Source organism: Lycium barbarum, chromosome 5 (genome assembly GCF_019175385.1).
Source record: "Lycium barbarum isolate Lr01 chromosome 5, ASM1917538v2, whole genome shotgun sequence".
Taxonomy (NCBI): Eukaryota; Viridiplantae; Streptophyta; class Magnoliopsida; order Solanales; family Solanaceae; genus Lycium; species Lycium barbarum.
The window spans coordinates 21,074,708-21,146,796 of NC_083341.1; the positions used below are offsets into that span (position 1 = coordinate 21,074,708).

The following is a 72,089-nucleotide window of genomic DNA, read 5'->3' on the forward strand; positions in this document are numbered from 1 at the left end:
TAGACGTTGTACAAATCATCTTCTAAGGCACTCAAAATGTAGCCTTTGCACAAAAAATCAGCCTGTTTCCAAGCCTCAGTAACCATGAACTTCTGGTTGTCAGGCATGTCGGCGGCAGGCACGGGAGGGTCCTCACTGGTGAACTTTTGCATACCAAGGGTGGTAAGCCAAAAGAACATTCTCTGCTGCCATCCTTTAAAGTTGGCACCGGTGAACTTCGCAGGTTTCTCAGCCGGTGGCACAGCGGTACGGGTTGTAGGAGTAACCACTGGTGCAATACCCGCAGAGGGAGTTCCAGTCGCAGAGGGAGTTCCAGTCTCAATTGCCATTATTTCTTTGTCACTGTCAAATGGACAAACTGTTCAGAATAGCAATTAAATCACAAACTTAAACGATGAAGATTTTATTTCTTCAAATCGCAGTATAATTATGAACTTTGGTATTCCAACGAAGTTTTTATATCTTCGAGTCAGAATACTAATATTCATATGGAGTAGAAAACTACACAAGTTTTAATCTCCTTAAACAGAATACAGATTATATATTATATCTAATTTCCTTAAGATTGTTGGCAAAATAATCTGTATAAGTTTAAATAAAGTTTCAGAATGTATAAAGCACTTAGTAAAACCAGATTACACAATTTGTAACAACTTAAAACCAGTAAATTACAGAAACTGGAAAATGAACAGAAACAGTGTTGAAAAAATATTTTCAGAACATAATCGAGCCCACTTAGTTCAAAGTGTGTCCTTAAGGAAATTATTCCCCTCACAGTACTCGAGATTGATGGAATATCCCCTCCCAGGATAGAACGATTATCTTACCAGAAAAGTAGTACTCCAAATTCTGGTAGCGGCGAACCACTCAATGACAGTATATCACACAGAAAAGAAAACTTTTAAGAAGAGTAGAAGAGTAAAGAATATCAGAAAATTCGTAAGTAATAATCTGAATATTAACTGGAATTTATAGCCATTAATGCACTGGTTGGGAAAAGGTTTGCAGCTTTTCACAAAGGTTTGCAACCTTTCAGAAAATAACGTTTTTTTTTTAAAATAAAACGGAGGGAAATTTAAATTAATCCGGGAAGAAACGGGTCGCGGGTCAGACACGCGGATCCGGGTCACTAACGGGTCAGGATCTGGAAATAATTAATTAATTAATTAATAAATAAATAAATTAAAATTAAAAGAATTTTGGTCCAAAAAGATTATCAATCAAATCATTTGGCCGAAGCCGAGCGAGCGACGACGACGGCGCTAGGGGTCCTTTCCCCCTCAACCCTTTTAGCAACTAGAGAATGTGTAATGTAATATATACACCTCTCTTTTACTCTCTTTTTCCTATGTGAGACAGATGCTTTAACCAAAGCACAAGGGACCTTTTACATTCCCTTTATTTTTCATCTCATCATTTCTCATTCACCAATATCAAAACCCAAAAGTAAAGGACGCTGATATCCTCTTACAAAAAGACTTTAAAAGTAGGATCTGTGTATAAATAATCTGATTTACGCTAGTTATTCTACTTGGCACTGATGAGTGTTTTTCTTGAAATGCAGGTTTGCTTGATAACATAATTTTTGGCTTTTTGTCATTAAGAAGCAGTAACTTTTCAACGGATGCTTCATTCACAGTTTAGTACATCAATGATAATTACTCCTTTTTTTTTTTTTTCCTTCATGCTTTTCCTGAAATGCTACTCATTATCATTGTTTTGTATATGACCCAACATTATTCTTTTGACTGCTCTAACCGAGTGTATTTGCATCTGATCTAGATATCTTCCAACGATGTACTCATCTGTTTTCTGCAACTGAGCAATGTGATTACTAAGCAAAGAAAGTGCTTATTTAGCTCTATCGATTGCTCTCTTGCAAGTTTTCATCCAACTTTCTCTCGTGATTTATTTTTTTTATTTTTAGCTAAAGTTTCCATTTTAGCCATTCCTTCTAGGGAAAATGAGCTTAAAGGACTCTTTGAGAGTGAAATGAAGGATAAGATATTTCATTTTTTATTTTTTTTTTATTTCACAAAGTTGATTAAGTTTACATGGGGCTAGATTAGAATTATTAAAAGTTTAAGGTAATTAATTAAAAGTAAAAAGATCCAAAAAAACCCATACCACCTCTTTCATATCGCATACGGTCTATTTCTTATCTTTTCTACTCCTCCTCCTTTTCTTTCTTCTTCTCTTCTTCTTCTTCTTCTTCATATTTGAAAAGTTATACTATTTTTGAAAAGGAGTTCTTGGAGATTGCTAAAAATTCATCTAAGAAGATTGTGTTTCAAGTGAATTTGATTTTTGTGTTGTTTTGAAGTGGGTGTTGTTTGACATTATTGAAAATGATATTTAGAGGTTGAATAAAGAACTTAAGGTCACTTGGATGTAGGCCTGTGCACGAATCGGTTCGGTTTAGTTTTGGCCATCATCGAGTTGAAATTTCGAATTTCGACTTTCTAAAATTTTCAATCAAACTCGATCCATTCTAGGTTCAATTCGATTTGTTTTTTATTATTTCGGTTCGGTTACACAAATCGATTTGTTCGGTTTATTCGAAATTTAAACAAGTAACTATTTCATTTCAATTTTAGAGTAAACATAACAAAAAAACATGAGATCCTAAATTTGCAGCCTTATAACCAAGATATTAACCAAGAAAAAAATCATAAACTTGCAAGCATAATAGCATATAAATAGCAAAACAAGAGCTTGAAAACTTGTGCAAGCATACAAATCCACCAACACCACATTACATATACCAAATTAGTCATATTAGTCATTTGTGGCATATAAATTCGGTTTGTTCAGATCGGTTCGGTTGATAATTGAAGCCAACCGTATCCGAACCGTTAAACCGTAATATTTTACAATTGCATTTGTAAATTGAAATCGAATTGTATTATCCAAATTGAATTATCCGAATTGTTTCGAATCGGTTCGGAAATTCGGATTGAACCGATTTGTGCACAGGCCTACTTGGATGTGATTTGGATTGATTTATATCAAAAACCTTGCTGAAAATTATTGTTATATTAAGCCTTTGTACTTGTTTATAAAAAGAAGAGGAACCAACATGTTCCCATATACAAACAACCACAATATGTTTAAGAAATTTGTTGTTGTTTACACATAGAATATGTACCATTTCAAGTTCTATGTATAAACAATCAAGATTTTTTAAAGAAATTATGGTTGTTTATGTTGTTCTAGATAGTATATGCATAGTTTTTAAAATTCAAGGCTATTTATACATGGAACTTGAACTGACAAGAATTTTATATGTAAATAGCCGCATGTTTCTTAAAATTCTTGTGGTTGTTTACACTTGAAATCTTTGTAAGTTCAGGTCAATGTATAAATAATTAATTATGAATATTTAAAATATGTGGTTATATACGCATGAAACCTTTGCAAAGTCATGACCGTGTGTAAACAACCTCAAGCTATTTAAGAGAATATGTAGGTGTTTACAGGTGCAACTTGTGCAAATTTAGGCTTTGTGTATAAGGAACCATGGGTTGTTTAAACAATTTGTGATTGCTAGTTAAGATTTGTGTATAAGGAACCTCAAAATGTTTTTTTTTTAAATGTGATTGCATAAGTATGCAACATGTGTAAATTTAGATTTTTTCTACGGATCAACCACGAGTTGTTTAAAAAAACTTTGTCTGGTTACACATGTAACCTTTGCAAGTTTAGGTTCTAATCCTAAGATTACTTTACAAAGAAAACAGACTAATTCATGTCCATATGGATCTACTTAAATTAGAAAAAAAATTACTTCTTTTTAGTGTTGTATTTTCTTTAAAACCTGTAGTTGTTTACACTTGAAAATTGTGCTTGCACAGCCGCAAGTTATTTAAAAAATATGGGGTTGCTTAAACAAACCCTTATTGTTTATAATAAACAACAAAAATTTACTCAAGCAACCACCAGTTGTTTACATAAGGATTACACTCTTTGTAACTTATAAGTATTAAAAAATCATTGACTATTTAAACAAATATTGGTTGTTTGCGATAAACAACTAGTTGCTCGGACAATCACTTGTTGTTTACATAAGAATCCAACTTTTCGTAAATTATACTAAGCAACCGGTGGTTGTTTAAACAAGCACCGATTGTTTACAATAAGCAACAAGGAGTTGTTGAAGCAACCATTTGTTGTTTTCATTCACTTACATTTAATTCTTCATTAAGTCATTCGATTGATGTTAAATTATATTTAAACTATTAAATTAGTATTCAATCAAGTAATCTTATGTATAATTAATTGTTAACTTATTGATTTCATAACAGTTTTATCGGATGTCCCTGAAGGGACTTCTTCATAACAATTGAAAAATAAAATTTTCATTCGATGGATAGTTAAATTTTAATTTATTGATTTAATTAAAATCAGACATCAATGGAGTGGTTCTAAATGATAACTTATTGACTTGATAACAATAAAGTATCGAACGAGTCATTTTACGGATAGGTTAACCTTAACTTATTGATTTGATTAAAATCGAACATCAGATGAGTGATTCTATTTATACATCAACATAACTTATTGATACACTGATAATTGAACATCAATTAGGTGGTTCTATGAATAATGAACATTGACTCGATAACAATTGAATATTGAATGAGTCATTTTACATATAGGTCAATCTTAACGTATTAATTTGATTATATTTAACATCAATTGAATGATTCTACTAATAATTTAACAATAACTTATTGATATAGTGATAATTGCATCAAATCGAACATTAACTTACTAATTTGACCATCAAACGTGTCATTCTACATATAGGTTGACCTTAACTTATTGATTTGATCAGAGAGCATTAGTTGAGTGATTCTACTGATAATTTAAGTTATTTTTTAATACAACTACAAATTGTTTAAAAACCGAGTGAGTCGTTTAAACAATCACAAGTTAATTACGTTAAACAAGTCCAGGTTACTTAAACACTATGTGGTTGTTTACATTAACTTACATTTAATTCTTCATATGATGTTCAATTATTGATAAATTTATAAACAAGCATTAACCAGATGTTAATCTACTAGTAAAATTAGATTAACGTTTTTATTATCATTAATTCAATAAATGTAATGTTAAGAATCACACTAGATAAAATGAGTCTGCATATACATAAAATGTATGGTTCTAGTGTATAATATTGTAAAATATGATAAATTATCCATCCAGTGTCATCCTCAAACTGACTTATAATGTTGTCATAACACATGGACAAAATATTTTGTGTAAACAACTAGAAGGTATTCTGCAGGTTATTTGTGTAAACAACATTGTGATCGTTTATATATACATAGAGCCTATATGTGCAGGTTCTCTCTGTAAACAATTATATGTATATTTAAACAACTGCAAGGTTGCTAAAACAACCTAAAATTGTTGTTTAGCTGTTTATACATAAAATCGATATGTGAAATACCTTAGTTTAAACTAGGTACCATAGCTGAAAAAACATACCGATGAAGAATCCTTAAAATAATGTTTCTACTTTTTTCAAATCACTAGAATGGATATAATATATCTTTTGAAGTAGTAAACACTGAGAACCAAGCAATAAAGATAAATCTACATCAACTTAAATATTTTAAAATTTTCTCCCCTAATTCAAATGCAGAAGAAGAGGTGAGGTTGAATGTTGTCTAGCAACTGAGATTGAAGAAGAAGAAGAAGAAGAATAATGAAGAAAATATTATGGCTGAAGTTGAGAAGAGGAGGAAGAAGGAAACGTATGGATTTTTTAAAAAAATAAAAATTGGCCCATCAGGGCATTTTATGAAGAAGGAAACGTATGTGTTTTTATTTTGGGGGTAGAAAACTACTTTTTATATTTGGGCTTTAGTGTAAATTTTAAGACTTTGGGGTACATAAAATCTTAGCTTTTAAATGAGCCTGGCCTCATTAAATATAGAATCCCTTTTACTCAATTCTAGAACTTGAGTCTTTATTTCTTAAATAAAAGACTCAAGAGTCTCTTTTAATTCCATCCCCTTCCTTGTATCAGATAGCACCTTTCACAGGGGATGGAATTAAAAGGGACTTTTGAGTTATTTATTTAAGGATTTATGACACAAGTTTTAAAAATTGGGTAAAAGGAATTCTATTATAATTAGGTATTAATGGGTTTTTCATTTAAAAAAAAAACATTTTTATACACCCCAAAGTTTTTCTATTTACAAAACAAGCCCAACATACAAAAGGGTTTTTTGGCCAAAAGGGCAACAAAATATCCCATTTAGTCAGGTCATTTCAGCGTAGAGAACCTACCCACATTCATCTTCATCTTCTTCTTCTTTTTCAATCTCCGCACATTCCAGCCTTCCAAACGTCTTGCTCTCTTCAAACTAGGGTTAGATTTATCTTCATTGAATAAAAATGAAATATGTATTTGCCTTCTTCTTCATCACTAAATCAAAGATTTTTTAATTTGTTTTACTTCTCTGTTCTTGATATTAATTTGTTAATACGGTGTTTGGGAATTTGCTTCAAAGGGGATAAACAGTTCATCTCAGTGATTTAAGGTAATAATTTAACGTTCTTCATCGTTTTCTAAATTAAACATTCTGTTCTTCTGGATTGCTAATAAACAACGTGTCACGTTGTTTATAAACAACTGCATGTTGTTTATAAACAACGTATAGTTGTTTACAAACAATTGCATGTTGTTTAAACAATTGTATGGTGTTTACACAAAGGACCTGCATTGCACATGGTGTTCACATAAACATCATATTTTTTTTTAAAATATCCATGTAGTGTTTGCACTAAAAAACTGCACATCCTAATGTATTTAAATATTCATATGTAGTTTAAACAACCGCATGGTATATATACTAAGAGTTTGCACTGCACATTCAGGCTCCATGTAAATAACCAAACTTTGTTTAAACAACCACATGTTGTTTACACTACGAACCTGCATATAAATTCTCTATGTATAAATACTGTACTGACTATAATATTGTCACAAATTCTAATATGTATCTTTGTAATATCCGCAGGTGTTGTGACAATTAATGGGGGACAAACTACTATTAGCAGTTGATCTACATGGTGAATGGATAGAGACCGATGAGTATTATAGTTGAAAATCGATGGGTGGTCTTACATTACCGATACTAGTGAGGAGGGAGGTTACGTATGATGAGTTTGTAGATATCGTCATTACTAGGTGTAAGTTATTTTGTGCGCCGAAGGATCTCTCAATCACTTACATGCTCAGCGTTATTGCAACGGAAAAAGCACATTTTTCTGAAATAAAGGATGATGATGATTTGTTCACTTATTTAGCTGATGTTGACAAAGATGGTTATCGTTCGCCCATTCTAATGGTAAATACGGTTGAAATTGGACCGATGGAAGTTTCAGAATCTGGAGAATCAGTTTTAGTGTTCCCTGGACTTGCAAGCAATGCAGTTGGGCAAGAAGAAGTTGGAAATTTTACAGGATTTGATTACAATACAACGGGGTAGAAGCTATTTCAGAGTTTCCAGAATTTAATTACAATACTACAGGGGTAGAACGAGCAGAAGAAGATATAGATTCTCCTATTAATCCGAGCAATACACAGGGGGTTGAGGCTCAACACAGTGTAGCCACAGTCGTGAAGACGGCACAGGATTTTTCTCGGGTCTAACTGTTATGCCCCGTACTTTCGCATATTCGGAGAAACTTAAAATAATTTTGATTTGCAAGGAATAAGGTTATATGTTGATTTGGATTAAGATATGTGTGCGTTGTTCATGAAAAATATTGATGTGGAAACGCGGGTAAAGGCCAAGGGCGAAATTGGAACTTTGGAAATTTGTTTCGGGAATTACGAAATGTGATCCATAAGTCATTGGGCTCAAAATAAATGTTAAAAATTAGGGCCCAAAGGAGAAGGGTGGCCGGCCATGTAATGGCCAAGCCCATTTGACTTATTTAATTTCCATGTGCTAATTAATAAAGGGGCACTTATTCATTAAATTCCCTAGAACTTTCAAGAGAAAGAATAGAAGGAGAAACAAGAGAAAAACCAAGAACACAAGAGAAGGGCCATTCGGCCACCACTCCAAAAATTTGCCCCTCAAAATATTGATTCAAAAATTATTTTCTTGTTGAATTTCCATTAATTCAAGGCTCCTCTACAACTTGGTGTAGTTGGTTTGGAAGGAAGAGGACTTGTTTCTTCAAGTTGACAATTTATTCAAGTAAAGAATATTGGAGAAGAAGGTAAGAATCAATTCCTTTTTATTATGTTATGAAGGTTAGTTTGTGTTGTAGTATATGGAAATGAGTAGAAACTTTGGAAATATGGGAGTTTACAAAGTGGATATATATATATATATATATATATATATATATATATATATGTGTGTGTGTGTGTGTGTGTGTGTGTGTGTGTGTAGTCGTGTATGTATATATGTGTATATCTATAGTGTGTTGAATTTCATGTTGCATTCTAGTTGTGGTTATGATGGAAATTATATTGGAAATGGAAGTTGAAAGAAGTTCGTTGAAGTTGGAAGTATAGGGTATAGTCGTGTGGTACATTGAAGTTGGAATGGAAATGGATTAATGTTGTTTAATATGTTAGTTGTGTTGTTGTGACCCTTGCAATGTAAATGAAGGTAAAATGAGGTAAGTTTGCATTGAAATGGAATGTAGGAGCTTATGTCGTCTTAGTATGATTTTATGTCATTATGGAAATTAGGTTGCTAAGATGCAAGTTAGGATGGTTGTTGAGGAAATTAGAAGATGGAAACATGTTATGAATATGTATGTTAAAGATTAGAAGTTTTGGATGCATTATGGCCTTGGTGGAAAGTTTGTATATTTTGTATATTTTGTGAATATTTTGTAGAAATGATATGAAATGTTTCCGAATTGTATTTGAATGGTTTTGGATTAGTAAATAAATATGAGAACGTTGACATGAAGTTGGAAGTGTGAAGTTGGAATGGGAGTTATTGCATAATGTAGAAAAGAGGAACATTTATGTTAGAATGTATTTTTGTTGTGATTCTTGATGTTGTTGGTGTTGCTTTGGTATTGTGTTGATGAATTTGGCCGAGTTGAATTCTCGGGAATGTTGTATTTATAGGGGAGGTGCTGCCGAAATTTCGGTAGACAAATACTAAATTAAAAATTGGAACTCTAAGCCTTATGAATAGTAATTGGTAAATGTGACCATTTGTAGGTTTCTGATGAAACGGGATTCGAGCTTTGGCGATCGTAAAGGGCAAGAAAGGTATGTAAAGCTCCACCTTTTCTTCTCTTGGCATGTCCTAGACGTATTAGGTTTGAACTTGGACCTCGGGGATAACTCTACTCTTCGGAACCCACGATTAAATTTCTCCCTTTTTCATTCAGTGGAATTGAATCGATTATGTTGCTAATGATTAGAAAAGTTGTCTACACACCTAGAACTTGAGCAAATAGGACCCGATTACTCTAAAACTTTCATAAGGGATATTATAAAGTGTAAAATACGTAAAATTATGTAAGCCACCTCATTTGACCCGAGGTGGGTCCACTATTCCCGAATCCCCTCTTATTGTTCTATTTGACTTACTTCTATACGATAATTAAAGGAAACTCTTGGTTACCGTTCCGACTACTAAATGGTGGTATTCTAACCGTTCCAAGTTTGTTATGAATTGTACGCCCTCTTTGACACAAGATCTCCGCTACGAATATTCCGGTATAAGCATTTTGATATAAGTTTTCCGAAATAAGTAGTTTGGTGTAAATGTTCCGACATAAGCATTCGCACATAAGTACTCTGGTATGATTATTTAGATATGAATCTTCTGATACGAGTATTTGATACAAGTATTCCGGTATAAGTATTCTGGCACAAATATCTTATGTGAAAGGTCCGCTATGAACACTCTGATAATACGTTCGATCATTTCATTGAGTCTTGATTATGTGCATCAGTTTCTCACTACTCTGCTCGTGCATGTGTTATGATCTCTTTCACCGAGTCTCGGGCCGGGTATGTTATCGTGCACTTTCTACTGCACTATTCACCGAGCCCCTCACTAGAGGGCCGGGTACGGTATGTATATGTGTATCTGATAATGATGTGGTGATGTGGTGATGTAATGACGGGCTACGGTGGCCAGGAGGGCATCTGATGATTCCATTCACCGAGTCCCCCACTAGAGGGTCGGGTACGATATTTATATATATATATGTGTGTGCATGCATATGGTATGATTTTTTTACGTTACCGAGTCCCGTAGTGGGTCGGGTACGGTTTATGATATTGACATACAGTTATACATGCTCATGCATATGATTATGATGTACCTATACTACCGAGTCCCCTATTGGGCCGGGTACGTTCTATATCCATTATGTTCATATCCACATTTTCGGTTTCTGTGCTGACTTGCTTACTACACTCCCTGCTTTACATACTCAGTACATATTCCGTACTGACCCCCTGTTCTTCGGGGGCTGCGTTTTCATGCCGCGCAGGTACAGACGACAGATTTGCTGAACCGCCCGCTTAGGACTTTGGTCTGCTATTTTGGAGCGCTCTTTTATCCGGGGCCTATATCTTGGTACAGTCTTCTGTTATTGTGTATATGTATGCTATTCAGGGGTACGACGGGGCCCTGTCCCGTCTTAGGATTCTGTTTTGTTCTGTAGAGGTCTGTAGACATACATGTGGGTTCTGTATATGCTTTTGGGTTGTTATGGTCTGTGATGGTCTTATCGGCTTCCACGTGTTATACTTGCGCCTATGCGATATTTAGTAACGCCAGTTGAATCTTATATTGATATATTATGCTAATATGCCAGTTGGGGCTATGGGGTACGTTTGGATGAACAGCACGGACACTAGTCATGGCCTACGGGGTTGGGTCGTGACACTAACTTTCAAGAAGAAGCAAGAATTGAAAATCCTGTTGAACCTTGCTGCCGTGAAGAATAATTTTAGTTTTGAGCATGTAAAGAACACAAAAAAAAAATCTACAATATCAAATGTGTAGATAAAAATTGCTAGTGGCGAATACGAGCTATGAAGTTTGAGTGTACCGATAGGTTTCGTATTACCACATACCAGCATATGCACACATGTGCAGTACAACATCTTACAAGCCATCATCGACACGCAACCGCTGAAGTCGTTGCTAAACACATTGAAAATAAGTTTATCGAGCGGAATAGTCTATCTACAAGAGAAATTAAGGAAACAATTCGTGTAGAATTGGGATGCAAGATTAGTTGCTGGAAGGGTCTGGTGGGTAGTTATATTGCAAAAGCTTTGACAAGAGGAACACCAAAACACGGATATGAAGTTATAGATAAGTACCATCATATGATTCATGTTACAAATGAAGGAAGCAAGATAGATTTGAAGGTTGATTCTCGTGGCAGGTTCTTGTATTTTTTTGTATCCTATGGAGCTTGGATAAACGGATTTGCTTATACAAGAAAAGTCCTAGTTGTTGATGGAACACATTTGTTTGGAAAGTTTGGCGGAGTGTTGTTGTCTGCTATGGCGCTGGATACCGAAAATCACATATTCCCCTTGGCATTTTGTGTAGTAAATTCGGAGTGTGATGCCTCGTATCAGTACTTTTTTGACCAATTGCTCGAGATCGTCCCCAACACTAATGAGTTGTGCATAATTTCTGATAGACATTCATCTATAAAGAAAGCAGTTTCAGAGATTTATACTGAAGCTCATTATGGAGCTTGCATGAGGCACCTTGGTGAAAGCATCCACAAAAACTTTCACTATGGAGATTGGATGCACCATTTTTATGATGCAGCGAAAGCATATCGGAGGGACGAGTTTAATGATCATTTTCAAAAAATCAAAGATTTGGATATGAGCGTCACTAAATATCTTGAGGATGTTGGTTTTCATAGATGGAGTAGAGCACACTTCCCTGGCAACAGGTACGTTATAAACAACCAGTGGTTGTTTAAACAAATTTTATTTGTTTACACTAAACAACAGGAAGCGTTCAAGCACTTTCTGATTGTTTACAGTGCAGATTCTTAGTTAATATATATGTATTTCTTGATGTTCTAGGTATGATGTAATGACCACCAACATTGCTGAGTCAATTAACTCAATGTTCTTGGAGAAAAGAGAATTCCCGATTACTGCTCTATTCAATTCTATAAATAGGAGGTTTTCTCAAAAGTTTCACAAGAGCCGTATGGTGTTGGCCAACACATCAACAATATGTATCCCTTTTGCTGAAAGAAAAATAAGAGAAAAGGTGACGATAGACAATGCACTATTGGCCCATCAAATAAGCTTCCACAATTTTAGCATCACTGGTCACGGTGTAGTGGCTATGGTTGATCTAAACAATAGAACATGTTTTTGTAGCGAGCTGGGAAAATGAGTAAAAAGAGCTCTTTGAGAGTGGAATGAAGAATAAGGGATTTCTATTTCTTTTTCCTTTTCTTTTGTTATAATCATATAATTATGAAGAGATGGGGTTGAATTAGAATATTTACAAACTTAGGGTTAACAATTAAAGGATCTAAAACTTTTAACAAAACCCCAAAAGTCCATCGGTTTACCCATTTTCAAATGCACCAGTTCTTGGTCTTTCTCTCCCTTCTCTCTTCTCTTCTCCTTTCTTTTCCCCATTCCTTCTCCTTTGTTTGAAAATCGAAGGTAGATCAGCATTACTTTGCCAGCCTACAAGTTCACCTTGAAGACAATTTTAATTTCAAGGTAATCTTTTTTTTTTTTTTGTCATACTTTCCTCTTCTTGCCCCAACTCCACATCAAAATATAGTTGACTGGAAAACAAGAATGAAATACCTAGAAAACAACATATTTGGGCATGCTTACTCTATTTATTCTGTGTTTCTTTTTATTGTTAAGAAAACATCTCTTCTGTGTTCTCTTTAGGAACTTGTTAGGGACAGTAAATAAATACAACAACAACAACCCAGTGAAATGCCACATCGTGGGGTCTGGGGAGGGTAGAGTGTACGCAGACCTTACTCCTACCAAGGTAGGACGGCTGTTTCCGAAGGACAGTAAATAAATACCTAGAATTAATATTGGAACTTGACAGGTTGATATTGGTATTTGGATTGTGGTGGGTATATTATTGATTGTTCTCACTTTTCAATTCTTTCTGCATTCAATTTTTTGTTAGATAAAAATTGAGTATTGTTAACTTCTTAAGATAAGCTAAGGTGTTTGATAAATTTTCTAAAAGAATTGGTTATTGTTAACGGCATATTTTATTGGTAACCTGGAGATTTCCAGTTGATGTGTAAGCAACTGCATCTTCATTAAACAACATATTGTTGTTTTCACATTGAGAAGGAAGTTGAAAATGTTTCATGTATTTAATTCTGAGGAAAATATTAATTTGTTGTATTAGTTATTTTATAGAAATCTATGTTGTTTATATATGAAATCTGAATCTACACCGGTTCTATGTGTAAACAATCACATATTGTTTAAACAATTTGTGTTTATTTTATAACTTCGAGAAGTTTATTCATTTGGTCTATTTGTTGACAATTTTACGATGCTTTATGTATGCAGATAAAATGGAAAATAAAAATCAAGGAGTTTATAAAAGAAGGCCTAGAAAAAAGGCTAGGCCAACGGAAGAGGAGTCTGCTCCTGCTAGAGAAGCAGATAGGTTTCCACAAGCTCAGGTAACAGAAGAAATGACCTCATCAGCTCGTGGTTCAGTTAGAGAATAAGAAAATGCAGAAGATGAGAAAGATGAGGAATCAATAGAGCAGGAAGAAGAAAATGAAAGTGGAAAAGAAAGTGCAGAAGATGAGGAATCAATATATCAGGAAGAAGAAAATGAAAGTGGAAAAGAAAGTGTAGAAGATGAGGAATCAATGCATAATGAAAAAGAAAATGAAAGTGGAGAAGAAAATGCAGAAGATGAGAAATCAACGGATCAACAAGAAGAAAATGAAAGTGGAGAAGAAACAAATCATGATGTACTTTTCGAACAAAGAAAAAAAGTATAACATGATCAGAATGTTGCCCCTTCATGATCAAATCTGAGTGTTTTTTTAAATTACCATTACTGAAAACAAAGAGTAGGTGTTTCAGCATCCATTTACTATTTTCTAGGAAACTACCACCAGTTCAAACAACAGATGGATGCTTAAACACCTACTAATTGTTTATTGTAAACAAATAGTTGTTATTTAAGCATCGACTGGTTGTTTAAACTACCACCAGTATAATAGATGTTTGTGGATTTTTTTATACTTTCTTTTAATTAATCAACTTTATAATCATGTACAGTTTGTTGATGATTCTGATATTGAGGTTCCCGAATGCATCAAGTCCATTGATCTTACAAAATATCGCTTCAAGACACATTATTCTGTGCACGGTGATTTTCCGGGAAAGATTTTTGTAAAGTCACCTTTAGGAGGAAAAGCATTTTTTGAATTCAGAGGAGTTCTGGTAGAACAGGGTATTTTAGATAGGTTAAAAAAAAGTGTTTTGGGCATTTTCTTGATATTCCAATGTAGCGAGTGAATTTCGGTTCACTGATAGTTCATGGTCTTCTACTCCGACATATCATTGGTGAGAAAAATATGGAACTGTGGTTTGAATATGAAAATATTCCTGTTTATTTGGGATTGAGGGAATTTGCCTTGATGACCGGACTACAGTGTCACCCCTTCTTTAGCCGACTAGCCAATGCTTCTCCAGAAGGAAAGAGGTGACACTGTAGTCCCGTCATCAAGGCAAATTCCCTCAATATAAAACAAACAGGCATATTTCATATTCAAACCACAGTACCATCTTTTTCTCACAAATGATATGTCGGAGTAGAAGACCATGAACTATCAACGACCCGAAATTCATTCGCTACATTGGAATATCAAGAAAATGCCCAAAACACTTTTTTTAACCTATCTAAAATACCCTGTTCTACCAGAACTCCTCTGAATTCAATAAATGCTTTTCCTCCTAAAGGTGACTTTACAAAAATCTTTCCCGGAAAATCACCGTGCACGGAATAATGTGTCTTGAAGCGATATTTTGTAAGATAAATGGACTTGATGCATTCGGGAATCTCAATATCAGAATCATCAGCAAACTGTAGATGATTATAAAGTTGATTAATTAAAAGAAAGTATAAAAAAGCTACAAACATCTGTTGTACTGGTGGTAGTTTAAACAACTAGTCGATGCTTAAATAACAACTGTTGTTTACAATAAACAATTAGTAGGTGTTTAAGCATCCATCTGTTGTTTGAACTAGTCGTAGTTTCCTAGAAAATAGTAAATGGATGCTGAAACACCTACTCTTTGTTTTCAGTAATGATAATTTAAAAAAACACTCACATTTCATCTGAAGGGGCAGCATTCTCATCATGTTATACTTTTTTCTTTGTTCGAAAAGTACATCATTATTTGTTTCTTCTCTACTTTCATTTTCTTCTTGTTGATCCGTTGATTTCTCATCTTCTGCATTTTCTTCTCCACTTTCATTTGCTTCTTGTTTATGCGTTGATTTCTCATCTTTTGCATTTTCTTCTCCACTTTCATTTTCTTCTTCCTTATGCGTTGATTCCTCATCTTCTGCACATTCCTCATCTTCTGCACTTTCTTTTCTACTTTCATTTTCTTCTTCCTAATCTATTGATTCCTCATCTTCTGCATTTTCTTCTTCTCTAACTGAACCACGAGTTGATGAGGTCATTTCTTCTGTTACCTGAGCTTGTGGAAACCTACCTGCTTCTCTAGCAGGAGCAGACTCCTCTTCCGTTGGCCTAGCCTTTTTTCTAGGCCTTCTTTTATAAACTCCTTGATTTTTCTTTTTCATTTTATCTGCATACATAAAGCATCGTAAAATTGTCAACAAATAGACCAAATGAATATACTTCTCGAAGTTATAAAATAAACACAAGTTGTTTAAACAATATGTGATTGTTTACACATAGAACTTGTGTAGATTCAGATTTCATATATAAACAACATAGATTTTTATGAAATAACTAATACAACAAGTTAATATTTTTCTCAGAATTAAATACATGAAACATTTGCAACTTCCTTCTCAATGTGAAAACAACAATATGTTGTTTAATGAAGATGCAATTGCTTACACATCAACTGGAAATCTCCAGGTTACCAATAAAAGATGCAGTTAACAATAACCAATTCTTTTAGAAAATTTATCAAACACCTTAGCTTATCTTAAGGAGTTAACAATACTCAATTTTTATCTAACAAAAAATTGAATGCAGAAAGAATTGAAAAGTGAGAACAATCAATAATATACCCACCACAATCCAAATACCAATATCAACCTGTCAAGTTCCAATATTAATTCTAGGTATTTATTTACTGTCCCTAACAAGTTCCTAAAGAGAACACAGAACAGATGTTTTCTTAACAATAAAAAAGAAACACAGAATAAATAGAGTAAGCATGCTCAAATATGTTGTTTTCTAGGTATTTCATTCTTGTTTTCCAGTCAACTATATTTTGATGTGGAGTTGAGGCAAGAAGGGGAAAATATGAAGAGAGAAAAAAAAAATTACCTTGAAATTAAAATTGTCTTCAAGGTGAACTTGTAGGCTGGCAAAGTAATGTTGATCTACCTTCGATTTTCGAACAAAGGAGAAGGAATGGGGAAAAGAAAAAGAGAAGAGAATAGAGAAAGGAGAGAAAGAGCAAGAACTGATGCGTTTGAAAATGGGTAAAATCGATGGAATTTTGGGGTTTTGTTAAAAGTTTTGATCTTTTAATTGTTAACCCTAAGTTTGTAAATATTCTAATTCAACCCCATCTCTTCATAATTATATGATTATAACAAAAGAAAAGGAAAAAGAAATAGAAATCCCTTATTCTGCATTCCACTCTCAAAGAGCCCTTTTAGCTCATTTTCCCTATCCCATATTTTCTTTGGCTTGACACATAGCCATCCCCCTACACTTGTCACAATATTCAATTTAGACATTTGAACTAAGCCTTGTTCCAATTGAACACATCAACTCCAATAAAGTGCTTTAATTAGACACCTTCGGTTCAAAACTTGAATTTTTTGCATCTGTTTTCATTCATCTATTAGGTAGTTAAGTTAATCACATAAAATATGTCATCTCCTTTAATTATATACATCAACCTCCAGTAGAAAATGTTTGGGGATTTACGGCTTATTGAGGCGAATGCGTATAGTTAAAGGAGATGGCATATTTTATTTGGTTAATCTAACTACCTAATAGATGACCGAAAGTATCTAAATTGGAACACTTCATTAGAAGTTGAGGTGCCCAACTTGAACAAGGCTTAGTTCAAGTGTCTAAATGGTGGCAAGTTGTACCAACCCTTTTCAAATTACCACGATAGAATTATTTCTTTTGCCATATCCTTCATCCGTCTCCAAATATAAATGCTCTACTAATCAATCTCAGATGCTCGCTCGTTTTTTATGTAACTACACACAAGCATTTTTTTCCCGGTTTTGTTTGGAAAAACGTATGAAATTCATTAGGATACATTAGTATAAACCGGGGCGATCTAGAATTGATCATATGAGTTCGAACGTTTCTTCTACTCTATCTGCTCAACGGTAAAATAACAGGAACTTTCCTAGCGATTGTGATCCACGCGCCTCCTCACGGAGATGGCAGCTGGACTTTTTCCGGCGCGTCTTGACCGACCACCTGACCCAAAGGTGGGGACGAGCAAAACCCCTGAAACAATTCCACCAAAATCAAACTACATGCAAGCTGTTTCCGGCATACAAAATCCAATTTCCGACCAGCGAAGGGAAACTGTCACGGCAACAATCACAAGGCATAATGGGATGTCGGCGGTGATCTTTGATGCGGAAGACTACTATGGCACCATGGCAGAAGAATGTAAGTACACTATTAATGGTCGATTTTTGAAAACTAGACCCCAAATTGAAATCATCCGAGCAACTGTCAAAGAGAGCTTTCCACTTAAGGGTACGGTTCAAACTGGGGTTTATGATAATAAAAATGTTTTCATTGATGTGTATAATGAAGAAGATTTCAAAACCGTTTACTTTAAACATGTCATTGAAATCGATAGGCAACCTATGTGGCTTAGTCGATGGACCCCTGATTTTACTCCGGAAGAGGATAGCCCTCTTACTCCAGTATGGGTCATTTTGCCTAAGCTTCTTTATCACCTACATACTTGGCACTATATCAAACAGATTCTGAGCCCTATCGGGGTACCTTTGGCTATGGATACTGCTACAAAGGGTAGAACGAGACCAAGTATGGCAAAAGTGCGAGTGGAAATTGACTTAACCAAACCACGACAAAACCACGTCTGGATTGGCATTAGGAATTCCACAAACCCTCTTCACGGATTTGAGCAGCAAAATTGATTATGAAGGGGTTCCAAAATTTTGCAATTATTGTAGATATATGGCCCAATGTAGAAGAATGGAAAAAGAAAAAACTGAGATGGAGGAGATGGATAAGATTAATCAGGAGAAGGGAAAGAACAAGAATAATCAACAGGATCCACAAATTGCTAAGGGTAATATGAAAGAAGCTCTACCCCATAATCAGAAAGAAATTGAAATTCAAAATCAGAAAGAGCTAAGGGAGGAGCAGAAGCAACAAAAAGTGTCTGAGGACAATACAAAAGAGGCAGTTCCTCAGAAACAAAGAGGCAGGGAAGAACAAAATCGCAATATGGCCACGAAGATCTCAAAAAGAGGTACTAGTGCCCCTCCAAAACAAACATACAAGCCCACTATAGCAATATTTGGGGTGGACAAACCATCTCCAACTAATGAGGAGGTAAGGAAAGAGGTAGTGGGAAAGAAAAATGAGGAAAGGCAAGTTGTGGATACAATGATAACCTCTACAAGCAGCAATCCTATACAAAATAAAAATCAAGAGCAACAGATACAAGTGTCATCTGAAAAACAGTCCATAGAGATACTTACTAAAGATCATAACGCAACTCAAGTGGTCTTGTCTCCAAATGACAAAGAAAAACTGCATAGCAATACTCAATGGATAACTGAAAGAAAAAAGAAGACTAGACCTGTTAAGCAGTTATTTATAGGAGACAAGGAGGATATTACTCAAAATAGGTTTGTCAATCTGGAAGTTGAGGGTGATAAACCAAGCCAACAAAAAAATGTCCATACAAGTGAAGGAGCAACTAAGGAATCAACCCAAAATAAGGAACCTCCTGATGATGAATGGGCTGAGAATACAACTTCTGAGGAAGAAGAATCTAATGGGTCATCTGATGAAGAAGCTGAGATTCTGATCAAAACCCTTGGGGGCAAGGGAAGAGACTCAAAAGAAGCAAAGAAAGCTATTGCTGATCTATGCATGAAAGAGGGACTATCCCCAAGAGCAAATAAAGACACTGGACAAAAACAGAAGGCCAGGGGCAATACTTCCACCAAAGCACAAAAGAGCACTTCACAAAAAACCTCTAATATTCCTATTAATGATTAAGATCCTCAATTGGAATATTAGGGGTATGAAATCCCAAGCAGCCAGTGAAAGATTGGTATACCTTATAAAATTTCATAAAGTATCTTTTATTGCTTTACAAGAGCCTTTTTTGCAGGATACTTCAATTGAGCATTATAAAAACATACTAGGAATGGATGGATGTTTCTCTAACCTGAGCAACAAAATCTGGATATTCTGGAGCTCTAGCATTATCTGTAATGTATTTTCTAACCATGCTCAAATGATTACCTGTTTAATTAAGAATAGTAGCTCTAATACTGATCTATTTATCTCTTCGGTGTATGCTAAATCTAAATCTGTTGGAAGGGAAGAATTATGGGATCATATGAGAGCCTTTTCCTCTACTATCTCTGGCCCTTGGATTGTCTGTGGGGATTATAACAGTATTTTAAATGCTGAAGAAAAACTGGGGGGTGCACCTCATAGACTAAAGAAGAGCCTACCTTTCTTAGATTGTATTAATGATTGTGGATTAACAGATTTGGGTTACTTTGGCCACAATTACACTTGGTGCAATGAAAGGAAGAACAATGATGTCATATGGAAAAGGCTGGACAGGGTGTTGGCGAATGATGAATGGACCAATTTCTTGCCTAACACCACTGTCCAGCATCTTACCAGGACTAGTTCTGATCATTGCCCTTTACTTGTTTCTGCTTGTAATGATGATGCTAACTTTATCAAATATTTTAGATTCCTTAATTTCTGGGAGGAACAACCTGATTTCTATAATGTTGTTAAGTTGAATTGGAATCCGGAAGTCAACGGTAATATTTTCTGGATCTTTCATCAAAAACTAAAGAGACTTAGTAAAGCACTTTGTGAATGGTCTAGAACTCAAATTGGAGATATTTTCCTTAAGACTCAACAACTAGAAACAATGGTTAACTCTTGCGAGGAAAGATGGATGATATCTCTTGATCAAAATGATAGAATGGCCCTCAACAAGGCTAAAGCTGATTTGATGATCCATCATAAAATAGTGGACAAATTCTAGAGACAGAAGGCAAACCTTAGATGGTATAAAGAGGGTGATGAAAATACAAAAATTTTCCATAGTGTTGTGAAGGGGAGAAGGAAGCTCTTGAACATCTACAGAATCAAGGTGGAAGACCAGTGGGTGGAAGGTGATGAAAACATTGGTGCAGCTGCTGTCAATTTCTACCAGGATTTGTTCAAAGAAGTGGATAGAGACATCATCAACCTGGTTCCTAGAATGGTTTCTGAAGAGGAGAACAACTTTCTGATAGAAGAGGCATCCCATGAAGAAGTTAAAAGAGCAGTTTTTGATATCGACCCTAACAGCTCTGCAGGACCTGATGGTTTTAATGGTTTCTTTTTCCAAAAAACTTGGGATATAGTTGGTGATGATTTGGTTAACATGGTTAAGGCTGTCATCAGGGGCCATCAGTTACCTAAATTCTTTACTAATACTTGTCTTGTTCTTATTCCTAAATCTGACAATCCTCAATCTTTTACTGATTTCAAGCCTATCAGTTTGAGTAATGTCTCCCAAAAGATTGTCTCAAAAGTGCTCAATGACAGACTATCAAGGATCATTCCCAAGATTATCTCACAGAACCAAAGTGGCTTCGTAAAAGACAGATCAATTGGGGAGAATGTCCTACTTGCCCAGGAGATAATCCATAATATCAGGAAGCCTAACAAGGGTGGAAATGTTATCATCAAACTGGACATGAGCAAAGCTTACGACCGATTGTCATGGAATTTCTTGTGTATAGTTATGAGGAAGATGGGTTTTTCTGAACAATGGATTATGATCATATGGAATCTCCTCTCTAATATGTGGTATTCTGTAATTATAAATGGTCGAAGGCATGGTTTTTTCCAGTCTTATAGGGGAGTGAAACAAGGAGATCTAATCTCCCCATCCTTATTTATAATTGTTGCTGAAGTTCTAACTAGACTCCTTAACAAACTTTTTGATATACCTAGATTTAGTGGATTCAACATGCAATCAAATGGTCCTATGATTAATCACTTATCATATGCTGATGATATTATTATTTTTTGTGCAGGTAAAACTTACACTATACAATTGATAATAGAGGCCTTGAATAAATATGAAAATAACTCTGGACAACTCATCAACAAGGCCAAATGTTGTTTCTTGATGGCTGATGATACTCCTATAAAGAGAAGAAAAATAGTGGCTAAGCTGCTGAAATTTCAAGAAAAAGAATTCCCTATTATATATCTTGGTTGTCCATTATTTGCTGGTAGAAAGAGGGTTCACTTCTTCACTGACATGGTGACTAGAATTGTTCAGCGGATTGGTAGCTGGCATAACAGGTTCCTTTCTACTGGAGGGAGAATTATTCTTATCAAGCATGTATTGAGTGCTATGCCAATGCATCTCCTTTCCATTTGTCAACCCCCAAAGACTACCATCCAACAAATTGAGAAAGCCTTTGCAAATTTCTTTTGGGGATCTTTCGAAGGAAAAAACAAGTATCATTGGGCCTCTTGGGATAAATTGTGTTACCCCACAGCAGAAGGAGGAATAGGAGTGAGATCTTTGCAGGATACTTCTGATGCTTTTGCTGCAAAATTGTGGTGGAACTTTAGAACTAAGGACTCCCTATGGACTGAGTTTATGAGGGCGAAGTATTCTCAGAGGGTCCATCCTATGGCAAGAAAGTGGAACTACTCCCAGTCTCATACATGGAGAAGAATGATGCATATCATACATAGAGTGGACCATCTAATCTTTTGGAAGATTCATTCTGGCAATTCCAGCTTTTGGTGGGATAATTGGTTGGGCAATGGCAAGCTTGCTGACTTTGTAGATGCCTCCACTTCCATTAGAATTCACGTTGCTGATTTTATTATAGATGGAAGATGGGATGTTTGTAAACTTTCACTATGCTTGCCTCCTGATAAGGTACAAGAAATTCAGAGAGTTACAATTAGCTCTACACATCTAAAAGATCAGCCAGTGTGGACGGTTTCAACAGATGGGAGATTTAATTGTAGATCAGCTTGGAATAGCGTAAGGGAATGCAGAAATAACACTTTTTTCAATAGGATGATTTGGCACCAGAAATCCCCTTTTAAAATCTCTTTCTTTTTATGGAGACTCCTCAAACACAAAGTGGCGGTGGATAATAATCTTAAGAGGCTTGGCTGTCACGGTCCCTCTAAATGTAATTGTTGTTTGTTGCCTGATGTTGAAGATGAGGAACATTTATTTTGTAAGAGCAGAATTAGTAGGACAATTTGGCTTCATTTTAACAGGATGATGGGCATCAGAACTGGGCAACATGAATTAAGGCAAGTGATTCTCACTTGGTGGATGACAAGAGCTGATAATCCTATTCAGAAATTGATCCTACGAGTTGCTCCTAGTATCATCATTTGGCAGATATGGAAATCAAGGTATAAGAGCAGATTTGAGAACTCTAGGATGTCATATAATGGCATAATCTTGATGATTAACCAGCAATTGAACTTAGTGACACACAATCAGTCTCCCAGAATACCACCTTTTATGAAATGGTACCACTTTTATGATCTTATAGACAAAGCAAAGCCCGATATATCGGTTACCCCTGTCAAATGGTTTCCCCCTAGAGATGGATGGTTGAAATTGAATACAGATGGATGTTCTAAAGGGAATCCAGGCCTCAGTGGTGGTGGTGGTGTTATCAGAAATCATCAAGGAAAGCTTATCAGTGCCTTCTCCTCTCCTTTGGGATGCATGACTAATAATCTCTCAGAAGCTACAGCGTTACAAACTGGTTTGAAGTGGTGCATAGACAATGCTATCAGGAAAATCGAAGTGGAAAGTGATTCCCTTATGTTGATTAAATGGATTCAAAACTTTGCTTCTATGCCTTGGAATCTTCAGATGGTGGTGATGGATATCAGAACTAGTTTGGAAAGCTTTGAAGATTTCAAGATTCAACATTGTTTTCGTGAAGCAAATAAAGTAGCAGACACTCTTGCTAATACAGGACTCGAATGCAATCAGAATATCTGGTATACCGATTTCACACAGTTGCCGAGACAAGCTAAGGGGGAGTTCAACTTGGATAAACTCGGCCTCCCCTCTTTTCGGACTAAACAGATCAAAAACTCTTTTAGCATAGATAGACAACTACAAAGACTTTATCTTTTTGATGTCCCTTAGGGAAGTGTATAGTTTCTACTGGGGAGTTTGTGTATAAATTAACATCTCCCCCTTTCGCTGATATTTTGTGAACTTAAGTGCTAACCTACTACCATGGATAGGTTCGAGGCTGTTCCACCTTCCGTAGGAAAAGGAGTATGGGGAAACCTTAACTCCTTTCTTTTGTATGAAGTTTCAATAAATATATGCAGGTCCATGCTCAATGAGCACAGATGGACAGATTTAAAAAAAAAAAAAATCATTTACTTACATCTTTCCATAAAACAATTTCATTTTTTCGCACCGCCTTCTTTCCTTTTCACGTGTTTTAAACGGTTAAGTATTTCCAAAGCTTTTTGCTAATACTCCCTCCAGTTCAAAATATGCATCCACTTAGCTTTTTATTTTGGTTCAAAATAAGACACTTACATAGTTAAAGAAGTAATATTATTTTTTCAAATTTACCGCAATTTACTCAAGGCAATAAATAAACAAGAGTTACATTAATTAAAAGATAATTTAGTCAAAATACCTATATCTTTCTCCAAGAATTAGTGTTTCTTAAGGAGTGTGAAAAAAGGCTAAGCTTACACTTACTTTGAATGGAAATGGAGGGAGTAGTAGGAAAGCAAAGTATTGCTATCCAAGTTTTAAGTGTTCGACTTTGAATAACGTGCAAACTCAATGGTCGCTTAGTACACACGGAGGTTTTGCAAGGAAATATCTCATTGCTGCGATCAGAAACCCCAAGTAATCAGACCCAACAAAAGAGAAAAGGTCACACAACATCAATCAGATGTAACTTGCTAATTCTGTTACTATATCATAGGAGCATTGATTCTGCCAAATTGTGTATGGAATGGCAAGACACGACATTCAATATATACTCATACAAGCAAGAGGTTTTCTATGCATTAGTACTGTCGATAAGACTAGCCACACAAGCAGCGGCCTTGACCAAATCACTACTTAATAACTACTACGAGAACAATTACATGTCGAGGCAAAAAAAATCACCGGCTGCCTATCCCTATACGCAAATCGTGGTGAACGAGAAGTGATGAAACTGGAAGCTTGTGTAGTTGTGTTTATTTAGACCATGCAACTGAATCAATCTCAGCTTGAGCAGCTCTGTACAACTCAAGTCTCTTTGCCAGAGAGAGGCGACGCTGCATAATTGCTGGATCCTCATCCAACAACTTACCCAGCTGTTTGCCCTGCAAAACGGAAAAGGGGGTAGTATGTGAACATTACTATCCATGTAAGTCATACCATTGTTACACTCCTTGCCTAAATCAGAAAGAGTTTCAGAGGTAGCTGAAGAAATGAGGCTGAGTCTCACCTCCTTCTTGCCTAAATCAGCGAAGAAATGGTCAAGCAAGCTGCGTTTGGCCTCCCGTACTTGACCATAAACTACAGACTTCGGAATTGAATTCCTCAAAGTAGCACAAACCATATTGACATAAGACAAGACATTTGACCCTGTCCAAAAAAGGAAGCTAAGGCGTTACCCCAAAAGATGTTGCAAGGGAAAAGATCTTACATGACTATTTTACGAGTAATTATTAGTAAATCTAAGAGCATTTATCAAAATACTTCGGAAATCAAAGAATTAAGGGGTGATTGCTAGTTCAGAACTCACCTATCCTTCGAAGATAGGAATCATTATAGCGGTCAAAAATAGAATGTGTCGGATTCCCTCCCTTCTCCATATCTTGAGGAAGCTTTCGGAAGAAATCTACAGTCAGGTAACTACACTCCATTTCAACCAGCTGAAGAGTTGCTTTTTTGCTTTCATCCCTCATCCTTTCTAATGATTCAACAGCTGCATTGCTGACCTCTACTCGTAGGGAGGGATACTGCTTTAGCTCCTGCACATAGAGGAAGCATGTGTTCAGTTGTTAAACCCTTAACACACCAAAATAATTAAAAAGCAATTTATGGGTCATTAACTCAGAACAGTAATTAGAAACGGAAGGGAACTTGCCGGAGTCTCACTGATTGCCTTGTGAATCAGTTCCTTCAGTATAGCATGAACCTGCAATCATCACAAAGTAAATAATTTGGTACTCCATGATTTGTTTGCTCAACTGTACAAGATTTTTTCCATAATGACAGAAAAACCTCCCATACTAAGCAGAAAATACCTCAGACAATATTTCGTAATCTTCACAGCATCTAATTACAGTCAGAATAGTCAGATTAGCTGATTAAATTTGAAGGAATCTACAAGATTAAATATAGATAAATAAATTTTCTATCTTCCACTACTTTCTCATTTTCTATAGCTGACACTCTCCTTTTTAGTCAGTCCCAAAAAAAATTGACATATTTCTATATTTAGAAACAACTTCTCATTTTACCCTTAATGAGATGATTTATAGCCACACAAATATCTATGGCTTATTTTAGACCACAAGTTTCAAGTCTTCCTTTCATTCTTAAACTCCGTACCCAGTCAAACACCTTCACATAAATTGAGACGGAGAGAGTAGGAAGTTAACAAGATTTGTAGGTCAAGTTGACAAGGAGGGAAAAAATCGGATAGGGACAAGGGTTCAGCCCAAGAGTTTGTCCTCTGCAATCTTTCCGAATATAATACCCCCTAGGGATAACAAGATCTCTAGGTCAAGTTGACAAGGAGGGAAAAAATCGGATAGGGACAAGGGTCCAGCCCAAGCGTTTGTTCTCTGCAATCTTTCCTAATATAATAGCCCCTCCATCCCGTGTTACATGGCTCGCTTTCCTTTTTGGTCCATTCCAAATGAATTGACACCATTCTATGTTTGATATTTCTTTAATTTTGAATTTTTAACATTCACATCTTTCCCTTAATGATGCGCTCCTTAAGAGGAATTGACATGGAATGCTCTTCGAAGGGTAGCTTTGGTATGTTATATATATTTAGTTTACACGTCAAAGGTCTTTCTTCATATTTAGATAATCAAGAAAGATCACACACAGCAAGTCAAAAGCAGGATGTCCATTAAGCACAATAGTTCAACAGCAGCAGGAGATTACACATATCTACTTTTCTCAATTATCAATTGGTTGACATTATTGGGAAAATGATTCCCAACCACAAGACCCACACTTGCCAATGTCCAGCTTAACTTCCTATTTCAAAAATAGTTTCCTAATATCATTTTGTTTAGTAGTTTGTACTTTGTCCAGTAATGCCAACTTTGAGCAATCGCCTATTATCAAAGCTGCGACACTGAGAAAAAACTGGCATTCTCAGAATGAAAGTTGTACTCGTTTAGTATAGTGGGTTTAGAAAATGCTATAGGTTGCAGATTCGACTCCCAATTATGCACTTTGGCCTCTTCTTCTTCTTCTTCTTCTTCCTCTTTTTTTTTTTTTTTATTTTATTTTAAATCCCCTTGGTGAAATTCCTTCCCCTGCTACTACACACCTCACTACTCCATATAGAAGCCTGGAACGTAAATTAAGGAAAGGCAGCAACAACAATTAAGCCTCAATGTCAATTTAGTTGGGCCCACTATAAGAACCCTCATTATCCAGCTTGCTCCATTAGCGGACCTGTTTCATTCCAATTCTCAATAATTTGAGTCTCTAATACTAGGGTGGAAAGCCGAAAAAAGGACAAAGAAGAAGCAATGGCTGATGAAAAGGGGCTTCATCAAAAAACGGCTGAAGAAAAGGGGACATCTAACCCACTCAACAACAACAACATACCCAGTGTAATCCCACAAGTGGAATCTAGGGAGGGTAGGATGTACGCAGACCTCACCCCTACCTTTGTGGGGTAGAGAGGCTGTTTCCGATAACCCCCTCAGAAAAGATAATAAAGCTAGATGAAACCATTATAGGGGCTTCATCAAACAACGGCTGACGAAAAGGGGACATCTAAACCACTAAGAAAAGATAATAAAGCTAGATTAATCCATTATACACAGTGCAACTTATAATAGTATATTTTGGGTACATACAACAGGGGGCAAAAATCCATACCGCATCAACAGCTGCTTCAGCAGGACCCTTCATAGACACTATGGAAGATTCAATGAGACGACGATATCCTTGTTCGGGAGCTATTAAATGCGGTTGATAACCGTCTGCTTCCGTTATAAGTTTCCTTACATTGTCCATTGAAAGTTGCTTGTCAAATTGCAATCTTTTCAACGCAGCTGGGAGCTGATTATCAAAGACGTAATATATTTTATCACCTCCTGGTCGACTGTGACATTCAGACCATAAAAATAAGCTTAGACCACATACAGATATAGTTTACTTGGATATGTTAACCGGAAAAAAAAAATGGAACACTTACACTCCATCAAGATGTTCTTTGAAATTTCCATCAAAACTACGACAGATTTCCATTATCATGTACAATTTTCCCTGATTAGAATGCAAAATAAGGATATGACATATGATTCACAAGAACAAGAACAATAAAAGCAGACTCGTATTCTACAAACTAATGATAGTCCTAAGAGGTGAAACAAATCAATCAGCTCTAGCTAGAGAGTAAATCGCCTCGCAGGATCAATAAGCAATACAAAAGAAAGGTAGAGATTTAAATAGGATACTTACTCCTGCATCCGTGGCAATGGGCTTTCCGAGACGGCTCAACTCAGTTTCTAGCTCAGTTATAGTTTTGTTGATAAGAGACTGGAGACCTGGAATCCGAGACTTGATAACAGACTCCAAATGCTAAAAATGTAGACAGAAAATCAAAGAAAAAAGTTAGGTATCCAGCATAAACCATAACTACAAGTCTTCATTTGGAGCACCAAGAGCACTTCCATTGGAGACAGAAGAGTGAAATAAGTTGAAAAATGCTCTCGTGTAAAAAACAAAATAATAAAAGTTCATGAGCGCCAAACCCTGAATACTAATTCAATAAGAAAGAATACGACATACTTTCGACAGAACTTTCCCAAGATGTTCTGAACCCATCCTGTGGGCGAGATGCCGGTACTCAGGGGTACTGGAAAAGTACTCTCTCTCCCTACGCCTAGCAGCAATCATATCCACATTTTTGTTTATATCAGCTTGTGAACGATTGACAACACCAATCCATGGAAACTGTAGCTTATATGCTTTTCCTTCCAACATCTGGAAATCCAAGAATATGATTTAGAATAATTAACAATTGATAATATTTGTAAATAAATAATACTCGGTGTAACTTTTTCCTGTAAACTGTGACAGACATCTTGATGGCAGCATAAGTTTTAACCGGAAAGCATAAACAATAGGAATGTGAATTAAACGGTGGATACCGACAGACACATTTGCAGAACAAGTAAAGATATGATTACGATATGATTACAATTTTTGCTCATACAAATATCAAGCGGGCATGAAGAAGTGCCTTTGTTTATTCCAAAAGGTAGTATTTTAAGACACTCAGACTAAGAACACAAAGGATCGGCTCTCAATGTCCAAAATCATAAAATTCAAAGAAGAGTACTCTAGTAGAGTGATTGACAAAATCAGAACGTTCATCCTCTACATCGTGCCATGTGCACTCCCTTAATTTCTTTACTTATAATAACCACTCAAATAGTATCTCCTAATGTATTATCACAAGATCTGATCGATAACTCTTCATCCAATATGAGAAAATTTATTCACTTAGACATTACAACTACTAATCTACTACAACACTAAACAACAAACAACAAAATTGATATTTGTACTATATCAAACTAGAATTAGAAACCATGATCACCTTAACCCAATTAAACTCATATTACATAAGTTCTCCAAAAACTAGTAAAATTATGAAACTGTATTCATCCCTCTGTTCCATTTTATGTACAGAGGGTTCCATATCTCTTCACGGAAGCTTCGGTATTTCTCTTTATATAAAGATACTTCCCCATTTTTCCCAATGTAATCATCCCTCTATTCCATTCTATGTGGCAGTATTTCCTTGTTAGTTCATTCCAAAAAGGAATGGCACCTTTCTCTATGTGGTAACAATCTAACTTTAAATTTCGCATTTACAATAGTCACAGAAATGTCATAACAGGTTTAGACTACAAGGCCCAGAAGTCTTTTTTGTTTCTTAAACTTCGTGTCAAGTCAAACATCGCCACATAAATTGAACAGAGGGAGTACAATTTTATTTTTTTTGAGTAAAAGGTAACTTTGTATTCACACAAAAAACTCATCATAGGACATCTGTAAGCTCTAGTTTTTTTGTTTTTTTTTTTTCAGGGTAGTTTCAGCCTACCAAGGGATGAACAGAGGGAGTACAATTAATGGCACGACACCAAAAAAAAAAAAAAAAAAAAACTACATGTACGTACGAGCTCCCTATCAAATTTAGAAAATCAACTTATTACATAAATTTGAGACCCAAAGGGGGAATAAAAAGACTGAAAGCAACTTGTCTCTAGCTTTATCTAAAGGATACCAAAACATGTGAGGAGGCTCATACTCATATATGCTCAATTAAGCTACATGAAAGTAAAAATCCATGTTCCAACAAGTAGAATTGCAGTAACTATTTATTAACCAAATAAATGCTTACATCAACAGCATTGGTACCCTTATCCATGAGATCAATCTTGGTCAGAACTCCAAATGTCCTTTCTCCTGAGACAAGTGGCCAGATACTGAGTCAAAAGAGTGTTAAAGATGAAATTTTTCTTGATGAGTAAATCTTGACTGAGAATGAACTACATTGTAAAACTAACATCGTGGTAGCACATTACCACACAAGGAAAAGACGAGAAGAGTCAGAAGATAGCAAAGGGCCTGAGATCATGAATCTAGACAAACTTAAACTACATTATTTGCTCAATAAAAAATGATCACAAATGAGTGCGAGAACCAATAGTTCTCTGAGTTGTACAAGATAGTTGAATTGACATATGCACAACAAGAAACAATTTGCAAAACGACAAGTAGAAGGTAATCAATACTTGAGTAAAGATAAACTTAAAATAAAAAGCCACATCTCACTAGACTTCACTAGCAGTGACTGTGTTTTGGCAGGTAATTAAGAAAACAGGAATGGTCTTTCTTGCTTTCATTTTTTTCTTTTTCTTTTTGGATAAGTAAGAAAAAAAACTTACGCACTGGATAAACTTGAGAAACTTTTAGGGCCTCAACCATTGGAGCTTTGCCTCAGTAAATGAGATAAGTAAAAGTATGAGACACATTTTGTTTTGAAGGTCTATGTTGTATTAAGTTTCTTAACTCTTGTTCACATTGAAGAATGTGACACTGGGAAGTCGATATTGGATAAGAGACTTCAATTTGCTTCAAGAAATACATTAAAGAAGGTATAGAAGTCGTACAAGTTAATCTTCGAATCATAGCCAGTGAACCTAGGGGTAAAAATGCATTCGTAATTTAGATAAAGTGGAATAGCCTCAGAATTCTGTTTTAGATGAAGTGAATCTTGGCCAAGAAGATACTGTTAAAACAGGACATGAAGGAGTGGGATAGGGACGTCTTTGGAAGGGTGGAGGTTAAGATGAGGGAGCTCATGAACAAAATGGAAGATCTAGGAAAAAAGGAGGGGTGTAGAAAAATAAGAAATGAGGAGGTGCAAGAGGAGTTGGCAATTTCGACAATAGCTTGGGAGACTAGATGAAAACTATATAACTAGAACACACTGTTTGAAAGAGGAGGGTCCAATAAAAAGTTCTTCCATAGGGTGGCAATAGCAAATAGGAGAAAGAACTTAGTGGAGTCAACAGAAGAGTGGGGAATGGTTTATGAAGATGAGGAAGAGGTCCAGGGGGACGGTAGCGGTTTTTATTCCTTAGTATACGAAGAAAAGGAAGAAAAAAGACCAAAGTTGGGAGGATAGCGTTTAACCAAATAGGCGAGAAAATGAAAAAGTGGTTGGAGACTGAAGAGTAGAACAGTAGAGGAGTTGAGGGAAACTGGAGAATTGTGCGGGAGATAAAGCATCGAACCTGAGGACTTCACTCTTAACCTTTTTCCAGAAATGTTGGGGTGTCGTGAAGGAAGACAACATGAAGACTGTTACATCATTCCAGAAATCAGGGAAGTTTGGAAGAGCCCCAATGCATCTTTCATTGCACCACCCAAAAGGGAGGAGGGAGCCTCAAATATTAAGCAAAATGGATCTATCAGTCTAGTAGGAAAAATCAACAAAGTCAATTTTAAGATGGTCTCAAGTATACTAAAGAAGGTCTCAATGATACAATGTCTCACTCTTAGAATGTGTTTGCGTTTGTGGAGCGCAGATAAATTATAGATGCAGGATTGGTAGAAAACGAGGCAGTGGCTTCTTGAATGCTAGTTGGATCTAGAGAATGCGCATCACCACGTGAATTTAGAGAATGCGCATCACCACGTGAATTGGAGCTTTTTGAACGTTGTGATGCTAAAGATTGGTTTCGGAGAAGGGTAGAGGTGGTGGATAAAGTTTTTCATGTCTACACTAAAGTTGTCAGTTTTTTTATACAAGTTGTATACCAAAAAGTAGAGGATCTACAACAAAACATGATTCTCTATGAAAGACACCCAATCATCTATACAAATTGGAATCTCAAGGGTGCACAATAAAGCAATCAAAGACAAGATGCTATTCGTCAAATGTAAAAAATCATTTTCAACCCCCTCAAACAGGAGTTTTTATCAATTAAAGTTGCCAGCTCTCATCAATTAAAGCCCATTTGGTTTAATCAGAGCTATAGGGCCTTGAGACGAGGGATCTTTTAATCTCCACGCTATTTTTATTGGTACAGGAGGCACTGAGTAAGATGATGAACGAAGAGGACATTGCAGATTACTTAAAGGTCTTCAAGGCAGGGGTAGGAGAGAATGATAACTTTAAGATCTCCCACCTTTTTGCAGACAACAGGACAACAGTTAGCTTACCTGAGACTGTTCTTGATAGGGTCACGATTAGTTGAGTTCAGCGCTGAAAATCAACCTAAAGAAGCGCGAAATCATCCCGATTGAGGATGTGGCAACATTGAACAACTAGCACAGGTGTTTAATTGCAAAATATGAACACTCCTGACTACTGCTCAGTGCTCGGAACCTACTAACTAAAAGAGTGGACAAGAGATTAGTTGGGTTTGCAGCAAGGGTTATCATTCTATTGAAGGAACGGAAATTTTGATCAAGAGTACACTATCAAGCATTCCGACTTATTACAGGTCCATAATGCACGTAGCAGCTTCTGTTAAAGTGTATACTTTGCCTAACAGTAATTAACTAAACCAACTATGATAACCAGATACAACTACTTCTCACCAATAAAAGAACAAGTCCATTAACACATACAGAACAATCTAGAGACAGAGGCTAGGAAAATTATACGAAGTAAATTCCCAGACACTGACCTTTAGGGTCTACTTCACGAGAAATCTTGATTGCATCCGATGTTGCGAGATCTTGATTCGCAGGGGAAATTGCAAGAATAATACAATTGGGCTGCAATGGCAAGAAAACAGAAGGCAGTGACTTTCACAAGTATGAAGAGTAAATTGAGATCTTTAAAAACATTTTAAATGTTTCCTGACATATTAGAGCAAAGCATATCAAACTAATGAAATACTAGAGAACTGCAGTATTATTGTTTTCCAATATGTTAACACAATGCACTGGAACATTTTCTCGTGGATAAAAGATAAGTATAACTGACCTTCTCAATATACGACCGGACCATCTCTTCAATGTCTTGCACAATGCTGTCAGGCTGTCCCTCTACATAAATTCAATGGACAGAACTTCAATTCTGCAACTCTTTTTTTTTTTTTTTTTTTTTGAAAACAAGAGCTATGTATCAATGCAAAACAAGTTCAGGTCCGTTATATGAATCCTCAATATACATTTTGCTCCATTTGAACCCGTTAGTTTCAATAGTTCCTTTTGAAATTAACGACACAAAATGAACAGAAACCCTTATACTCACCAACTGCTACTTTTGTAAGTCCAGGAAGATCAACCAGAGTCAAGTTCACAACTGCCACGACAAAATCCAAAATAAGTAGATGAAGTAGTAAATGTCAAGGCAATTTAAAATTAGAATTGAACGAGTAGAAAATCTTTTCTCGGACTTTTTGGGTAACTATACAATATATTGGTGCTACAAAAATGCTGCAACTCAGGCAAGTAATATTAGAAGTCTAAGCCTAACTGGAAACAAATTGTAAAAAACACCTTTCAACACCAAATGGGCTTTGAATGTATAACTGAAAAGGCAATATTAGCAATAGTAAAGTATAGACAACAAAGGAATTCACCAGAAAATTATCCACTATATGTGATTTTAAAGCAATTTCCCGGACAGCTATCAGATGCAACAGTTTTTTAGTTGCTAGTACCTGAATACATTAATTGTGGGAGAAACAATTAACACCAGTCTTCAGTTAAATAGATGTCAATATTTTTTTGTAAAATTCAACCTCATCCTACAAATTTAAACATCCTTCTTACACAAAACAAATACATCATCAACAACCTTTATCCAAAAAAAAAAACGCACACACACACACACTGACAACGTCAAATGGACTTAGAAATACACCATTAAAAGCAATTGAATTGCACAAACAGAGAACGAAAAGCTCTTCATACCATTTGGAGAATATATACTGAGATAAATTGGCACACTAGAAATCTGTCTGCTGCTGCGGCCTGTCTCTCGATCAGTCTCATCAGAAATCTCCTTTCTCACAGCAGCTGAAAGACACATATAAGACTTCGAAGCAAAACGAACAGACCAAAGTGAAAGAATGTTGAGGAAAAGCTTACTGATGGGTGCTACATGCAGAAGATGAAAACTAGAATAGAGCAAATAATGTGGTAGTATTGCTTGTCCAAAAACTCACCAAAATCAGTAAACCTCTTCCTTGGTAGGTGTCCAAATTCTGCATATTCTCTACCTTCATCTATCCGATGAAGCTGTAGGACAAGGGGGCGGCGGGTAACAATTCCTGTATATGATATGTCAGTCATCTGGTAGTATTAAAGTTTTCATCTAGATTCCAATTGATGGAATTATTACCCGATCCACGAGGCAAAAAATCTTTTCCAACAATGCTCTCAAGCACTGAAGATTTCCCAGAACTCTACAAGTCATCCAAAAAGATGGAGTTAAGCAAAATAAACGCAAGATAAAAAATATTACATTCAGGTTCTAAATTTTATAAAACAAACAATAATACTATGCCCGAAATGAACCAAAATTCTTAAAGCCTCAACCCAAATAAAGCTAGAAAAAACTTGGTCCTGAATAATTCAAATAACATATATACTCGGGTTTGGCTCCCTCAATCCCTTTTGAGACATTACAAAATGTATATTTCTATATAACTTTACAGCTCTCAAGAATTCAAATTCCTTAATAAACTATTAAATTTAAAACTTATAATATGATCTTTTTCTATCAATCTAAATTCACAAATATTTTTTCACTATCACTAATATATTATATATGTCAAATAAATATCCAGTCAAATACCATCACATAACAAAAAATTGAGAGCATATATTGATTAATAAATGTGAAACCTACTAATATGAGAATTTCAGGACGAATGTTATCGGATCAAGCTGAGGCAAGTAATCAAGAGCCATAGATATCATTCCACGACAAAATTTTCAGTTAAAATATAGCAGAAATAACCAAAAGTGAACAAATACAACTACTTATAGAACATAGGAACATAAAAGTTCAAAAAGAACAATCAAATGAAAGGAGTACAATACAAAGCGCAGATCTGACTTCAGCGAACACGCAAACTAACAAACTAAGCTCGCCAAAGATGAACGCAGTTTCGAACAAAGTAATAACGAACAAAAAGACCAATCGCCAGCTAACATTTTCAGATTCATACGAAAAACACCGCAACCGATTTGTTAAACGCAACAAATTTGAGTTGCTTCATAGAACTCGACTAAACAAATTAAAAGAGAAACGAAACAGAGTATGAAAATAGAGAAGCTAGATGCATGAAATGACAAAAAGTGGAACAAACAATTTATGTGAACCTATTTCCTTATTAGTCCGTGCAAAAAAGAAAGACCACTTTCTATATTTGGAAACAATTTACCATTATGCAATGATTTATAGTCACACAAAATATATATGACTCATTTAACACCACAAGTTTAAAAGTCTGCTTCTCTTTCTTAAACTCCGTGCCCAGTCAAATGGGTTCACATAAGTTGAAACGGAGGGAGTATAAAATAGGAGCATAAAAGTAGAAAAACACAATCAAATGAAAGGAGTACAATACAAAGCGCAAATCTGACTTGTACGAACACGCAAATTAATAAATTCAATCTCACTAAAGACTAACGAAGATTCAAACTAAGTAATAACGTTCAAAAAAGTCCAATCGCACAGCTAACATTCTCAGATTCATACATAAAATGCCGCAATAAATAGAAATTCAAGCTCTCTAAAGACGAACGAAGCTTCAGTTAAAATATAATAGCAAGGAAATGACCTAAAGTGGAAGCAACGGATATAATGGAACAAACAGAAAATAGAAACATAATCAAATGAAAACAAAGCGCAGATCTCACTTCAACAAACTAACAAATTCAGCTTCGAATTAAGCAATAACGTTCAAACAGTCCAATCGCACCTAGTTATAGAAAATATGAGCATAAAATTACAAAAACGCAATCAAATTAAAAAGAGTACAATATAAAACACAGATCTGACTTCAACTAACCAATTAATGCTCAAATGCAGTAATAACGCCAGCTAAAATGAAAATCAAAAAATAGTCTCTGCTCCATACTACTAAAGTGAACAAATTAAAAAGAGAAACGAAATGGAATATATGAAAAGAGGGAAGGTAGATATGTGACACCTGTCCACCGACAACAGCGATAGTGGGCAAAGCATCCCAAAGAGTGGGTAATGAACTCTCTTCACCATGATCTCCAAGTGCAGTACAAGCTCTTTGTAATCTGTTTACTAATGCTATTAGATTCTCCATTTTCTACTTATCAGAGTCAACGATCCGCGACTACGTTTGACTATCAATTAGATCAAAAGAGTTGAAGATAAAAGAGGTATCGAGAGGAAAACAGAGGCTTTGGCTGTGAAGTAAGATTTTGAAATTGAAATTAGGAACTTTCTTTATTTAGCATTTGAACGGTGAACCGCTTAGGCATTTTAGGGAACTAACAAATAAGAAGCAAAAAAGTAAGGTAAAATGTTACTCCCTTCGTTCCAATTTAAATATTTTAGTTTTAATTGAACACGAAGTTTATGGTTTTAAATTTTATCATTTCAAATTAAATATGTGTGCAATATATTTAAATATTTTTTAAATTTTGTGATTTTAAATTTACCGTGTAGGATGTTAGAATGTCAACTTAGTAAAGTCATAGATGTGCCCTGAACTTGTCCTGATTTTTCATTTAGACCCCTTAACTAAAACGTTGACCATCTGGACCCTCGAACTTAAGATAAAATGTGTCATTTGAACTCCTCGTGCCAGCTAGGCACACACGTGAACTGCATTGCTTAAAACAGAGCGTGAGTTACCAATTCTTTTCCTTTTTTAAAATTTTTAATCATTAAAAATTAATTTTAATAAAAACTCTATTTTAAAATCTATTTAAATAATTAAAACAAAATTGAAAAACCCTACCCATCCTCTCCGATAGCCCACTTCACCGCCGCCACTGCCGTTGCTGCCTCCCCGCCCCCACCGCCGCCGCCGCCGCTTCAAAATCTATTTAAATAAATCTCCGATAAAAAACGGCGCCATTTTTTTAATTACTTAAATAGATTTTGAAGAGGCGGCGGTGGTGGCGGTGGGGCGGCTGAGGCAGCGGCGGCAGTGGCAGTGATGAAGTGGGCTATCGGAGAGGATGGGTTGGGTTTTTCAGATTTTTTTAAATTATTTAAATAGATTTTAAAATTAATTTTTCTTAAATTAATTTTTTTTGTTAACATGGCTTATTTTTATTGGTCAGATATTCCATGTCACTGGTCTATTTTTCCATGTCACTGCAAGTGGACTACACGCGTGTGCCCAGCTGGCACGAGGGGTTCAAATGGCACATTTTATCTTATGTTCGAGGGTCCAGATGATCAACGTTTCAGTTAAGGGACCTAAATGAAAAATCAAGACAAGTTCAGGGGTCCATCTATGACTTTGGCCTAGTAAATATAGAAAGAAAACTTCCTTTGTGGCCCAAAATCCGAAATATATGAATATATGTAGGTGCCGTTTGGCCATAAATACCAAAAACAAATTCACCTTTTTTGGAATTTTTGAAGTTAGAGTTGTGTTTGGCCATAATTTTTGAAATTGTAGTTTTTGGTGAAATGTAGTGTAAAAAAGTGGAAAAAAATTGAAAAATAAGTTTTTCTTGTTTTTGGTATTTCAGAATATAACTTCGGAGTTATATTCCGAATATTTATGGCCAAACGCCTAAAAGTAAAAAAAGTGAATAATATTTATGGCCAAACGGCTACATAAAATGTTATACTTTCATTTTAAGTTATATTTGTTTGAGATTTCAGTTTACTTACTGACGCTTACAGTTTATTTTGTTGATAATTTTGTTTAATGAACTTTACTATGCGTTGGTTGATAAAGATTATGAATTAGGTGTTGAAATGTTGACGTGCTGCAACAGTGCTATTAAGCATCTTAACAAGGCGTGCATAAAGTTGGGCATAAATATCGAAAAAACAAAAACTGGACCGAATCAAACTTCAAAAAACCAAAATCGAAAGAACCAAACCGAACTAGTTCGGTTCGGTGTTCGGTGTCCACCTTCAAAAAATCGAAATTGAAATAACTGAACTGAAGTTTAATAAAACCGAACCGAAGAACCGAATGCACACCAAAATTTAATACATTACCCAAAAAAAAAAAAAAAATTACTTGGTGTAACTACCCCTAAGACTTATTTATGGATAGTAACTACCCTTTCTAATATTTAAGTTTAGTAGCTATATTATTCAAATTTTACAATTCATAACTACCCCACTTTTTACTAATTAACTGTGCTGCCCCTATATCCCTACATACACGCTACATGTTTATCTCTCTTCCTAAATACACGGCAATTAACTCCCCAATTCTCTCAATTTCTTCCATTATTCAAATCAGTTTCTATCACATCTTCAATTCTCATATCTGTTTTTCACTCTCCATATCTTCTCATTATTCAAATCGGTTTCTATCACATCTTTAATTCTCATATCAGTTTCTTGTTATGAAGATTTGAGCAACTAACAATTTTTTTTTTAAGTGGGTACATGACTCATATTGAGAGTGTTGATGATTTTAGTGAAGGGAAAGAGAAAAAATATGAAGGTCATGGAGAAACAATGTTGTTAATGGATTTCTGTTTTGGATGACCAAGGAAATAGAGATGTCGAATAAGAGAAAATTGAGAGCTGAAACATATTTTATTACAGTGTTAATAGTTCCTTAGGTGGTGTAGCATCATCTAGGAGCAAGAGAATAGGTTGTTGGTATAGAAACACCATTGATGAGAGTTGTGGAGTTTCATGCCCACCAAGTGTTTGATAAAATGTTTCAGTATATTTCAATGTATTTTTGTGTATTAACAAACATTATATTTAATTTTCAGCGTATTATTTCACTGTATTTCAATGTTTTTTTTTTTTTTTTTGCGTAAATATAGTGAATGTTCCAAATATATAGCCTATTTTCGCTCCACTTTGTTTTCACGATTTTGTATCTCGCTGTATTTCAATGTATTTCTAATTTATGAAACAATTCTGGTATATTTCATTATATTCCATTGTATATACGCATACTACAACTTTATATTTCTTAAACAATCAACCATATTTTCTTGTATTCCAGTGTATATTTTTCTGTATATTTGGAAGTTTTTAGATCTTTAGTGGTTTTTGAATTCAAAAAGTTTTGATTGTGATGAAAGTTGAGAGAGATTCGTGAGCTGTTATGGAAGAACAACCGTTATGCGTGATTTATGAGAAGTTTTAAATTGAATCCCAGTTTTTTTAAAAAAAAAAATTGTTCCATAAATAGGACCTGATTTTACTCTTTGATGATTTGCGTTTCTTGTATGTCACTGTATTTCATTATATTCCGTTGTATATATACATACTACAACTTTTGAATGGAGTGATTTTGTTGAGTTTTTTTTAATTCAAAAACTTTTGAATGGAGTGATTTTGATTGACAGACGTGAGCTGTTATGGAATCTCATAAGATTTGCGTGAATCATGGAAGCATTAATACAAATTACCATTTAATTTGAAAAATATTTTTATTGCCTTAAATAGAGTCGTTCTTTACTCGACAGCGACGCTGTATTTCTCTGTATTTCGAAAATGCGAAATTTACTGAAAATACAGCCAAAAGCAGTTACGTATTGTAATTTTTCAACTTGTAGTTATAAAGTGTTAGAAGCTATTAAAAGGTAGCTATATCCAGGCCCATTAAGTTTAAGCACAAGAAAAATCCAATTGTAACACGCTCTCTTTTACTTTTGTATCCCTAATTTTCCACTTCAGTTAAAAAAATCAAATATTCTTAACAAAAGAAGGTGACTAGGATGTGTCTTTAGAATTAATATATGTCTTTTATGTGTTTTTTTTAATTATTCTTAGTGTATGTATATAACACCTAACAATACTATATCATGGATATAATTTTCTGTTCTTTTGTATCTTGTTTGTTTGATTTTGATTTCAATTTATCAGTTTTATGTTTTATTATTTTTGAGAATATGAATTAGTATAAATTGAATCGCTCCTAATATCATATAAAAAATCGAAACCAAACCGAACCGAACTTAAAAAAATTGAAATCGAAAGAATCGAACTAGTTGGATTCGGTATTCGAAAAATCGAAATCGAAATAGCCAAATTAAAGTTTGATAAAACAGAACCGAACGCTCACCCCTAGGCGTGCATTCCTATCCGAAAATTCAAAAGGTTTACGCGAACCAATATCAAAAATCTGAACCGGAAGCAAATATCAAGGCGTCCCAAAGAGTGGGTAATGAACTCGCTTTGCCATGATCTCCAAGTGCAGTACAAGCTCTCTGTAATCTGTTAACTAATGTTACCAGATTCTCCATTTTTTATTTATCAGAGTCAAAGATCGGCGACTACGTTTGACTATCAGTAGATCAAAGAGTTGAAGATAAAAGAGGCATGGGTAGGAAAAGAGAGGCTTTCCCAATGTTTCGGTGCAGGTGGATTTTGAAATTGAAATTAGAAAGTTTCTTTATTTAGCATTTGAAAGGAAACCGCTGAGACATATGAGAGAATAAAAAATTAGAAAACAAATAAGAAACAAAAAGTAATAAAAATGGCAGTCCATCCGCCATAATTTAAATGTCTTAATATGATTGGACACGAAGTTTAAACAATAAAAAAAAACTTTTAAATTCTGTGATCCTAAATTAAAGATGTGTGTAGTGTATTAAAATATACTTAGGGCCTGTTTGGAAAGCCACCCAGGTAATTGGAATTGGGTGTAATTGAGTGTAATTACACAGTTTGGCCTGTTTGTTTGACCAAGTAATTACACAGTTAGGTGGGAATTGGGTGTAATTGACAGGGTGTAATTACACTCTCCAATTCTCAAGGGGGGGGGGGGGGGGGGGGGGTGAAAATTGAGTGTAATTACACCCTGTAATTATTTTTAGTTTGTTTATTTTTTTACTTTAATTTATTTTTATTTTTAATTTATTTTATTTCTATTATTTTAATTTTTTTGATTTTTAATATTTTTTTATTTCTATTATTTTTATTTCTTTTTTATTTTTACTTTTTTATTATTTTTATTTTTTAAAATGTATTTTTCTTTTTATATTATTTATTTTTCATTTTCTTTGTTTTCATTCCCAACCTTTACTTCTTGTGATTCCATGTAATTGCTCGTATTTTTTTATTTTTTATTTTATTATTTTATTCATTTAGCATAACCGTGTTATTATTCTAATATTTGAAATACACCTCTTAAGATTGGAGAGAATGAGTTATTAACAAACTTGACATATAACGGGTGACGTTATTAAAGTAGAATTTCATCGTGAATGGGTTATAGACTTATATTTTTCCTTTCTTTTGAATTATTTACTTAAGTTACGTTGGAACTTACTTATGTAATGTTGGAATTTGACATAAGAGTATTATGTTGAACTTTTTCTTTTGGATTTTGAATTTAGGTTATATTTTCAATTTTAAGTTATTTGTTTTCACATTGCATGTTATTTATTTTTCACTTACATTTGATGGATTTTTTGTGTCAAACATTTGAATAATGTTATGGCATTATATTTATTAATATTATTTTTTTGTCAAACATCCAATCCATGACGTTCTTACAAAAAAAGTCTTTTTTTAAGTTTTATACTTAATTAAAATTAAATATTAATTTGAAAAATATATATCAATTATTTTTGTTACAATATTAGTTACAAATATATGATTATTAATTAATATATTTTCAAAAAACAATGTGTTATTAAATAACTAATTTAATATCATTTATAAAGGCAATATTTTTTATAATTAAATTTTATTTTCAAATTAAACTGACTATGTAATTACACTTATGCAACCAAACAGCACGCTTGTAATTACACTGTAATTACGTTATGACAAACAAACAGGTCGTTGTAATTACGCTACTGTATAATTACTAGGCTGTGTAATTACTACCCTAGTAATTACACCAATTCCAATTACCAGGTGGCTTTCCAAACAGGCCCTTATTGTGATGACTTTTGAATCACGTCATTCTAATTTAACGATGTGTGTAATATATTAAAATGTTCTTTGTTTTGAATTTTATAGTTTTAAACTAGGGTGTGGCAATTGATGGTGACAGTGAGACCCACTTGTCCAAATGTCAAATAATGAAGGGCGTCATACTACTATGATGTGACATGTTAAACACAACGTAAAATTTCTCGAGAGAGGCTCCGCAATGTTTTGGTGACCTGTCAAACTAAATTTTTTGAAATTAGAAAGTTACTTAGGAGCCAAACACAATGTTTGGATATGTAATTTGAATATCTTAAGTTGTATTTTCTCTTATAGACATAAAAAAATCTCACAAGTTGTGAAAACTATCAAAACATTCCTAATTCTTATACAATCTTACCAAATGAGCGAGGCATAGTTCATAACAAAATTAATACGCTACTAGAAGGCCTTTCTAAAAAATACAACATCAATTGATCAAATTTTAGTTCAATAAAAACGAAAATTAACATGAATAGTAATGTAATTACTCTTTAATATAATTCTACCACATGGCAGATATAAATAAAGGTTGGTGGAAGTTAGTGAGGTTGGTAAATGGTTGGTGTAGTAATTGTTAAAAATATGTACCAACTTATGGGTCTTTTTTATAAAATGGATCAAGTTTTATATTTGAATTTTTTGAAACCATGAGATGAAATGCATGTCTAAACGCTGATTTCATCTCATGATTTCAAACCGGATGTTCAAACGCCTACTTAGTTTAGCATTTGAATGGAGAACTGTTTAGGCATATGAGGGTAAAAAGTTACTACTCTCTCTCCTAATTTATTTATCTGGTTTAGGCATAAAATTTAAAAGGGAAAAAGACTTTTAAAAATTATGACTTAAACTAAATCTTAGATATTTATTTAGCAAGACGACATTTTTTTTAGAACAGACTAAAAAAATATGTTACATAAATTGAGACGGAAGGATAACAAGCAAAAAAATTTAAAAATAATGTAAAATGCTACATGAAAACTTTTCTGAATTACATTTTTAGCTTTCACACTACAAAGAAAGTGACATTGCTCTTTATGAAACTTGACACTGCAAAAAAATTTATATAAAAGAGGAGTAATACAATTTAGGAATAACAATATCAGCTCATAATTTAAATAGTAGTACTATTTAATTGACAAAACAAGGATAGTAAAGGTGTTTTGAGGTATAACTTAATTACTACTCTATCCTAATTTATGTGACATTATTTGATAAGATACGGAGTGTAAGAAAAAAAATAATAATTTATAATTCAAAATAAATTTTAAATAAATATGTGATTATAAATCATTTCACAAAATAAAATTATTTTTAATTATAAAAATATGACTTTTTTTAAACAGATTAAAAAGGAAAGCGTTTTGTTCTTCGAATTCAGCATTTGAAGGGAGAACCGCGTAGGAATATGAGGGGATGACAGCTGTTGCCTGTTGGGTTATGAGGGGACACGCAAGTTGGTGCGCACCAAGTAAACGAGTTAAAGCTCTCACTAGGATTATGATTATATATCAAGTACTAACCACTAACTTTAACCAAGCTGCCTACGAGTAAAATCTTATTGAAAATCTTACGGTGATACTTGAGAGTTTGAGATATGTCAATTAAAATATTATTTTTAAAGATATTTTATTCGGTATAAGTGTATTTTCAGAATTTAATAAGTTCTTTTAATATAAAATTAGGAGTCAAAATCTAACAAAAATTTATATTAAGATAAAATTCAGCAATTTGAAATATTGAAGGAAGAAAAAACTTTGATGTATTCTCTTGATTTTTATATCTCATCCCAAAAGGAAAGGAGAAGAATTGGTTTAAATTAGTGACCCAAGAATTACTTAAATTCTTGGAAAAAGGAGGGGGGTGGGGTGGGGTAGGGGAATTCCTCTCAAATTTCACATATGAAATGGGAAAAAAAAATCTTATGAACTGTGAAAAGATTATTCTCCTAACCTGAAATATTTGAAAGTGTGGGGGTGTATTGCTAAGATTATGCTACACGATGCTAAGAAAAGAAAAATAGGTTGTAAGATTTTTAATTGTATGTTGATATAGTGTTGCATCACAAATTTTGGAAATGTTGATATCAAAGAAAGCTTTTGATGATGATTTTTACTCTTTTATTGTTGACAATATTGAAATTAATTATTGTGAATTATTGTTGTACTAGAGAGATAATATGATACTAAATGGATCTCAAAATCTACATGTGGTTGTGTGTTTATTCTTGATGGGATGTCATAACATGAAAACCAATTAAATGGAATTTACTATTTTGAGTTGGTTGGCGATAAGACTAAGCGGTGAAAGAGCTCTTAGTAAGTATTCTTATTGAAATAAAATCAATATCTTTTGTGTCTATATATGGTGGTTGCCAAGTAGTAATACCTGTAGCAAAAAAATAAATTTTTCATTGACAAAAATAGACACATTTATTTGAGACATAATGTGAAAAAGCAGCTGCTGTGAGATAAAATTATTTATGTAAATTATGTGAAGTCATAAGTAAACTTGATCAATCCACAGACTAAAAGAAACATCGAGGGGAGTGAGACTTTTTTCAACTTGAGAAGATCAACGATGATGGTAATCCAATCTATGTGATTGAAGATTCCATGAATTAGGCTCATATGGGTAATAACAAGTCATTAGTTGATCAAGTATGCACTATTAACTTATGTTCCTCCTGTGATGTGTGAAAATAGTTCAAACATTGTAAGGCAAAGTGAGGTTGAGTTAAACTCTTAATCCATTTCTATATCCTTTATAGGTGGTGTACTGCTCTGCAGAGTACACTTGATGGGTGGACCTATATGAGTGTGGAGTGGTGCCGCTTTTATGAAATTGTGACAGATTTCTAGAGCACTCATGAATACCAGGACACGCGCATGGCCTCTTAATGCAAAACCGCGATAACGACAAAAAATATGCGAGTATAATGTGATAGAATAAGACCATGAATTTACAAAAGAATTTTTGGTTCATAGACGTTCTAAACTTTACCAATTGTTCTGTAAGTATAATTTTTTTTTATCTAGGTCTGGTTCATAGTCTACGCGACACCAGATTCGCTGCATTGTACTCATATGTGGAAAGCCGGCAAAATGTTCTTTCTCCTTTTTTTCCTTTTGAGATATGTGAAAACCTATCAAAAATTCCTATTTCATTCTATTCCTTATTATTATTTTGAGATATGTGGGAGATTGTTGATAAGAATAATATTAGTATCTCAAAATAATAATATAATAATCCTAGAACATTTCTAACGTTCACTGAAACTGACAATTGATTCCATGTTTGAATCAGTCTTGAATTCAAATCCTTAAATTTAATGGACTTAAATGGCTTTTAGTGGAAGGTTAATACGTGAGTCATTATCCTTTATTTACATGCATTAATCTTCATTATTCCATGCATTAATCTCATTGACCGTTTGTACATGTTTTTGAGCTACTCCCTCAAGTTGTTCAATTATATAAATTCTACTCCTTTCCTTTTGGGATGAGATATAAAAATCAAGAGAATACAGCAAAGTTTCTTTTTCTTTATCAACTTGGGTGTAAGACACAAAATTAATTTTGTTAGCACAAATATGCTTAGCAGCACCAAAATCTTACACCCAATCTCACACATTAGTCACAAGATTCGCTTGAGAAATAATCACAATAATTACATCATCCGCTCAATCAAATATATATTTTTTCTTAGCAGGATTATCATTTCTCCGAATCTTCTACTACATTGAGTGACATGATGACTTAGTTTGCCCCACATAAAATAATCATTATTATTATTATTATTATTATCTTTGGGCTTGTAACAATATCTCTTTTTCTTTCACTTATTAAAACATAGAGATTATAGTTTCGTTACATACCTCATTTACATAACTGAAAAGTTGCTACCTCATCAACCTTTGTATTCCATCCATGCCTACTACTACTGGTTGCTTGTCTCGCCCCTTCGATTCACATTATAAGTCGTATTCTCCGTAAAATTATTGTGTAAAATATCCTAAAGATTGTTGGAAATCTTACGGAAAATACTTGATCATGAACATTGTAGCAATTCTTGAAAGCTTGAGGCATGTCAAAAAGACACTGTCCTTAAGGATATTTCACCCGGTATGAGTGTGTATCCCTCAGGATTCAATAAGCTCTTTTAGTACAAAACTAGAAGCCAGAATCTAACAAAGATTTATATTAAGATAAAACCCAACAATTTGGAATATTGAAGGAAGAAGAAACTTCGATGTATTCTCTTGATCTTGATATCTCAAAAAGAAATATTTTTTATTGATGTCTAAATTTATTCCTTAATACCTTGTTATGAGTAATTAATATGTTAATTATTTTAACATATTTCTATTGGTGTAATGGCTGTCATAACAGCACATTAATGAGTCAATATCTTCATATCATTACAGACCCATGTGAATTGATATCATATGTTAATTATTTTAAGGCTCCTATTGTCTGGACAGTTACATGATCAGACCTTCACCTTCCTAACGTAATCCTTTGCTTCATGATGAGATATTATTGCCCTTTATTTCTATGCATTAATCTCTTTACCGTTGTAAATGTTTTACAGCCATCACTCAAGTTATTCTAATCTATAAATTCTACTCTTTTCCTTTTGCAAGGTGAGAGATACAAAAAGAGAAATTCTTTTCCATATTATAGTGTGCTGAGTTTTCTTTCTTGTGAAATTTTTGTTATATTCTGGCTCCAAATTTTGTACTAGAAGAGCTTGTTGAGTCCTTGTGGATACACCCATACCGGGTGAAATATCCTTAAGGATAGTGTCTTAATTGACATGCCTCAAGCTATGTGAATTTGCTAAAGTGTTCGTGATCGAGTATTTTCCGTAAGATTTCCAACAAATCTAACCATAAAAATTGTATAAATTGGTAGTTTGACTTAGAGTAGAGAGATTAAAACAAGAGTATAAGCTATATATAACTCTTAGTAAAGATATTTCATATTGTCATGTCTTTAAAAAAGACATTTACAGGTAAAATTCTTTAAAATATAGGATTTACATTTCTGTAAATTAGATCAATTTGATGTAATGGGTAAAGTGACATGACATTGTGAAAATTAATTATGTTAACGTGTATATAACTTAAAAAAAACGATTGACTTCGTTCACCTACTAGATTTTTGAAGTCGACGATGTTTCTCCTGTTCATAAAAAAAGCGGAAAGCATTGAGGTGGGACCCAACACACCGCACTTTGAATATCCCCTTCTAATTCTCCTTCATCTTCTTAAAAATATAGAATTTATAATTTTGAAGATAAGATTGATTAGCTGGTACAACAAGTAAATGTGATATGACAGTGTAACAATGTATATAACTTAAACTTTTAAAACAATTACTGGGACAAACTAAATGCTCAAACTTTAGGGGAATAACAAGTTTATGTTTATGGTTTTCTTTGACAAACTTACTATATATTTTTATTAACTAATTTATTTGAGTTATTATTTTACAAATTCTATTGAAAAAAAGTATCTCAACTTCTACTTGCATATCCAAATTACCTTCTCCTATATTTTTATGAATGTAGATCTATGATGCATGCTTAATGAATTTCATGTATTATCAAACAGATATACGCCTATCGTACATGTGAAATCATTTTCTTGATGCCTGTAGTTTATGAACTTATTCTGTTCAATTTTACAACAATCCTAAATAAATTCAAGATTCATAAATAGTGTTCAATTGGTATTATATACATATCGAACAATTAAAAATGAGGGTGAATAAGTAACACAATATGATAAAATTAATCCAGTAATTGAAATATAAAATCTATAAAAGTCATATCAAGTTTTTGTATTCCTAGAAGAAAGAGCGTAGCCACGTATATATGGCTATGAAATCAAGAACATATTACTATATAATATAAGAGGGAATGTGAGGACTTTTGTAGTCCTCACAAGAGTTTCCCAAATTTTTAAAAACTTTTTAATTAATTACTTTTATGTCCTAATTTTATTTATTTAAGTAAATTTTTTTATTTTTTATTTTTAAGGTCTACTTTTCAAAAGCTATCGAACCCGGGGACTTTTGTAGTCCTCACAATAATTTCTAATTCTTTTTAAAAAAAATTAATTAATTACTTTTAGGTCCTAATCTTATTTATTTAAGTCAATTTTTTTATTTTTTATTTTTAAGGTCTACTTTTCAAAAGCTATCGAACCTTCTACCTCATTTTTCATGTTCTTTGATTTTCTGGTTCGTGCTCGATATCCGCATTTAAGCCCAATTAATCTAGATAATTAGCACTGTATCGCGCCTATTCGGAGGGAACGCTTCCTCCAAAGATTTTTTCCATATCCATGTTCGAACCCCTAATCCCTAATTAAGAGAGGAGCAGCTCCATCCGCTGCACAAGTTAAATTATGTATTTGTCTTAAAAGTTCATTAACTATGTATAGATTATTTATTTAGAACTAAATAACTTCAGAAAATTAGGATACATAAGTTATAAATGTCAAATTCTAGCTCCGCATTTGATTTGAAGTAAATAATTTTATCAAAATGGAAGTTAAAATATTAAAGCAGTGGAATGAAAATTTTGCTTTTATATAATTACCCACTTGTGGGACTACAATGGGTATATGGTTGTTGTTGTTGTTATTGTTGTACACTTGTACTAACACAGATTATATTTTTTTAGTTAAAATATCTACTTTTATATCTTGAGTTTGGGCCCGGGCTTAGCACGGGCCTCACATAACTAGTATGATCAAAACACACATAAAAATGTAGAAAAATATTAACTATGCCAAGCCTCAAGTTCTCCACAGTGTAGCTCTCCAAAAGATCTTCAAAAATTCTATGCAAAATGCACTATGAAATGTGTCAACTTAAATACCTAGATGAGGAATGGACTGTTCAGGGGTCCAACATATACAACTTTAAATTGTGTGTGTTGGTGCTGAATTTTTTTTAGGAAAAGGCTCAAATATGCTATCAAATTATCGAAAATGACTCATTTATGTTCCTCGTTAACAATTTGACTCATTTATGCCACTCATCAATAGTTTGGCTCATTTATGCCATCGCTATTACCAAAATACTCATCTATGCCATTTTTCATTAACGCCGATTTTATAATGTACTAGATATGACACCTGACCTCCAATTAGAGGTCTATATATTTTAATTAAACTAGTCCAATTTTAAATCCCACATTAATAAAAATATTTGACCCATACACTTGACCCTCCCATAACCATAATCTAGTTGGAGGTCACATATCAAATTTGGTATTATAAAACCGGCGTTAATGAAAAATGACATGGATGAGTCATTTTGGTAACGGCGATGACATAAATGAGTCAAACTATTGATGAGTGACATAAATGAGTCATTTTCCATAGTCCGATGACATAGATGAGCCAAACTACTAACGAGTGACATAAATGAGCCATATTGCAATAGTTCAAGGCATATTTGTGCCTTTTCCTTTAAAAAAAAAAAAACTTAATTAATCATCAATATTCAATTAAGCACGATAGAGCAGGACAATGGGGATACGCTGTACCATAAACTGTTTTTTTCATCTTCTATAAAATTTAACTAAGTTGTTTAAGTTGTCCCAATTAAAATTAAAAAATTATATGCTCTATGACTCATTTTAATATTATGTCAAATACAGACGTCAAATTAAACAGCTAATATTAGTGTTTTTTTTTTCTTTTTACTTTGCTTTTGAAAATTCTACACTTTTCTGGAATTCCGTAATTTTTTGTAATTTGAAAAATATCAAAAAATTATTTTCATTTTTTTCACTTCAAATACTGATAAAAATTTAAAAATAGTTCCAATTTATATTCATGACCTAACACAACCCTAATTTTCAAATAACCATTTTTCAATTTGAAATACAACTACTTTTTGTAAATTTCACAATTTTCATGACCAAACCACAAGCATTGTGAGCGCTAGGGATGGGCGTTCGGTTCTTCGGTTCGGTTTTATCAAACTTTGGTTTGGCTATTTCGGTTTCGATTTTTTAAAGGTGGACACCGAACACCAAACCAAACTCGTTCGGTTCGGTTCTTTCGGTTTCGGTTTTTTGAAGTTTGGTTCGGTTCGATTTCGATTTTTTCAATTCGGTTTTTTTTATATGATATTAGAAGCGATTCCATTTACACTAATTCATATTCTCAAAAGCAACAAAATATAAAACTAACAAATTAAAATCAAAATCAAACAAACAGGATACACAAGAACAGAAAACCATAACCATAATATAGGATTACTATGTGTTATATACATACAGTAAGAATAATTACGAAAACACATAAAGGACATACATTAATCCTAAAGACACATCCTAGTCACCTTTCTTTGTTAGGGATATTTGATTTTCTCAATTGAAGTGGAAAATTAGGGATGCAAAAGCAAAAGAGAGCTTATTACAAATGGGCTTTTTTTTTTGGCTTAAACTTAATGTGTCTGGACTATTTTAATTTTTTTGGGTAATGTATAAATTTCGGTTCTTCGGTTCGGTTTCATTAAAGTTCGGTTCAGCTATTTCGGTTTCGGTTTTTTGGGTGAACACCAAATACCGAACCAAACTAGTTCGGTTCGATTCTTTCGGTTCCGGTTTCTTGAAGTTCGGTTCGGTTCGATTTTTTAGTTTTCGGTATTTATGTCCAGCCCTAGTGAGCGCCCCTCAAGAAGCGATAAGTAAAATAGTATTTTTATTATATTATATTTGATTATTGTTACTCATCTCACTCATTGAGAATGGAATTGAAAATAATTACCACATAATAATAAGAATATTATAAGTATTCTCTTAGGCCATTTTTATTTATCATGTATTGATTTGACACACTTATTAAGGCGTTTGACCATGAGAATTCCGAATACAACTTGAAGTTGTATTCCGGAATATCAAAAACTCAAAAAAAGTGTTTTTCAATTTTTTTTCACTTTTTTATAACTACATTTCACCAAAAACTACAATTTCAAAAACTATGGCTTTTTCAATCAACATTTAGATGTTACTTTAACTTGTCAGTTTTTGTCTAAGAGTAGAGTTGGAAAAAACTAATCAATTTATGGCTTGATTTCCTAAGGTAATACTTATTATGAAACAAATAAGGTAACACTTACTATGAGACGGAGGGATTACATAACTAAACCCTACATAAAATAAGTACATAAATCATAACTAAACCTTGCATAAAATAAGTACATAAATTTTCTCATAACTAATTCATATATTAATAATGCCTGCATAACTCTAATCAACTATCGGCAAAAAAAAAAAAAACCCATAATCCTTCTCTTTCACGTAAATGCCCTATCTCATCAACAAAGCCCGGCTTTAGTTTTTTATTAGTACTAGACGGCCTATGCCCGTGCTGCGCACGGGCCCAACACTTCGGATTATAGTGCATCTATGTATATGTAGTTATCTTTAAATAGTGATTATATATATATATATATATATATATATATATATATATATATATATATATATATATATATATATATATATATATATATATATAGAGAGAGAGAGAGAGAGAGAGAGAGAGAGAGAGAGAGAGAGAGAGTATATTATGTTCAAAACACGATTAATATAACATTGTAGTTTGTGCTCCGTATTTAAAATTTTATTATATTAATTTTTGCTACGAATAAGAAATCGGCAAATTTATTAATATTTTTTTAAAAGAGAAGACTTGTTTAAAAGGAAACTATTTTCCTTTTTACCAAATTTTGATTTGGATAATTCTAATTCAAATTATTAAATTAATTTTACATGTTTAAAACGAAACAAAATAGAAATTGATTTTCTATTTAAACGAAGAAATACTATTTTTTTTATATTGCTTGATTTTGTTAATATGAGATTCATTTTTTTTTTACAGTGAGTTTGGAGATGGTGGGTTCTAATTTTTTTTTTATTATATTGCTTGATGTTGTTTAGTATGTGGTCCGCCCTTTATGGGGTGCATTTTTTTTTTTGTTGGACATTATTAGTTTGTACTATTTTTATGCATATAATATATATACATATATTATGTTCAAAATACGATTAATATAACATTGTAGTTTGTGCTCCGTATCTAAAACTTTATTATATTAGTGTTTGCTACAAATACAACGCCAGCACTTTTTTTTTAACGTTATATTTTTTTTAATATGGGGTTCATTTTTTTTTTTTTGATATTGCTTGATTTTGATAATATAGGGTGCACTTTTTTTTTCCCATGAGTTCGGAGATGGTGAGTTTCATTTTTTTTCTTCCTTTTTTTTTATTGCTCGGTGTTATTTAGTATGGGGCCCACTTTTTTTTTAAGGGACAACGGACGACGGAGCATGGGTCTAAACCCATGCTTTATATAGTTTCTTTTTTTATTTTTTTTATATTGCTTGGTGTTGTTTAGTATGGAGCCCACCCTTTTGGACATTATTAGTTTGTACTATTTTTATGCATATAATATATATATATATATAAATATATATACTATGTTGAAAACACGATTGATATAACATTGTAATTTGTGCTCCGTATCTAAAATTTTATTATATTAGTGTTTGCTACGAATATAAAGTCTGCACTTTTTTTTTTTACATTGTTTATTTTTTTAATATGAGATTCACTTTTTTTTTTTTGTATATTTCTTGATTTTGTCAATATGGGATACTATGTTCAAAACACGATTAATATAATATTGTAGTTTGTGCTCCGTATTTAAAACTTTATTATATTAGTGTTTGCTACGAATACGCACGTGACAATGAATCCATCATTATTGACTTAATGAGATACTTTGAAAATTACATCAATATTGTTTGATTTTTTAATACGGGGTGCACTTTTTTTTTTTGGACATTATTAATTTGTACTATTTTTATGCACGCGCGCGCGCGCGCACACACACACACACATATATATATATATATATATTTATATATATTATTACTAATATAACATTGTAGTTTGTGTTCCTTATCTAAAACATTATTATATTAGTGTTTGCTATGAATATAAAGTCTGCCATTTTTTTCTTTAACATTATATTTTTTTTAATATGAGGTTCGCTTTTTTTTTTTTGATATTACTTGATTTTGATAATATGGGGTCCACTTTTTTTTCCCATGAGTTTGGAGGTGGTGAGTTCCATTTTTTTTTATTGCTCGGTGTTATTTAGTATGGGGCCCACCCCTCCTTTGTTTTTAAGGGACAACGGACGACGAAGCATGGGTCTAAACCCATGCTTTATATAGTTTTTTTTTTATATTACTTGGTGTTGTTTAGTATGGGGCCCACCCTTTTGGACATTATTAGTTTGCACTATTTTTATGCATATAATATATATATATATATATATACTATGTTCAAAACACCATTAATATAACATTGTAGTTTATGCTCCGTATCTAAAACTTTATTATATTAGTGTTTGCTACGAATACAAAGTCTGCACTTTTTTTTTGACATTATTTATTTTTTTAATATGGGATTCACTTTTTTTTTTATATTGCTTGATTTTGTCAATATGGGATACTATGTTCAAAACACGATTAATATAACATTGTAGTTTGTGCTCCATATCTAAAACTTTATTATATTAGTGTTTACTACGAATACAAAGTCTGCACTCTTTTTTTTGACATTGTTTGTTTTTTTAATATGGGATTCACCTTTTTTTTTATATTGCTTGATTTTGTTAATACGGAGTCCACCTTCTTTTTCCCGTGAGTTTGGAGATGGTAGGTTCCACTTTATTTACTTTTTTTTTTTTTTTAAATATTGGTTGGTGGTTTTTTTTATTTTTTAATATTGGTTGGTGTTTAATATGGGGATCACACTTTTTTTTTTAAATGCTTAATTGGTTGGTGTTTTTTTGAATTTTTAATATTGGTTAGTGTTTAATATGGGGACCACACTTTTTTTTAAATGCTTAACGGACGACAAAGCATGGGAAAATTTTACTTGTCATGTTAATTTTTACACGATTTTTTAAGGAATCGTCAATTAGAATTATAATTTCACTAATTTACCTTATTAATTATTTGATCTCCATTTAATATTATTTTTTCTTTTATGGCATTAATCTCTTTTCACATTTATTAAAGTAAGGAAAAAATAAAAAAGTAATTAAATTTTATTTTATTTTAATATATAAGTATTTTAAGTATATTGTTGTACAATAATTGCATTTGCTCCCATTAATGGGTTGATACGCATGTGGCAATAAATCCATCATTATTGATTTAACTGTTTGATTTTCTAAGCACTTTTGTATTTTAAGTATGTTGCTGTACAATAATTTCATTTGCTCCCTCTAATGGGTTGATACGCATGTGACAATAAATCCATCATTATTGATTTAATTGTTTGATTTTCTAAGCACTTTTTTTTCCTGTGAGTTTGGATGTGGTGGGTTTCACTTTTTTTTTCTTTTTCTTTTTAATTACTGGTTGGTGTTTAATATGGGGCCCACAATTTTTAAAAAAATATTAGTAGTTGTTTAAAATATGTGGGCCCACAATTTTTCACACTTGTTTTTTTAAATGCTTAACGGACGACAAAGCATGGGAACATTTTACTTGTCATGTTGTTTTACACGATTTTTTAAGGAATCGTCAATTAGAATTATAATTTCACTAATTTACCTTATTAATTATTTGATCTCCATTTAATATTTTTTTTATGACATTAATCTCTTTTCACATTTATTAAAGTAAGGAAAAAAATGAAAAAGTAATTAAATTTTATCTTATTTTAATATATAAGTATTTTAAGTATATTGCTGTACAATAATTGCATTTGCTCCCACTAATGGGTTGATACGCATGTGGCAATAAATCCATAATTATTGATTTAATTGTTTGATTTTCTAAGCACTTTTGTATTTTAAGTATGTTGCTGTACAATAATTTCATTTGCTCCCTCTAATGGGTTGATACGCATGTGACAATGAATCCATCATTATTGATTTAATTGTTTGATTTTCTAAGCACTTTTTTTCTTGTGAGTTTGGATGTGGTGGGTTCCATTTTTTTTTTTTTAATTACTGGTTGGTGTTTAATATGGGGCCCACAATTTAAAAAATAAATATTAGTAGTTGTTTAAAATATGTGGGCCCATTTTTTAAATATTAGTAGTTGTTTAAAATATGTGGACCCACAATATATTTTTTTTAATAGTAAAATTTTCACAAATAGCTACCTTTTAGCTGCTTCTAACAAACTATAACTACAAGTTCATTATTTACAATTCGTAGCTGATTTTCCCTATATTTAGACCCTGGACGCGTCGCATAAATATAGCCAAAATATAGACTAAATGCACGGAACTGTTGAGCAAATAATGCCTCTATTTAAGGAAAAAAAATCTTTTTCAAACTAAACAGAAATCTGTTTTTAATGTTCCATAAATCAAGCAAATCTTATTCTCTTCCATATCTAATCACATATCTCATTCAACATCTAATCATTCACATAAAATTTGAATTCAAAAACTCTCTTCATATTTTTCCCAAAATATAACTAAAAAAATCTCTTTTTAATGTTCCATAAATCATGCAAAGCTTGATGTGTTCATCAACTGAATTACACGTTTCACCGTGTAATTGCAACTTTTTTATTTTTTATATTTTTTTGAACTTTTTAGTTGTTTTTCATATATATTTTGGCTATATTTTTAATTGTATTTTGATTATTATGTTCAATATTACTTATTCTGGTTTCTGTTGACTATATTTAAGATATATTTTTCATATATTTTGACTATATTTAAAAAATTTCAGAAAAAAAAAGTTGCAGTGAAAACGTTGCTACCTCAATTATGACTATATTTTGGCTATATTTTTTAATTATATTTTGATTAATATGTTCAATATTACTTATTCTGGTTTCTGTTGACTATATTTCAGATATATTTTGACTATATTTTTCAAAATTTCAGAAAAATTAAAAAAACAAAAAAGTTGTAGTGAAAACGTTGTTACCTCAATTATGAACTCAACTTGAATTCGATATTTCAACAGATGAATTCAAATATATATTGGTCGTTTAAAATGCAAAAATAACAGAGAATCTTACATATTTTAGGAAATAGAGTTGAATTTTGGGGGTAAAAGTTTGAAATTAATGAGTAGTTAATACAGAGTAAAAAAAGGAAGTGAAAGAAACCAGAAACTGATTTGAAAAGCACGAAATTAGGGGAGATGTGGAGTTAGAAACGTATATATTTAGGAAAAGGAGGAGAGAGAAAGTGTGCAGCTAAAAAATAGGGGTGTGGAGAGTAGTAAGTTAATTGGTAGAAAAGTGGGTAGCTATAAGTTGTAAAAATATAATATTATAGCTACTAAACTTAATTATTAAAAAGTATAGTTATGTTTCATAAATATGTAATATAGTAAGTTATGCCAAGTAAAAATGACTTTTTAAAATATTAATAGTTATTTTAAATATGTGGGCCAGACGACGAAAAAAGAGCGATTGACGACGATGACGTTTCTATATAGTAGGAAAGTATAGTAGTTAATTTAGAAACAAAACGATTGACTTTGTTCGCCTACTAACTACGTAGAATTTTGTTGAGCAACTCTGTGGCTGACGTTTCTCCTGTTCATAAAAAAAAAGCGGAAAGCATTGAGGTGGGACCCACCACACCGCGCTTTGAATCTCCCCTTCAAGTTCTAATTGACAGGTGTAATATTCATTTTTCTCTTTTTCTCTTCCTTTTTAAGTCTTTTATTTATAGCGTTACAAGTTCACTCCTTTTTAACAGGCAGTATATCTTTCTTTCCATGGTTCATTCTTGTCATTAACACTTTATTAGTTAGAAAAGAAAAAAAAATAAAAATTGACCCTGAACCTATTTATTGTGGCTTCATTTTCTCTAAAAAAATTAGTGAAACATAGCAGTTTGTTGAACTAAGAGAGCTGGTTAATGTGAAGGTGAAGGCATTCTCCATAGTTAAGCTTATATTTAAGGGTAATTCTTTTGAAGTCTTTTATTTATACTAGGATTAAAAGTTTGTTCCTTTTTAATAAGCAGTATCAAATTTCTTATCTCCTTAAGTCCATCTTTCTTTTCATGGTTCATAGTTCATACTTGTGATTAATACTTTATTAGTTGGACAAAAAAAATTGACCCAGAACTACAATTTTTTTCCCCTTTATAGTGCCTACAGTTTCTTTGAAAATGAATGAACCCTTGTAATTTGTTGAACTAAAGATAGCTTGTTGATGTGAAGGTGAAGGCATTTTCTTTAAGTTGTATTAAAGGGTGATTGTGTTTGTTACTATCATGAATTGAATAGTAATGCAGATACAAGTGAATAATCAGGGGCGGATCTAGGATTTAAGTTTTATGTGTCCAATGTTTAAGGTTGAACACATTTTATATTTAAAGTTATGGTTCATATCTACTTTGTATTATCTTTATTCTGGCTTCATTTTCTTTGAAAAATAGTGAACCCTTATGATTTGTTAAACTAAGAGATCTTGTTGATGTGAATTTTCTTTATGCATAATTAAACTTGAATAATGGGTGATTGTTTTGGTTACGTCAGGAATCGGAGAACAATACTTGATTTTATAGCAATGTAAGCTACAAGTGTGATCTATGGAATGTATTGGGGTGAAGGGAAAGTTTAAGCATTGATTCCTTTTTTTTTTTTTTTTTTGGGTCTTGGCCTCTAGTTGAAAGGAGAAGCAAATTTAAGTTACCTTTACCTCAAAAATAAAAATAAAAATGGAGAAGCAAATGTATGGGAGTTCTTTGATTATGAACTAAAAACTGTAATGCTGATTAGTGAGGTTACAAAGAGTCATAAAATTCATGATGCCATTCCAGTTTTTTGCTTTCAGCAAGGAAGCTACACGAATCCATGCTTTCAATCTTCAATCGAATACTTATAAGGTCTAGTCTTTTTTTAGGGAACAATGTCCATTTTGAGGTCCAATTTATCTCAATATGTAGTTCTTTTTAATTGATATGCATGAACAGAAGTAAGGAAACATTGTGGATTGCTTTGCTAATTAATACGTTTCAAGCATTTATTTGTTGATCTAGTTTTTGATTTCTTATTCCTGATTGTAGAGTTACACTTACAAAACTTGTATGCCTAATGTTCTATATTTTCTCGACAGCATTACACCTAGTAGGATCGTGCTATTGTTGCTGTTATGGGTTGCGCAGTTTCTAAAAAAGATAGGGTAAGATCTGTATTGGCAGATTCCAGTTCCAAAAAGAGATCTGTATTGGCAGATTCCAGTTCCAAAAAGAGATCTGTATTGGCAGATTCCAAGTCCAAAAAAAGACCTGTATTGGTAGATTCTACTGCACTTGCTTCTGAAACAATTTGTAAGTTCTGACACTTCTTAGAGTAAAATTTTGGCATAATACATTGATAGACACTTTAACTCGGCCTCAATTGACTACTAAACACTACAACTTTGAGAATGCACATCTAGACACCTCAACTTGTCCCCACTGTGTCTCGTGGACACCCGATGTTGACGTGGCACATAAATTTTGGAGGTGTCTAGATGATCATTTTGTAAGTTCTGAGTGTTCAACTGACACAGTGGAGGTGAGTTGAGGTATCTAGACGATCATTTTGGAAGTTGGAGTGTTCAACTGACAGTAGAGGCCAAGTTTAAGTGTCTATCTATGTATTTTGCCTAAAATTTTCATGCATTGAGAGTTTGCTCCCCAGTTATAGCACTGTGCCCATTTCTTCTTTTTGTTCTCTAGTTTAATGAGTTATATACTTTAAAATCTGAATTTTCTTTTTGTGCAGTCACTGTCAATGAAGTAGAAGCTTTGCTGGATTTATACAAGAAATTGAGCTGCTCCATCTCCAATGATGGGTTGATCGAGAAGGTATCTCATCTTAACACGGAATATCCATCAGAAAGCTAATCTATTTAATCTCGATTTATCCCCAGACTTTCAAGCTAATTGCTTAATAGCAGCTGTGATTCATTTCCTATGTCTTCTTATTACAGGAAGAACTCTTACTGGCACTTTTCAGGAACCATAAGAAGAAAAACCTTTTTGCAGACAGGGTATGTTCTTTCACCAACTGTCAAAATCTCGGAGGAAGGAAGAACGGGAAAGACAGGGGTTCATGGTAGATCAGAAAGGGTGTGGACATGTCTGGGAGTTCTGCTTCCGTTATTCTAGAGTGTGTCTCTTGATGGTTCAGCATTTTCTTAGCTCTCCTCTTTCTCTGCAGATATTTTCCCTTTTTGATGCTAATCTGAATGGCCAAATTGACTTTGAAGAATTCGTACGAGCATTGAGTATTTTCCATCCAAGGACTCCTGAATCTGAGAAAATTGCAAGTGAGGAACACACACCAGAAGTTAGAATCCTTAGGACTTCAAATTATTGTGGTGTCTGCCTATAATCAGTAATTCTTCTTGTTAAGAGCCTCCAATTCTTTTACCTGTGTTCGATGTTATAAATGTTGAAACCTTGTGCTGCAGATGCATTTAAATTGTATGATCTTGGGCGCACTGGCTACATCGAGCGTGAGGAGGTAATTTGACATACTATTATATTTTCTTGCTTGGTTATCTCTACTTTGGTCTCTAGACAAGTTTTTGCTGAAGCTCTTACAAGGAAATGCTTTCTGATAGAATCAATTAGGCAATCCACAATGTTAAATCATTTTACCATCAATCTATCAAATTACCAACTTGGTTAGTCATTCTAGCATATGTTTAAAGCATGATAGGCATTTTCTAGAAGTCATATGTGTGTAAAAGCTCAAGTTATTCTCTAGTTTTTGTGGAAACTATGTGCAATTTTCATAATTACATTTAAATTTCTGTCACATATATCACATGTATATGCCTACAATGTTTTTGCAACCATTGGCTAAGAGCCCATTTGGATTAGCGGGAAAAAGTGGGTTTAAAGCACTTTTTAAGTGCTGGAGCTGGTTTTATAGGTAAACAGTTAAGATAGAAATGCTGAAGCTGAAAAAAAGTTGTTATGCATCTCTTAAGAGCTGCCTTCTTGTGGTCAATTAAATATACTATCATTGTGAGGGAGAAAGTAGTTCAATAGGAAGCACATTATTGACTTGGTAACTGAATTCAAATTGCATTTTCTTTTGAAGAAATAGTTTTAACGTCTCTTTAACTAATATTATGGGCCTCTGTTGCAATATGGGCTTATTTCATTCATGGACTTCAGACTTTTGTGCTAAGATTTATTTTGCTTTTGCTGATAATGCAGTTGAAGGAGATGGTCACGGCTCTTCTTGAAGAATCTGATCTTCACCTTTCAGATGATGTTGTTGAAGCCATTGTCGACAAGGTCAGGATTTTTATTCTGTTTTTGTTTAGCTTAAGTCTCGTTTTATGGAAGTTAATGCAATTATTTTTGCACTAAATCAATAATCCATTATGCAGACATTTAAAGAAACAGATACAAAGGGTGATGGCAGGATCGACCAAGAGGAGTGGAGAGAATATGCTGCTAAAAATCCAACATTATTAAAAAACATGACTCTTCCGCATTTAATGTATGTTTTCACATCTGCTACACGTCAAGATCCTTTTCCCTTAATTGCGAGTTCACGCAAACATTAGCTCGATTAATGCCTCCTTTGATTTAGTGGCCCTTATATGCCCTGTAATGGAACCTGCTGGTTTCAAAGTTACAGTTTTGAAATTTGATATTGCTATGCTAGATATCAAGGAATTAAATGGTTACACACACATATATTATGTATTAATCCATGCATTTGTTCAAGCTACCACAATGATGTTTGTTCTTTTTAGAGTGTTTTTCTGTAATCACTGCTCTCTAAATTGAATTCGAACTTGTAATCTCTACCTTTCTGAACCGAGATATATAGACTTCGACCATAGTTTGTGTTGCAATGGCATGTGCCTGGCCAAACACACGAACGGCTTAAGATCTTAATTATTTCCTTAACGTGCTTTTCCAGGGATGTAAATTTAGCATTTCCAAGCTTTGTCTTGGGCAAAGGAGTGGAAGACTCGGAATTTACAGGCTATTGATTCGATAAGCGGCAGAGTCTACCTCTCAGGTAAATGGTGCATTAGCATAGAAGAAAACATCTGTTCTGATGTGGTTGGATTGCTATAATTTTCTAATTTCAGAAAACAAATGAATTCCCCGACAACTGTGTTCAGCTCTAGTTCTGAACATAGTTTTCTGATGTGGTGATGCCAACATGGATTTGTGAAGTTTGTAGAGGATACCTGAATTGCTTCTCCCCAACTGCTTATCTTAATGTAGGAATTGCACCCTGTAGCCAGTTTTCACCCTGCTATTTAAGTTATGTCCAGTTTTTTAAAATTATTTAACTTGTTAGCCAGTGTTGCCAAACTTCAGACAAAATACTACGTCGAGTATCAACATATGTAATGCCTTTTCGTTCTCAGTGTTTCAGTCATTGTATGTTTGTCTTCTGTTTTCAAGAGTTGTAAGCACATAGTACATGAAGCACTCTACATTTATTTTCTTGTTTCTTCTTGTTTTAAGCTTCTCAAGTACTGCTTCTTCGTCCACTTCATCAATTGAATGTATTTTTTATGCCCAGATTCACCATTCGTTTTTTAACCAGAGCATTTAAACCATGCTCAAACACTGTTTCGTAGTATAGACTCTAAAGTTAAGCTTAATTGATGAATATTGCCGTCCATTTCTGAAGGTAACCTAGGAAAAATGCCTCCAATCACTTATGGTGGTCTACACAGCAACATGGCAAAAGGGATTCATCTAAAACCAATCATTGATATTGTTGCGGTGTGTGTGGGAGATCATGCCAGCTAGGGTGTCAATGGTACGGTCCGGGCGGTTATTTTATAAAATTTATACCATATCAATTTTTCGGTTATTTCACTTTGTAGAACCAAAATTAAACTTTTCAAAACCGTCCCATCATCTCGGTTTTTCTTCGTTATCGGTACGGTTCGGTTAATTTTTTATTTTTTTTAAAACAAAACAACATCATGTCATAGTCACTAGTAAAAGTTACTTCAACAGGACTTTGGCAAAAGTTCTAGACATTTTTACTGTTTAAAAAGTGATTGAATTAAGAAAACATGAAAAACGACAAGAATAAAGATTGATCCCACTATTTTACGGTAGTGTAAAATAATGTTAAGCAAAGACAAAAAGTATAATTTATATCGCATGAGGGGGCAAAAATGAGTCAAGATAGGACTCAAGAACTGAGACTACTAAGATTAAGTATCCTATAAGAGAAATTTAAAATCATATGAGAGGAAAAATATCTAATACTTTGTAACTTTTTATCCAAGATCATTAGAATACCTTGTAGCTTGCAAGCTAGTTACGATTCGAGTCGCTAGAACTAGTTTAATTTCAATAAGAGTAGTATAATAGGTTTTAGAGTTGGAACTTTAGGTGTTAATTATTTCATCATTCTGAACTCAAGATGAAAATTTTAATATTTATTATATATAAATCTAATATATAGAATATATTTTACACATATAAATGTATTCGGTACGGTTCGGTATTTTTTCGGTTTATTTTTATAAAATTAAAAACCAACCCAATTATTCGGTACGGTTATAAATTTTTATAAAAATCGTCGATTTTATTAAAGAAAACCTAAAATCGGTTCGGTACGGTAAGGTTCGGTCAGTTACGTCGGTTTTTTGAAAACTATTGATATCCCTAATAACAACATCTAGAGTTGAGTTGCCATCTAGTTCTTGGTAGCCCGGAGTCTTTTACTTTGTTCTCTTCGTGACAAATGAGGCAATTTGCAGGATTGCCCTTCGCTGGAGGTGGTCTTTAATTTTTACCCCTCAAAATGGTGTTCTTTAAATTCTGCCTGCACAGACAGCATTTTAGCCTGTGCAAATTCTGCCCGTTATGGCAGATTTGCAAAAGCAACCTCTGCCTCGCGAAAATTCTGCCTTGCGATTTTTTTTTACTGAGCTGGGTTCGAACGCACAACCTCAGAGTGTTTGGGGAGGTGCAATACGTAAAGACCACCAATTTGAAGGACAAAAATTAAAGACCACCCCAAATGAAGGGCAATCTGCGCAAAAAAAAGTAAAAAATGTTGTATCTTTCATTCATTAATTAGCCCAAACAATAAAGTTGGATTTGGCCAAGGATCAAAGCTTTATGACTTGGCTATCGCCGAGTTTATTCATTGTTTTGCGCGGATTGCCCTTCTTTTGGGGTGGTTTTTAAATTTTGCTCCTCATATTTGTGTTCTTTAAGTTTTGCCTTTCGCTTGGATACTTGAGGTTCTCAGTTCGAATTCCCGCTCAGGCATTAAAAAAAAAAAAATCGCAAGGCAGGGCTGGAGGAGTGTATGCCGGATCCAGCATACAGTCCTTAAGGAAAAACTAAAGTTATGCCGGAGGGGGCAAACTTTGCTTTGAGGCATATATTTTATTCTTTTTACTTTTCAAGGCAAACTTTTAGTTATAACTTAAGGAAAAATTTCACTTTATAGGGCATACTTTTAGTTATGCCTTAACTAAAAGTATGCCCCATAAGACATAACTAAAAGTATGCCTCGTAAGGCGGAACTTTTCCTTAAGGCATATTTTTAGTTATGCCTTAACTAAGAGTGTGCCCCATAAGACATAACTAAAAATATGCTTCATAAGGCGGAACTTTTCCTTAAGGCATAATTAAAGTTTGCCTTATAATAAGGCAAAGTCTATGCCTTAAAGATAAGTTCTGCCTTATGAGGCATACTTTTGGTTATGCCTTAATTAAAAGTTTGCCCCATAAGGCATAGTTCCTTAAAGAAAAGTTCTGCCCCATAAGGCATAACTAAACTATGCCTTGAGGAAAAGTTATGCCTCTTCCGGCATAACTTTAGTTTTTCTTTAAGGACTGTATGCCGGATCCTACATACACTTTCCCCAGTCCTACCTTGCCAAATTATTTTTTTATTTTATGCCTGAACAAGGGTTCGAACCCATAACCTTAGATATCCAAGCGAAGGACAAAACTTAAACACCACAAATATGAGGGGTAAAATTTAAAGACCATAAATATGAAAGGCAAAATTTAAAGGCCACCCCCAAAAGAAGGGCAATTCGCATATTTGAGGGGTTGTAGGTCGATGAACGATCCAACTTCAGTTTGGTTTGTAATCCTTATATATTTGCTTATTTAATTTTTATTGCTTCATTTATATAAGTAATGCATGTTTAATATCTTACCGAGACTTCGTGTGTTAATTTTAAATTCTTGTTGAGTACTTAATTAATGACATAATGATTAAAATAGTTTTTTTTTATTACATAGGGGTAAGAGAAGGGGAAATGAGAGAAAGAATTACAACGTGGAGATTTGAATTTCACCAATAAAGTGAAAGTTCAGTAGTCAACCAACTGAGCTATTAATATTCTTACGATGATTTAAATAGGTCAAAACCATCGTAGGAATAAAATAAATTATTTTGCCTCCTATGATATGTGCTTAGGGGCTTTAGAAAACACTTCGCTTCGAGTACCTAAATAAACTCTGGACTTTAGGAATACCACTTTATATGTGTCAGTGCTTAACAAAGTAGCAACTTAGCAAATACGCTGCTTTAGCCAAAACTTTAACTAACCAACTTAAATCAGAAGGTAACCGCATACAAGAAATTGCACGGTTTACCCTGAAAATGAGCTGGTCCTTAATTTTTGGCCTTCCTTAAATTTAATGAATCTTTTCTGACCAAAATACCCTCCAACCTAAAAACACAACTCCCGTCTTCATCCTCAGCTGCGTTGATTATCTATTTAGTTTTCTTTCTGTTCGTTTTGGTTTCGCAGTCGATGACGGAGAGTGGCCGTGGTGGCGGTGATTGTGAGGGAGGGATGATTCTGATACCGGTGGTTGAGACGCCGAAGCTGGTGGTTGCTTGGTGGGAAGATGAGCTGCACGTTTAGTGTATTGTAATAAATGCACAATTTTCTGTTTGTACCTTGTAATAATGACGTTTCTAAAAAGAATAGTAGGAAAGTAGATGAATTCTCTTGAAAAGAAAGAACATATTTTCCCAGCTTTTGAAGAGGATATTATATAGGGAAAAGGGTCAAATATACCCCTATACTTTTATTGGCTAAGTTTACTCTTCGTTAGTCAAAGTAATTAAAAATACCCCTTTATTAGCCAAAGTTCATATTTATACCCCTCCACGGATGGAAAAACCCAAATCAGATTAAATTATCCATTTTTCAAAATTTACCCATGACCTATCTACTTGAGTGACCCGACTCGCAAAAATTTTTTCCCCGCCCAAATAATATACCCCTGTGCGCCTTATCTCCTCAGCTAGCTACATTATAGTATATGCAAGCTGTTGACTACTCTCTTTTTTTCAGATGGCATTCATTGAACCACCCTTTCTGGACACAATTTTGTCTCTTCCATTTTCATTCCTCTATAAAAGGAAATTATTTCATTCCACTTGCAATTCTCTAAAAAATATCCATCCTCATTCTACTACTAATAATAATGTCTTCTTTTTTTTCCTTAAGTATTAGACTTAGTTTGCTATTAGTACTTATAGGTTGTATGGCTGTTAAATATTCTGCTAGTGATCTTAATCAAGATTTTGGTATTACTTGGGGTTAATGGCAGGGGGGAAATATTAAATAATGGGGAAATTCTTACTCTTACACTTGATAATACTTCAGGTTCTGGTTTTGAATCAAAGAGAGAATACTTGTTTGGAAAAATTGACATGCAAATCAAATTGGTCCAAGGGAATTCTGCTGGCACTGTCACCGCTTACTACGTAATTTTTGTTGTTACACTTTTTTTTTTCCCAAGAAAATTGGTTATTTGTAGTATTTGTTATGTTCGTGATGTTGGTTTTTTTTTTTTTTTTTTTTTTTTTTTTTTGCGTTTTGACTGAGTAGTTTAGTTCTATGGCGTACAGGGGTATATTATTTGGGTGGGGAAAATATTTTTGCGGGTCACGTCACCCAAGTGGATGGGTCATGGGTAAATTTTGAAAAATGGGTAATTTGGTCTGATTTGGGCTTTTCCATCCGTGGAGGGGTATAAATATGAACTTTGGCTAACAGAGGGGTATTTTTAATTACTTTGACTAACGGAGGGTAAATTTAGTCAAAAAATTATAGTAGAGGGGTATATTTGACCCTTTTTCCTATTATATATCCTTTACCAATAATATGACCCTGGGCTCGTTTGGTACGAGGGATAAGGATAAATAGTCCCTCGTTTAATATGAGGGATAAAGATAAATAGTCCCAGGATTATATTTGAGATGATTTTATCTCACGTTTGGTTGGGATAAAATTGCGGTATAACTAATTTCGGAATTAGTTATACTGAGATTATAGTATTATTTTATCCCTGTGGCCTGTGGGAGGGTAGAATAACTAATCTTAGGATAAGTTATCCTGGAATAACTTGTTTCCAACAACCTAGTTCTATTTTTTCCTTTGTGTCTTTCATAAGTATTAGGGCTGGGCATAAACACCGAAAATCGAAAAACTGGACCGAATCGAATTAATTCGGTTTTTCGATTTTTTTGATTTTTTGGTTCGGTTTCGGTTTTTTTATAACAAATTCGGTGTTTCGGTTCGGTGTTTGGTTCCCGGTCAACGGTTCTTCGGTATTTCGGTTTAACTGAAGTTTTTTTTTTTTTTTTTTTTTTTTTTTTTAAGATTTACTACATGAATACAATTTTTTTTTTGGGAAAAAAACATAAGTAGACAATAATATTATAATATTTACATACTCTTAGCAACTAAATGTTATTAAACATTACATGACAGGTTAAGCATTTTTATAGTAAATCAAATTGCTATATATAAGGAAACCCTTCAGACGTGAATAACTCCAATACCTATTTGTTGTTCATAGTATAACTGCTTTTATACAATTTCATACTTTCTCCTTATTCTGTAAGATTTTTTTCCAGCGTTTTTTTCTTACCTTTTCTACTTCCTTCTTATTCTCAACTTCTTTCATTGTTCCATAAAAAATAAAATCTCAGTTTTCATATAACACTACAGGATATTGAACACAAGTATAATAATAATTTGAGTGTTGATTTTTATTATATATAGTATAATAAAAATGTTATACATAGAATAATATTCATATAATTTATTTCACCTATTATAATAAATTAGATATAACTCACATAATTTGATTATACACTATATAAAATTTTATATACCTCGTATGATTTTATTATACGTTGTATAATACATTATATTTTGTATATAGAAGATATTATCTTGTATGTGTGGATGATCACTATGGTTGGATTCTAAAGTCATCAAACCTTCAAACATTTAGTCTAGCGTAAATCTCTGTAACTCGAAGCAATCAAGAAGGAAAAATGGAAATAAATGGAGAGATGTGTAATTGCTAAAAGAAATCGAATTAGAAAAACCGAAACCGAACCGAACTAATTCGGTGCGGTGTTCGGTGTCTACTTTTAAAAAACCGAACCGAACTTTGAAAAAACCCAACCGAAAAATCGAACGCCCACCCCTAATAAGTATGGCATTTCTATTCTGTTGTAACTGGCAAATTCACGTTTTTTTTTTGGTATCATTGGGTTTCAATTAAATTGATAGTACTTGAAAAGATTTGCATCAAAGCTGAGCCTCACATAGTTGAATTTTTATATAAAAAAAATAAACTGAAGTTTATATTTCAAAGTTAGTCAAGTTAGGCCTTAAGACATAACTTTAGATTCCAAAGTTAGTCAAGTCAGGCCCTAAGGACTAACTTTATATTCCAAAGTTATGCTTTAGATTCCAAAGTTAGTCAAGTTAGGCCTTAAGGCATAACTTTAGATTTCAAAATTAGTCAAGTCAGACCTTAAAGCATAACTTTATGTTCCAAAGTTAGTCAAGTCAGGCCTTAAGGCATAACTTTAGATTCCAAAGTTAGTCAAGCTAGGCCTTAGATTCCAAAGTTAGTCAAGCTAGGCCTTAGATTCCAAAGTTAGTCAAGCTAGGCCTTAAGGACTAACTTTATATTCCAAAGTTAGTCAAGTCAGGCCTTTGTAACAGTCCAGCCCGCTAGTGTTATTGTCTGCTTTGGGCCTAGGCCCGCACGGATTTAACACGCGTCTTTAGGGGGTAAGGCACTGTATTATGCCGATGTGGGACTGGGGTGTCACATACACCCTCTAGACTCAGCACTGAAGTTTGCCCCGCCTACCCGGCATTTGCCTAAACTCAGTTGACTCTGGCCCACCATCGACAAGGCTAACACATGAGTGACTCTGATACCATCTGTAACAGCCCAGCCCGCTAGTGATATTGTCCGTTTTGGGCCTAGGCATGTATGGATTTAAAACGCGTCTCTAGGAGGTAAGACATGCTTACTTACAGGGGCGGAGCCACATAGGGCCAAAGGGGTTCATCCGAACTCCCTTCGGCGGAAACACTGTTTATATATGGTTAAAATTATTTTTTATGTATAAATAGTAAATGTTGAACCCCCTTTGGCTTCTTCGTATGTTTACTTTTTTATATTTTGAACCCTCTAAATGAAAATCTTGGCTCCGTCACTGGGCATTCGCCTCAGATAAGTAAGATTTATGCAGACTTTTCTTAACTTCAATTACTTTTAGTAAACATTCATACCAATTAGCGTTACGCCAGATCATCTATCTCTAAACACAACATAAAATTTAACTTCATAATTTTTTTGACCTTTTTCTTCTTCTTTTGATATATTATATGTGCTTCCATGACATTCACCTTTAATAAGTAAGGTTTATGTACCTTTTTTTTTTGTTTGTTAAAATTCAGTTATTTGCATTGAACATTCATCCCAAAAAGCATATATACCGGATCTTCTACTCCTAAACACAACATAGAATTTGTCAAGCTCAAATATGAAGAAATTGTGATAAAAGAAATCGGAATCTCACTTTTAAAATGTAGGTGTTTTATTCCAAAGAGGTGTAAGTAGTGGAATAGATATGGGAGAAGAAGGAAAAGTCTACCTCCTTTCTAGATGTATCGACTAATTTAGCCGTTTTAGCTGAGGTGATCGGAAAATACTAGTTAAAGTTTAAACACCAAATTTGTCTTACGACACCACAAAGTACCATGAAAGGGCTTCCAAGGGATTGATGGGCAAAAACTTTCATTCGTGACATGTTCAGAGAAAAGGTGTATTCGGAATCGAGAAAAATATCTTTTCCTTTTTATGTTCGGTTGATCAAAATTTTTAAAAAACATTTTTATTGGATAACAAGTTCCTTAAAATGAAGGAAAATGACTTTCATTGTGTAAGTACGGAAAATAAGTTCTATAAGTGGCATTTCACATTGATTGTGTCCTCTTCAATCTCCAACACACCTCATCTTCACCCCACTCCTGTAACCCTCATCCCCTCCACCCATACCTCTCATAGTATTGTCTAAATTATATACAAATACTTTAGGATAATATTTTTTATTTACATACCAAACACTAAAAAATATGTAAAAAACTCACTTATCTTTTTGATTTCTTTTTTCATGGTAAACATATTCCATGGTACCGAAGGCACCCAAAATTTCGGGACAAATAATCACATACTTCAAAAAAATCCCTCTTTAATTTTTTATTTTAGAAAAAAAATTAACAATTGTTCTCCAATTAATGGAGTTTGTCTTTATTAGGGTTTTTGCCCTAATTTTCTTACCATATATTGATTTTACTTTTCTTTAAAGACAGTATTATCATAATTGGTTTTACTTTCCTAAAAGGAAAATAAAAAAAATATTTGAACCTCTATATCTTGAAGAATCTCTCTCATACAACACAACAAACACAATAACGTCCATAATGTAGTTGTTTAGAGAGTTTTGTTTATGAGAGATTTTTCTCTCAATAGTTTTTTAGTTTTTATATTAATTTCTCATATAATTAAATATAATATTAATATAATTAATTAATAAATGTTGAAAATATAGATAAATATTGAAAATGTGTCTCTCAAACAACTTAAGAACATCGTATCCGAGCAGGCAAAGGTTCAGAACCGGAATCAAATTATCGCCACTATTATAAAAAAAAAATAATTTCATGTGCTTGGCTAAAAAAATAAATAAAAAATCAAGTCCGCAGGCGAGGACACGTTGAGTATACAGTTAAATATTAAAAGCGTGCTTCTGTAACAACTTAAGCTTTTAGATGATATTGTCACACACTTCAACAGTCGTCTGCTCCTAAAAAACGAATGATTTCTGCCTCTTTTGACTGAAAATATGAAATTCATCTCATTGTTTAGCCCCTCAAGTCCAGTCTTCGATTTATTTTATCTTTCTTTCCTGGTACATAATTGGGATTGTAGCTTTGAGAAGAATAAGACGAAGACGAAGAAAAAGTTGATAAGAAAGAAGAAAGCAGTTAAAGAAAAGGAAGAAGAAGATAATAGCAGAAAGAATGAAGAAGAAGATGGAGAGAGAAAGAAAAGAGAAGAAAGGAATTTTTTTAAAATCTATTAAAGCCCGTTTGGATTGGCTTATAAGTTGCTTATGAGCTGTTTTCAGCTTTTTTGAGTGTTTGGCTGACCAGCTTAAAGTTATTTTGTGCTTAAAATAAGCCTAAAAAATTAATTGGGCCCGTTTGACTTAGCTTATCTAAAACAGCTTATAACCTGAAAACCGCTTATAAGCCAAAAAAATAAGTTGGGGTAAAAATAAGTTGGCTACCCCAACTTTTTTTTTTTGGCTTATAAGCTAGAAGCTGCTTTTTTTAAGCCCATCCAAATAGGCTCTTAATCTTTATCTCAAATTTCTATTCCCTCCGTCTCAGCATACGTGACACCGTTTAACTTGACCTAAAGTTTAAGAAAGAAAAAAGAATGACGTTTGACATTTGTGGTCTAAAAGAAATCTTAAACATTTCTGTGGATATAAATCATTTAATTAAGGATAAGATAAGAATTTTAAATTTAAGTTGTTTCTAATTATAGAAATGTGATATTTTTTTGGAACGGACTAATAAGAAAAAAATGTCACATAAATTGAGACAGAGGGAATAATAATTATAGTTATACCCTATTTTTTTAAATTACTTTATTTTAATAACGATTACCTCTTTTGTAAATCAAGAGTTGACAGCTCCTTTGATTCACTGCCTGTTTGGACATGATTTTAAATCATGTTTGAAATCAGGTTGATTTGAAGTTGAAGTTTTCTTTGAACATGCTGTTTGGTTTCTTAAGTTATATTTTTTCTCATCATGAAAACTCAACAATTTCTTAAAACTACCAAAACTTTCCCAATTCTTATATTATCATATCAAATAAGCAAACCATAATTCATAAATAAGGTATCAGAATATCCTAAGCTGTCACATTAATAAGTTTCACATCTTCATTTTTTATAGGTTGCACGACCTGCTTTCTATCCTAAGTAATACCAGGTTTTCGCCTATGAGTTCGAACACGTTACTCTACCTGTTCCAAGCTAGCGTGTGCGGAATATTAAAGAATAGTAAAGTAAGGACTATGTGGAAACCACCCGGCTCACAAGGGTGATAAAAACCACGACCTATACCTTTGTAAGATTTTTTCCAAACTCCACTACAAATGTGAGCCTGTGCAAATTCAAGTTACGAACTCTGTAACTTATGAACTAAACTCTAATTCCTATCTTATTAGTCTCCCTAGACTAGTAAGCCCACTTCAAGTTATCCCAACTTGAAGTTGAATTATTGTTTGTACCTACAATTTATGCTTCTATGAAAGCGGATAAAGATACGACTCGATAAA

At 33.5% G+C, this 72,089-nt stretch overlaps 4 protein-coding genes across 7 annotated transcripts; 3 read left to right on the plus strand and 1 right to left on the minus strand.

Annotated features, from left to right (window-relative positions):
* The first annotated feature begins 18,435 nt into the window (after positions 1 to 18,435).
* Positions 18,436 to 19,473, plus strand: LOC132639297 (uncharacterized). The gene has a single exon (XM_060355753.1). It carries the CDS (start codon positions 18,436 to 18,438, stop codon positions 19,471 to 19,473), a length of 1,038 nt encoding a protein of 345 aa, XP_060211736.1.
* A 151-nt stretch (positions 19,474 to 19,624) lies between these two features.
* Positions 19,625 to 23,647, plus strand: LOC132639298 (uncharacterized). Its single transcript, XM_060355754.1, has 2 exons — positions 19,625 to 20,377; positions 20,492 to 23,647. The coding sequence occupies exons 1-2, from the start codon at positions 19,625 to 19,627 to the stop codon at positions 23,645 to 23,647; spliced, it is 3,909 nt and encodes a 1,302-aa protein (XP_060211737.1).
* Positions 23,648 to 24,418: 771 nt separating this feature from the next.
* On the minus strand, positions 24,419 to 36,731 carry LOC132640689 (dynamin-related protein 5A-like). Its single transcript, XM_060357389.1, has 16 exons — positions 36,424 to 36,731; positions 34,605 to 34,668; positions 34,429 to 34,533; positions 34,175 to 34,279; positions 33,510 to 33,560; positions 33,240 to 33,301; positions 32,938 to 33,028; positions 30,138 to 30,202; positions 28,517 to 28,711; positions 28,187 to 28,306; positions 27,921 to 27,991; positions 27,602 to 27,827; positions 25,614 to 25,664; positions 25,269 to 25,497; positions 24,969 to 25,108; positions 24,419 to 24,843 (listed from the first exon to the last, which is right to left on the minus strand). The coding sequence occupies exons 1-16, from the start codon at positions 36,550 to 36,552 to the stop codon at positions 24,715 to 24,717; spliced, it is 1,833 nt and encodes a 610-aa protein (XP_060213372.1). The 5' UTR covers positions 36,553 to 36,731; the 3' UTR covers positions 24,419 to 24,714.
* A 20,376-nt stretch (positions 36,732 to 57,107) lies between these two features.
* On the plus strand, positions 57,108 to 61,879 carry LOC132640690 (calcineurin B-like protein 7). 4 transcript variants are annotated; one of them, XM_060357390.1, is made up of 9 exons: positions 57,108 to 57,295; positions 58,493 to 58,706; positions 59,146 to 59,228; positions 59,354 to 59,413; positions 59,584 to 59,743; positions 59,837 to 59,889; positions 60,594 to 60,674; positions 60,770 to 60,882; positions 61,312 to 61,879. In XM_060357390.1, the coding sequence occupies exons 2-9, from the start codon at positions 58,529 to 58,531 to the stop codon at positions 61,382 to 61,384; spliced, it is 801 nt and encodes a 266-aa protein (XP_060213373.1). In that variant the 5' UTR covers positions 57,108 to 57,295; positions 58,493 to 58,528; the 3' UTR covers positions 61,385 to 61,879. The 4 variants fall into 4 exon arrangements, with proteins under 4 accessions (XP_060213373.1, XP_060213374.1, XP_060213376.1 ...); XM_060357391.1 differs by having other exon boundaries at positions 57,108 to 57,332; positions 61,312 to 61,413; XM_060357393.1 differs by having other exon boundaries at positions 57,110 to 57,332; positions 59,584 to 59,692.
* The last annotated feature ends 10,210 nt before the right edge of the window (positions 61,880 to 72,089 follow it).

Bases quoted from the DNA above. Each gene is read 5' to 3' on its own strand.
- LOC132639297 (XM_060355753.1), top strand. From the start codon at position 18,436: ATGGAAAAAGAAAAAACTGAGATGGAGGAGATGGATAAGATTAATCAG.
- LOC132639298 (XM_060355754.1), top strand. From the start codon at position 19,625: ATGGATGGATGTTTCTCTAACCTGAGCAACAAAATCTGGATATTCTGG. The intron at 20,378-20,491 runs GTTAACTCTTGC...GACAAATTCTAG, and splicing joins CTCAACAACTAGAAACAATG to AGACAGAAGGCAAACCTTAG.
- LOC132640689 (XM_060357389.1), bottom strand. From the start codon at position 36,552: ATGGAGAATCTAATAGCATTAGTAAACAGATTACAAAGAGCTTGTACT. The intron at 28,712-30,137 runs GTAAGCATTTAT...TTGGATTTCCAG, and splicing joins AGGGTACCAATGCTGTTGAT to ATGTTGGAAGGAAAAGCATA. The intron at 28,307-28,516 runs GTATGTCGTATT...CTACATTTTTAG, and splicing joins TTGGGAAAGTTCTGTCGAAA to CATTTGGAGTCTGTTATCAA.
- LOC132640690 (XM_060357390.1), top strand. From the start codon at position 58,529: ATGGGTTGCGCAGTTTCTAAAAAAGATAGGGTAAGATCTGTATTGGCA. The intron at 58,707-59,145 runs GTAAGTTCTGAC...CTTTTTGTGCAG, and splicing joins ACTTGCTTCTGAAACAATTT to TCACTGTCAATGAAGTAGAA. The intron at 59,414-59,583 runs GTATGTTCTTTC...CTTTCTCTGCAG, and splicing joins AAAACCTTTTTGCAGACAGG to ATATTTTCCCTTTTTGATGC.